At 38.2% G+C, this 72,089-nt stretch overlaps 1 pseudogene; it reads left to right on the top strand.

Moving 5' to 3' along the window:
* The first annotated feature begins 12,769 nt into the window (after positions 1-12,769).
* LOC149215052 (protein CHROMATIN REMODELING 20-like) lies at positions 12,770-62,009 on the top strand (annotated as a pseudogene).
* Positions 62,010-72,089: the final 10,080 nt, after the last annotated feature.

Here is a 72,089-nt window from a genome sequence, read left to right as displayed (position 1 = left end):
TCCCAAGACTGCTTCTATGTGTCCAAAAAGAGGCATAAAGGTCATTTTTGGTAGTTTTTGGACCTTTTGGTGGACCATAACTGCTCCAAAACTTCTGAAAATTTCCAAGGTGAATGTCCTCATCATTATAAATACAAAAATTTTAACCTTTTCTCCATTGGATGCCCCAAGAAAAAGCGCAGCACCAGTGACGTTGCGCTTCTGGGAAAACATTTTGCGTTGTGAATTTCAAATTTTCAAAAATGCAAAAAGTTCTCAAAATTTGCCCAAATTTGGCATGGAGCACCACCATCAAGTGCTTTGGTTGGCCAAAGAATCTTCAACCAATATTTTTAGTCTATCTTCCTCCCTTGTGTGGTTTTATTTGTTGCCTAGCTCTACCTGCTGAGGTGTCACTGCCTATGTTTTCCTCCTCCTTATAGTCTCGGTCTTCTTGGTCCATGTTTGCAAGGTTGAGGTGTATTAAGGGAATGAGTGAAATTGTTTTTAGGAATGAGGGGATGGGAGATGAGCTTATGGGCTAGAAAATGAATGAGGGAGTAGGAATCATAAAATGAGAGGGAGGGCTTGGCTTGTTTGAGAAATTGCCCTTTGGGAAGAGGGATAAAGGGATAGGGATGATATGGAATAGGGATAAAGGGATAAAGGGATAGGGAAGAAATTTATATCTGTAGTTATAGGTGATGGGAGGAACAATGGGGGTTTTAGGGTTTAGGCATAACCAAGGGATATTTTTAGGTTTCACACTTGCCATGGGGAATGATGCTAAAAAGTTTGAAATGCAAACCAAAAATGTAGTAAGGGATGTTAACTTACTTGCTGAAGGGAAGAGAGGAAAATCTTGAGGTTTCTTGAAGTTTTGAGGCCTTTCTGGCTCTCCTTCCAAAATCTCAGTGCCACTACCAATAGTGCAACACCACCCTCTCAAAGCACATTGCCACCCTCTCAAATTGTAGCGCTTTTTAACAGACCACTTTTGGAGGCTTTCTCGGTTTCCAAATTGAGCGTGGGATAGCTCGTTAGAAAGATTGTCAAGTCTAATTTCCAGAACATCTTTATTTTTTCAATTTTGAGTTCATTTTCCTTGTCAAAAGTCCAATCTCCCAATTCTGGTCAAAATGTGCAGAATGAGGTTGCCAAAATGTAGAGTGTTGTTTCAGTCAATGTTTGGAGGCCTTCCTGAACTCCAAATTGATCTCATGATAGATCATTGGAAAGATCCTTGTGCCTTGTGATCATTTGACCCATCAAGAAAATCATTTGGTCACCCTATCTAGGATAAATATTTATTTCCCCAAGGTCACTCCAGAAGCGCATCAATTCTCTTGAGGAAACTGTATTTTTGAAATTTCTCTAAAACCATGACACCTGTGTACAAACTATCAGACCAGGCAGTAACTCCTAAAAATAATTCGTTGATTTCATTTAGGTTGGTGTTTATTATATACATGAGGGAGAGACTGTTCATTTCATCTCCCAGCGACTATTCATATTCTCTATTATTTATTTACATTATTTTCAGTTATTCACCTAATCCTGATGATTAGGTGTCAACATTCCCCCCCAATCTGAAGGGATGTTCATGAGTCCAAGCATCGTTCTGAATCTTTCAAGCTTTTCTCTTCCAAGCGCTTTGGTGAAGATGTCTGCAATTTGCTTGTTTGTGGAACAATAGCGGAGATGGATTGTTTTGGCCTCAACATGATGTCGAATCAGACGATATTTAGTATGGATGTGCTTCGTTTGATCATGGAACTTTGGTTTCTTGGCCAAATTTATTGCAGAGGTATTGTCAATCATGAGTGGAGTTGATTGTACTTGTTTTACCTGTAAATCTTCAAGAATTTTCCTAAGCCACACAATTTATTTTGTTGCCTCAGTTGCTGCCACGTATTCTGCTTCTGTTGTGGAATCTGCTGGAACTGATTATTTGTGTGATCTCCAAGAGACAGCTCCTAATCCAAGACCCATAACATATCCTAAAGTAGATACCCCAGTTTCTTTTTCTCCATCGAAGTCTGAATCAGAGTATCCAATCAAGATAAAGTCGTCCACCTATGTATACTTGATTCCAAAGTATTGAGTTCCCCTCAAGTACCTTAGAACTCTTTTTGCAGCAGACCAATGTCCCTCACAAGGTTTTTGCATAAACCTGGAGAGGATTCCAACAGTAAACGAAATGTCTGGTCTAGTAGTAGTTAGGTAGTTGAGACTTCCTACAAGTTGTCTATACTTTGTTGCATCCTCAAATTATTTTCCTTCAATAGATGTGAGCTTTAAGTTTTGTTCCATTGGAGTAGTAAGAGGATTGCATCCTGTCATGCCAAACCTGTTCAACAGATCTCCAATTTACTTCTTTTGAGAAAGAAATATGGACTTCGGATGTTGAGTTACTTCAATACCAAGATAGTAATGAACATAGCCCAAAAATCATTTCAAAACTTTTCCCCAATTCCTTCTTTATGGATGCAATGTAGCTTTCATTGTTCCCTGTCATCAAAAGATCATCTACATATACCACAAGATATACAACTTTTTTGCAGCTTTCTTGACAAATAAAGTTGCATCATCAAGATCATAATGTTTGAAATTGAGTTTCAGAAGATGCTCAGTTAGTTTTTCATACCAGGCTCGCGGTGCTTGTTTGAGGCCATACAAGGATTTCACAAGTTTGCATACTTTATGTTCATGTCCTTTCATAGCAAATCCTTCAGGCTGGGACATAAAAACATTCTCTTTTAGATCTCCATTCAAGAAAGCATTTTTTACATCCATTTGATGCACTTTGAAACCGTTCTGAGCTACTAGGGAAAAGAGTGTCCAGATGGTAGCCCATTTTATTGTGGGGTAAAAAGTCTCCTCATAATCGACCCCTTCATTTTGTGCAAAACCTTTTGCCACAAGCCTGGCTTTGTGCTTGTCAAGTGAGCCATCAGCTTTATACTTGTTCTTGTAGACCCACTTGCAGCCAATTGGTTTGGTTCCTAATGGAGGATCAACCAGCTTCCAAGTGCCATTCCTTATGAGAGAATCATACTCCTTTTCCATTGCTTCTTTTCATTCATCATGAGAAGAAGCTTCTTTGAAGGAAGTTGGTTCAAAATCTATAGAAAAATTCAATTCACAATCATAAGAAACATCCATATCAATAGGTGAATGGGAGTCATCTACATCACCTCCATTTTTCCGGTCTGAATTTCTAGTTCCTTTCTTTCCAAACTCATCAGGATGAACACTTTCAAGTGTCTTTATCAGCCACTTTGGAGGACCTTTCTCATATGGTCCAAGCTACTCCATTGATTGAGTTGGGACTGAATCAAGATTGAGTCTCCCATTCTATCAATCACATCACTTAAAGAATCATCCGTTGTTGGAGTTTCATGTGGGGGAGAGAGTTCTTCAGAAGAAGATTCCACATGTTGATCTAGTATAGGAATCCCCCCTTCAAGATGTGGAATCTGATTATCAAATTATTGAAATGATTTTGCATTTACGAATCTATCCAAGCGATCAAGTTGCCGCTCAACAACATTGTTAGTTTTGGATGATTTAAGAAAAATTACATCTCTAGATACAACAAACTTTTTATTGACTTCATCATAGAGACGGTATGCTTTGGAGGTGTTTGAATACCCCAGGAAGATATACTTATGACTTCTTCCACCAAGTTTGTTTCTATGTACCTTTGGTATCAAGGCATAATAGGTGGAACCAAAGACCCTGAGATGCTTTACCGAAGGAACGTGCCCATACCACATTTCATATGGAGTCTTGTTTCTAATAGAATTAGATGGGCATCTATTATTTATATATGCAGCACATAGAACAGCATCAGCCCAAAACATTATTTTTACATTTTTGAAGAAGAGCATGGAGCATACCATATGTAAGATTGTCCTATTCATTCTTTCAGCGACACCATTCTGTTTGGGATTATAAGGCACAGTGGTTTGATGTTTGATCCCATGTTGGCGGAGATAGTTTTCAAATTCATTTGATGTGTATTATTTTCCATTATCAGTGCGAATAGACCCAATATGAGATTGTGCATCATTCTCAATCCATTTATGAAATTTCTTGAATGTTTGAAAAGCATCAGATTTGTTCTTTTGGTGTAGTCATCAATAAATTTCATCATATATTTATTTCCATTTGCAGAAGGAACAGGCATTGGACCACATAAATCTGAATGAATGAGTTCAAGTTTTCTATGTGCTCTTGAATGTGAATCATGAAAATATTGTTTGCTATGCTTTCCTAGAATGCAAGCATCACATTGCTTAAATTTCCTAGGAATTGTAGACAAACCAGCAAAACCATTTTTCTTCAACAAGCGGAGGTTGTCATAGTTCAAATGTCCAAATCTAGCATGCCATAATAGACTTGATGGAAGTGTACCTTCTTCATAATGAGAGTTGTTGAAATGTTGTGCACGAGCAAAGATACCTTGCATCTTGAGAAGCCTTTCTTCTTCTATTCCCCTCATGACAAGTGAGTGATCAGAGGCTTACAACAGTGATACGGAGGCTTTCAGGAAATATATTATCATGCAATATAAAATATTATCTCTTTACCATCTTTGATGTTTTCCTCTGAAATAGTTATGACCTGCAACTGCTTCACACAAGCGGCTCCTTCTCGAAAATGCTCCTCAGACGTGCCTCTGTTTTGTACCTCCTCAAGAAATGTGGCTTGTTCTCGCAAATGTTGCTCAATGGCTCTCTCTAGAAACCACCACTCCCCAGTTGTGCCTCTCTCTCACGACGGCTCCGACAGACATTCATACTTGTGGCAATGATACCAACAATGATATCATGTCAACACATTGATAACAGTTGCGTAGTAGAGAAGATAGGCGAGATGCGATAGGATATGGAGGGGAGTTTTTTTCTAACTTGTGTGGTCTGGTAAAACTATTGGCACGCTAATGTTGAGAAACAAAATTGCCATAGGCTCCACATACATTCAACAACTATTGCACAAAATCACCATAGGTTCAGATGTTTAGCACAGAAAATCTGATGAAGAGATGGCGTTGAGGCTTGCTGGTGATATGTGTAGTAATGAAAACACAGTGGGTATTCAACCTTGCAGAATACAATGGTCGGAGAATAGAATGGCATTTTCAATGCATTGATAGCGTTTCAACATAGTAGAAGGACAGCCAGAATAATGGTGAAGAGCAGGTGGAGCAAGCTTCAAGCTTCAAGGAACTGACACCACAGATGGGCAGGTGTGAATTCTGCAAAATAGGTAGAACATAGGCAGAAACTGACACCAGGAGTTACACAAAACTTAATTTTGGGAGTTGGCTCTGATACCATGTTAGACCAGGCAGAAACTCTTCAAAACAATTCATTGTTTTCATTTAGGTTGGTGTTTATTATATACATGAGGGAGAGACTGTTCATTTCATCTCCCGGTGACTATTCATATTCTTTATTATTTATTTACATCATTTTCATTTATTCACCCAATCTTGATGATTAGGTGTCAACACAAACTAAAGGAGGTTTTTCTTCTTGGATCTATGATGGACAAAACCTCTCTCACTTTTGTCAAATTTGTCTTTTCTTGCTCAGAAACAAAGTTTGAAGAAAATTCATCCCTTATCTATGGTGAATGGCTTGTTCCTTGGAATGACTTCTCGAAAATGATGGAGACTTGATGTTTGATGATATGAAATGGCCTCATACCTTCTGATATCCCTTATGCCTCCTCTGCTCAAATATCTCTGATCCCATAGCCAACCCTAGCTCAGTGGGAAAGGAAATTAGGGTTTTAGTGATTTTTCTCTTTTTCTTTTGCAGGTGAATTGGTGCTCATGATGACTTTATTTTTGCAGTGGCAGGTGCTTGGAAACATCACAAGATGTTTAGGAGCATCTGGGAACCAATATTACATATGAAAACATAAAATTACATCATTAATGGAGATAAAAACAAAATACCTTGTTTTCACCTCAAACAAGTTTTGAGGTGAGAACTACATTAAGCTTTCAAAATGATGTGGTTTGATGTTTGATCCCATGTTGGCGGAGATAGTTTTCAAATTCATTTGATTTGTATTCTTTTCCATTATCAGTGCGAATAGACCCAATATGAGATTGTGCATCATTCTCAATCCATTTATGAAATTTCTTGAATGTTTGAAAAGCATCAGATTTGTTCTTCAATAAATAAACCAAACACATTCTGGTGTAGTCATCAATAAATGTCATCATATATTTATTTCCATTTGCAGAAGGAACAGGCATTGGACCACATAAATCTGAATGAATGAGTTCAATTTTTCTATGTTCTCTTGAATGTGAATCATGAAAATACTGTTTGCTATGCCTTCCTAGAATGCAAGCATCACATTGCTTAAATTTCCTAGGAATTGTAGGCAAACCAACAAAACCAATTTTCTTCAACAAGTGGAGGTTGTCATGGTTCAAATGTCCAAATCTAGCATGCCATAATAGACTTGATGGAAGTGTACCTTCTTCATAATGAGAGTTGTTGAAATGTTGTGCACGAGCAAAGATACCTTGCAGCTTAAGAAGCCTTTCTTCTTCTATTCCCCTCATGACAAGTGAGTGATCAGATGCTTTTCTTACCTCAAGCTTGTCATCAAACATATGAATGGAGTGACCTTGCTGGTAGATATGGACCAAGGATAGCAAGTTTCTCTTCAGCTATGGGAGATATAGAACATGATGCAGAAGGAAGTCTGGAAGACCAGGGAATTTAAGACTAATTGTGCCAAGCCCTGATGGCTTGATTTTTGATTGGTCTACAAAGTATACTGCTCCATCAACATTGTCAATAAATTCTTCAAAAAAATATTTTCTATGAGTCATGTGGCAAGTTGCTCCTGAATCAAGCAACTAATCATTTTTCCAAGAAGCAATTGAAGCATTAAATAAATCTTCATTTACTCCAATATTACATTGTGCCACCACATAATGAGCGGATTTAGGTGCTTTACCTTTGTCTGTATCATTAGTTTTACCTTTCTGTTGGTTTCTTTGCTGCTCAATTTTGTCCCATGGTAACTTGCATGTAGAGGCATCATGTGATCCATTTCTTTTGGAGCGTATGCATTGCAAATCTCTCGTTTCTCCTTGGGAGTGTCTGCCCCCCTGCCTCTGAAATATCTTCCTCTTCCTCTTCGACCACCTCTTCTTTTGGAAGAAGCCTGAGCAGGATTCTTTTCTTTATGAGCAAGGAACAGAACCTCTTCAGAAGATTCAGGGGTTGTCTTCTTTCCAAAAGCTTTCTCTCTTTCAGCAAATTTTTTCACAGGAGATTCAATGGTAATATATTTAAGATTTCCATTTGCTTGTAATGAGTCAAGATAATTGGAGTAAGTAGGATAAATTGCCTTGAGAAAAGTGATAAGAGGAATATCCTATTCAACCTTAGTGGCTTTGATATCATGCAATATAGATTTTATTTCGGATGCAAGAGCAAGAAGATCATTATTTTGCAATTCAAGGGTGAAGAGTTTAATCATGAGTTGAACAACTTAAAGTGTAGAATGTGAGTCATAGAGTTCTTTCAGCTTTTGTAAGCCTTCAAAATCAATTGAAAATGGTGAAATATGGCAACTCACCTCTTCACTTACAGATGCTGCAATTAATGCATAGGCTTTGTTGTTCTTATTTTCCCAAATGGTGATCTCTTTGTCTGAGGTAGGTTGTTTTGGCTCTTTGTCTCCGTCTCCAATACACACTCCTTTCCAAAACTCATTGAAAATGAGAATGTGTTTTATCATCTGGGACCACTTAGGATAGTTCTCCTTGCCAGTGAGAACTATTACCACAATAGATATGATTGAATGCATTGTAAAATCCGTGTACTGTAAAAAAAATAATAATAATAATAAAATAATAAAATACTTCTACTGGCAAAGAGAAAAACTATATTCTATCCATATAGAATATCACCATTTGTATTTTCAACCTTATTTCATACGATATATCAAGCATCCATGCCCTTGACAAAAAGAAACTGCTGAGTGCACCATTATCAATATATTGTATTCCATAAACCCAGAATTATTAATAAAATAAGGAAAAAATCTTGAGCAAAATTGTTTCTTTCCAATATATTATCATGCTCAACGCCCTTTTTTTGTTCTTTAGTGATACTGAGGCTTACAACAGTGATACGGAGGCTTTCAGGAAATATATTATCATGCAATATAAAATATTATCTCTTTACCATCTTTGATGTTTTCCTCTGAAATAGTTATGACCTGCAACTGCTTCACACAAGCGGCTCCTTCTCGAAAATGCTCCTCAGACGTGCCTCTGTTTTGTACCTCCTCAAGAAATGTGGCTTGTTCTCGCAAATGTTGCTCAATGGCTCTCTCTAGAAACCACCACTCCCTAGTTGTGCCTCTCTCTCACGACGGCTCCGGCAGACGTTCATACTTGTGGCAATGATACCAACAATGATATCATGTCAACGCATTGATAACAGCTGCGTAGTAGAGAAGATAGGCGAGATGCGATAGGATATGGAGGGGAGTTTTTTTTAACTTGTGTGGTCTGGTAAAACTATTGGCACGCTAATGTTGAGAAACAAAATTGCCATAGGCTCCACATACATTCAACAACTATTGCATAAAATCACCATAGGTTCAAATGTTTAGCACAGAAAATCTGATGAAGAGATGGCATTGAGGTTTGCTGGTGGTATGTGTAGTAATGAAAACACAGTGGGTATTGAACCTTGCAGAATACAATGGTCGGAGAATAGAATGGCATTTTCAATGCATTGATAGCGTTTCAACATAGTAGAAGGACATCCAGAATAATGGTGAAGAGCAGGTGGAGCAAGCTTCAAGCTTCAGGGAACTGACACCACAGCTGGGCAGGTGTGAATTCTGCAAAATAGGTAGAACATAGGCAGAAACTGACACCAGGAGTTACACAAAACTTAATTTTGGGAGCTGGCTCTGATACCATGTTAGACTAGGCAGAAACTCTTCAAAACAATTCGTTGATTTCATTTAGGTTGGTGTTTATTATATACATGAGGGAGAGACTGTTCATTTCATCTCCCGGTGACTATTCATATTCTTTATTATTTATTTACATCATTTTCGGTTATTCACCCAATCTTGATGATTAGGTGTCAACCCAAACTAAAGGAGGTTTTTCTTCTTGGATCTATGATGGACAAAACCTCTCTCACTTTTGTCAAATTTATCTTTTCTTGCTCAAAAACAAAGTTTGAAGAAAAATTGTCCCTTATCTATGGTGAATGGCTTGTTCCTTGGAATGACTTCTCGACAATGATGGATACTTGATGTTTGATGATATGAAATGGCCTCATACCTTCTGATATCCCTTATGCCTCCTCTGCTCATATATCTCTGATCCCATAGCCAACCCTAGCTCAGTGGGAAAGGAAATTAGGGTTTTAGTGCTTTTTCTCTTTTTCTTTTGCAGGTGAATTGGTGCTCATGATGACTTTATTTTTGCAGTGGCAGGTGCTTGGAAACATCACAAGATGTTTAGGAGCATCTGGGAACCAATATTACATATGAAAACATAAAATTACATCATTAATGGAGATAAAAACAAAATACCTTGTTTTCACCTCAAAACAAGTTTTGAGGTGAGAACTACATTAAGCTTTCAAAATGATAAATTACGGCTTTACCAATCATTATTGACCTCCTCATGTCCTTGCTGATCATTATTGGCATATATTCATTGAATTTTACCATGATGGGACCCTAAAACCTAATGAGACCAAACCCTAAGACCTAATGAAATAAACTGCAGAGTGAACATGAGCCATGATTGAAATATATGGAAGAGGATCAACAAGTATAGATCATGAGGTAAAATTGAAGTAAACCCTACCATCAGTGAATCCATGACCTAATGGAATGCAAACTCATCAGTATGGGACTCCTACTATGAAATGCAAAAGAGCGGATTTTGATCACTGATGGCAATGTGAAGACACTGACACTAACATGGTTCGCTCGCAAAGTAAGGGGAAGATCGTCACCACATCCATGAGCCCTGCAAAGGGTTCCTCCATGCAACAACAGCAGCAGAGGGATACGGTCATCTTCTCCTCACCCACAGGGGTATCGTTGCACAGTGCACTCTCAGGTCAAGCATTGGTCCAATCTGACTTTTGGAGCACCTCTACCCAACGGGCTTATCTATTACCACTCCATTCTGGAAAATGCCAAGTACAAGTAGCGACATGATCAGCATCAGGTACCACACAAGTTTTAGGTGGGCAAAAATGTTTGGTTACATCTACAGAAAGAATGCCTTACAAGAGCCCATCAGAAGCTCAGACCATTCTGACATGGTCCTTACAGCATTACCAAGGCTATGGGAAGCAATGCTTTGGAGCACAACATTCCTCCATTCCTTATCTTGCACCGAGTGTTCAATGTGGAACGCCCTCGACCATGCTTCCCACCATTACTAGACACATCAGAGATTGCAAAACAGCTCACCAAGGACCAAGTTCAGCAGATGGAGGAAATCAATGCAATGGGGACCATTTCTTCCCAAGGGGGGAGGAATGATCCAGGTGGATGTTGGTGGCCACCCACCTATCCCACTTGGACCCCAACAACTGTCTCTTTCAGTTTTTCAGTTTCCTTAATTGTAGAATAACTTACTATTTTTAGCAGTTTTTTGGGTCCTGGACTTCCGAAGCCGTTTCTAGGCCCTAAACGACGTTTTTTAGGAAATCTAGGGGCAACATGGGTCCATGGACACATGTTGTTCTTCCCAAAGTTGTATTCCTCAGATAGATCTTTCTAATGAGCTATTGTGCACGTCAAACGAAGATCGTATGCCAAAGTTATTACCCCAGGAAGTTGATGTACCAATTTACCCGAAACGAGGCCCACGGTTTGGCATTTCATCTCCTAGGGTTAGGTTTTTAGATGTTTAGGGTTTTCTATTATTTCTCAACAATAAATAGGCCTTAGAACCTCATTGTAACACATTTCAAAGGCATGTAGATGCCACATCTCTTCTCAGAGATAAGCTACCATCACCCTAGCTGGTTTATCTCCATTTCTGTTTGTCAGCATATTTCAGTATTTTACATTAATGAAATGAAGTATTATTTCCACTGCATCTCTGTATTCATGGTTATGTCTTTACTTTATTACATTCCTATTTAAATCTGGATCACTCATGGGGCGACACCTCCTTGGAAGCCCTCAAGCTTGCTACATACCTTGAGCTTGCTTATCTGGGAGTCAAATTTTCTCCCTATATTTGTCAACATCATAATGTAGGTAACCATAGGACTAATCACCATTCCACACGAACAGCCTAATTCTTGTTTTGATGCCATAAATACACATGATACTTTATGTCCAAAAATAGAGAAACACAAATTCCCAAATTAATACTAACAATATAAACACAACATTCCCTCTATCTGTAATATTCAGAGTTAAATTTTATTACCTTAGTTTAAGCCAAGGACGGTAGATGGAGAAAAATGGCCCGAGTTTTCATGTCCACTACGATTAGAGAAAATTCTACTAACCCATATGAAATGTCTTGAAAAATGCCATCACAAACACTTGCCTAATACATCTTCCCAAACGAATAAATATATAAATAATTGCAGCAGTAACCAGTGAAGTTACTTTCTTATGCACGATTCCTGAGCTATGTGACTTCAGATGCATCTCAAACAACATTTATTATTGTTTTGTAGAGATTTGTATCATCCAATGGCCAAGCTTTTGGATTTACATTAACTACTGCTTTCGCCTGATCACAGCAAATAAAATGAAAACCATCAATGAGATGCCATTGTTGGAGCCTCCTCTAAAAACCTAAATTCCATTTGAAGATATAGAGAACAAATCATGAGAGAGGAGAATCTTACATTCGTGTCTGAGGCATTACTTGCTTCGCATATGTGGTGAAAAAAGATACTTTTTTCTAGTTTCCTTAACATATGATGCAGAAGCAATGCTTTGAATATTTTCCTTCCCATTTAAACCCTTCACAATTAAATACCAACGCTTATGCCTACGAATAATTTCAAATATTAATCTAAACCATGATCATGTTCATATTCATATCCTCAAATCTGAATCCCTTCATACATTCATCTCAACCCTAATCTTGCTCAAATTCAAATCGTCGAATATGAAGCCGTCTTATTGGGATAGACCTATTCGCATTATTTTAAACCAATGTCAAAATTTTGGCTTCGTCGAATGAACCTCGAAAAATTGTCGAGCATCTGATGGGGGCGCAACAGGTTTCTTCTTCACAAGCGCACCAGTTGTGGGAATCGTGGGTTGACCTTGGCCACAGGCATGTATAGCATACTTCATGAAAACTAAAATAAGTCTTGTACCCCTATCCCGCATTGGAAAGTTGCAAGTTGTCCGCAAAAAGTTCCTTTTATCTTTAAGTAAGACCATTAAAATAATTTTAAATTATAACTAAAATAAATAAAATAAAAATATAACTTTTAAGACAAAATATGTCTTTTGTCTTTAAAAAACATTTTAAAACCCCACTTTGTGTAGTAGTGAGTGCCTCATTTGAGCAATATCTTGATGGTTCAAAAGATTTTTTTAGTTGGTGTGGGAAAGGAGGTTCACTAATCCGCTATGAATCTTATGTGAAAAGTGCTTTGTGGCAAGTGCATAACACAAAATTTATAGAAAGAAAAATGAAAGAAATAACTAACTCACAATGGCATTATTATTGTTGTTACCATATTCTTCTAAAAATTCACTGGAATATGACTATAATATGGCTGAAAAGATAGCAAACCACTCTCATTTGGATTTTGATAGTGAATATGCATCTTCATATGACAAGCTTCCTAATTTGGATTTTGGTAAAAGATGGAGAGGAAAGAGAATCTAGAGAATCATTGATGATGTTGAGTTTGGTGAAGAAATAAAGAAAAAGATTACAATTGAGGAGTGTCGGGACCACCTTAAGATGTTTCAAAAGAATTTAATGTTTGAATAATGATCAAAGGGATCAACCAATGAATGTGGAGAAAAAGCATGGACCAAGGAAAATGAATTACTGGGTAATGTTACTAAAGGATTTGTTGAAAATGCAATAAAAAAGTCCTAATTTAATTTTTTCCTTGAATTAAACTAGGAAATAAATTGTAATTCCACATCTCATGACAACTTGTAATAGTTAACTAAGTTAATTTGAAATGGTTGGCTCAGTTAATTCGATTTGAGGGTCTAACTTGAGTCATTTAGAGTGTCTCCTACTTTATAGGAGCCATGTTTGAGTTTATTTTGAGTTGTAATTATCTAATTCAGTCGAACTAAGTTCAATTTAGTTAAACTAGTTCCAACTGATGGAGGAATTAGTGGGAGATATAGTAGTGGGGTGTAACTTGCAGTAGTGGGGTATAACCTGCAGTGATCAACTAGTAAACTGAAGATTCACTCATAATTAACTCATGCATGTCAGATCATAGAAAGACTCAGTCGATATTAGAGTTTAGGGATAGTGTACTATCAATTGTTTAATCATCTGAATTGTACATATGGTGCATGAAATCAAAGGAAGGCCTATGAGGATTATGCAATTCATAATTGTGGAATTTCCCAACTAAACATGGGCTAATTCCCAAGGGAACTACACAAGGAAATAGGAGCTTGGCAAGAAGGAGAATTTGCTAAGTATTGGCTTGGGCTTGTCTAGGAAGCAATGAGATAGATAGAGATAGTGCAAAGGTTACTCAAGCTTGAGAAAAGCATTGTAATCTTCTCATATTTTCTGTTAACACAATATATAGATAGAAGGGGTTTTAAGTTGCGGCTTTCCCGATAAAATTATTTTGTTATGTGTGATTGAATTATTTCTCTTGTGTGCTTCGTGATTTCATTGATCATTTATCATTTTCGTTGATGAGTAGAGTATATTCAAGTCAATTGTTTTAGCATATTACAATCAACAGTTTGAATCTACAAGGAATTTCTATATGGTATCAGAGTTGAAATCACTATAAAAGAGGAGAATATGAGTTTGTATTTTGTAGGAGAAATCGAATTTGCAGTATCATACTTCAGAGCCAACAGGATGTCGTTCTACGAATTGAGACTTGAATATGCCCTTGAGGGTAGTTTGAACTATATTTCTTGGAAGGATAAGATGGGGGCAGTGTTGGAAGACAAGGGGCTTAAGGAATTCATAGACAAATATATTCCTAAGATAGTTGATGCTCAAGATCTGGCAGAGTAGAGAAAATGTGTGGAAAAGGCAAGAAGGATTATCCTAGAAGGAGCTCGAGATCATATTGTATAAAACCTCCATGGTAAGGAAACTCCATTTGCAATGTGGAAGTCCTTGAAAAACCTGTTTCAAAATATAAGTGACCATAGGAAGTTGGGTTTGAAGGATAAACTCAGAAAGATCAAGATGGAGAAGGGTGACCAAGTTCACCCAATTTTGTGATGAGCTTGGAAGTGTTGGTGTTACGGTTGTTGTATATGATCTGGTGAGCCTGACACTTCTACGCCTTCCCAAGAGATTTCACAGCTACCAAGACTCAATTAATGGGAGGGAGAAGCTACCAGAGTGGGAGCAATTGTGGTCTGACTTGGTACAGAAAGAGATTTGGCAGAACATCAGAGATGGATCCTCATCCTAGCATCATGATGAGGAGAATTGTGCATTAGCTAGAAATGAAAAGAAAGGGAAGGGGAAGTCATCCCATTCCAAATAAGATTCCAATCAGGGTCGAAATAATAAGGACATGTCGAATATTAAATGTTTTCACTGCCAAAAACTAGGACACTCTGCCACAAAGTGTTCACATAAGAAGGTCAGTAAGAAGCCATCAGGAGGAGTGGTAGGTGAAGCTCTTGCTTCACAATTCGATCTAGATTTCACCCTCATCGCTTGCATGGTGACATCAATGATGGGTAGTGTGTAGTACCTGGATAGTGGAGCCTCATTTTATATGACCAACAACAAAGATTTCTTCAGTGAATTGGAGGAGAAGGACCTCCAAATGCACATCGAGATGGGAAATGATGGGAGGTATATCACAACCAGAATCAGTATTGTTACCTTTCATAGGGAATCTAGTTCTCCTCTCACATTAAAAGATGTCATGTATGTTATGGGTTTGAAGAATAATTTGGTTTTAGTTTCCATGTTATAGGATCTTGCTTACGATGTGATATTTAGAAAGGGAAAGGATTTCCTTCATCACATAGCCTCAGGATAGGTGAAGCGGATCGGGGTTCGGGTGAATAACCTCTATAAATTAGATGTAAAATATTGTGTTTCTTTGAGCACAAAAGTAGAGAAGGTGCAGATCCAAGACATCGTTGAGTTGTGGCATAGAAGATTGGGTCACTTGCACCACGGAGCTTTGAAGATCATGCAGAAAAATTCTACAAGACTTCACGAGGGTACACTATAGAAGAGAGACACATGCAAAGGGTCTATATTGGGTAACTACACCAAATCTTACTTTCATGATAAAAAAAGTCGAGCACAAGAAAACCTTGATAGAATTCACTCAAATGTGTGTGGACAGTTCTTGAAAGCATCCACGTCCAAGAACAAGTATTATGTAATATTTGTTGATTATTTTTCTCGTAAGTGTTGTATTTTCTTCATACAAAAGAAAGATCAGTTGTTTGCTAAATTTTGTGAATTTAAATCACTTATCAAGAAAGATACTTGCAGGAAAGTTAAAGCTCTCATAATCTATAACATTGGAAAATATGTGTCAAATTAATTCAATAACTTATGTGCATTCGAAGGAATCTGACGGGAGTTAGTAGCACCTCATAACCCATAAAAAATTGGGGTCGCTGAAAGGAAGAACAGGAGTATTGTTGGAGTTGCACAAGTGATGCTACATAATCAGGGCCTATCGTTGTACTTATGGGCTGAAACATGCAACATAATTGTTTATTTGTAGAACAGAAGCCCTTGTTGAATTATTGAGATGAGTACACCAGAAGAAGATTTTTTAGGTAATAAGACAGATGTGGTACACTTCAAGATATTTAGTTGATTAGTCTATTGTCATGTTACCAAGGATGCACGGAAAAAAGTAGAGCCAACAGTTGAGTTGGGAATATTTGTGGGGTACATTGATACACCTCACAATTATCGGGTGTACCTGCCATCAAACAGGATGACAGTGGTTCATAGAGACGTGAAGTTTGATGAAGACAAGGCCATGATATGTTCCCTTGAGAGGGAGATTTAGTTACATGCATATTCAGGATCTTTTAGCTCCAAAGGAGGAACCTCAGGATGATGTGGAGCAGCCACATGCAGAGGAGTAGAAAGTGGAAGCACCCACTCATGCAGAGACATCTAGAGATGTAAGGAAGTGCACCAGAGAGGCTAATAGATTCATGCATTATGCTAGAGAGAATGTGGTATAACCCACATAGGTCATGATATCTATACACTTGCTACATGGCTCCGATGAGCGAGAGTGTAGAGGTTGAGCCATCCTCATTCGAGGAAGCAGTGTAGCAACCAGTATGGTTTGATTCCATGGTTGAGGAATATGACTCCATTATCAGAAACAGTGTTTGGGAAGTGGTCCCAAGACCAAAAAACAAGTTAGTGGTGAGTTCCAGATGGATTTACAAGGTAAAGCAAGCAGCATATGGGAGTGTGGAGAAACATAAGTCCATATCTTTGGCCAGAGGATTCTCTCGGGTGGAGGGAATTGATTATGATGAGACCTTTGCTTAAGTAGAATGTGCTCTTCAATCAGATATATTCTATCATTGTCAATGCAGATGGGATGGAAGACACATCAAATGGATGTGAAGTCAATATTTCTCAATGGTATTATTGAGGAAGAGGTGTATATTGAGCATCCGAAAGGATTAAAGTGTTGGAAATAATACTGAGAGGGGGGGGTGTGAATCAGTATTATTAAGTCAATTATTTTCTTTTTCAAACCCAGATCATATACGCTACTTCAGTTAGTGAAAACCACGTATATACGCAACTACAGAGAAGGAAACCCGCATATACCATGCAAACTTATAATTAATTTATCTTACAGATGTTGATCATTAATCTGTGTATCAAAATCAAATAAACAGTAACCAGAAACAGTGAAACAGAGCAGAAGATAATCACACACAAGAACACAAGATATAAAGTGGAAACCCAATGTGGATGAAAACCACCTGCTGCAATTCGTCTCTATCTTCTTCAATTAGAAACTTCTTTTTACAATGATCTTGTACTGGTGCAGTCCTTTACCAGTACGCAGGCTGCAACCTGCAGAGAGCTACAACCCTCTCTCGTTCTCCAGCTTCTCCTGGAAGGGAGCTACAACCCCCTTAGCTCTTGTACTAGCCAAGATACTAGTACGTAGGTGTTGGCCTACAGAAGGCTACAACCTTCTCTTTCTTCCAGGGACCACGTTTCATAAATTTTTAGACTGGATCCATGAACATCAATTAATCATCAAGAATTTCTTCATCAAACAATCTCCTTTTCACTAATTAGAACTAAATCAAGTAGACACTTCTCTGACAGTTGTACCCAGAACACAGTAACAGTAACCACACACCAAATTCTGAACCCAGAACACTGCAGCAACAAACAAAAGCAACTAGAACACAACTCAACAGATGTACGCTACTTCAATACCCAGAAACCTGCGTGCATACGCTTCTGTGTTTGGACCAACCTGCGTATATGTTGTTTTTACTCACAGAACTAGCGTGTATACGCGTCTTCGCCTCACTGAACCTGCATACAGATCTGTAAAGGGTAATTCACTCTTTCAAATATTCAGACATTAATTAACCCAGATTACCAGATTTATAGATCAAGCATGCGCCACATATAACGGATCAAAATCATACAAAGATACTATTATTCAAGCCTTAAGATTATGACCCATCAATAGAACTTATCCTTCTCTTTGCGCTCAGGTTCCTCCTTCATTCAGATCCAGATCTGCACCATAACCCAATCACCAATATACTAGATCTAGCACTTTATCAAATATTCAATAATTCAGATCATGCTTTGACAAATGATCTCCTTCCTCTTTTATAGTCTTAATCCTTTCACAATACCACGGTCCAAAACCATAACAAAGCAATACCATGGACCCAATACTTGGGATCAATACTTCTGACGAGATACCATGGCCCAAAACCATAGGTTCAATTACCAAGGACTAAATACCACGGACCAAAAGTAAGTTCTCCAACATGTACGCACTTTTCCTTGCGTGAAAGTGCATGTATATGCATACGTGCCTTTCTAACGTCTAACCCGCGTATATACGCATCTTCGTCTAGGTGAACCGGCGTATATATCTTTTCTTCATTCTAAGAGCCTAAACTGAGATATGTCACTAGAGTGAGTTGCCATCAAGGACAACACCTGTGCCATAGCTCCAAACCTGTGCCATAATGCCAACATAAAGACCTTCAACAAAGATTCGCACGTGTGTAGACTGAAGCAAGCGTTGTATGGACTAAAACAAGTACCTTGTGGTTGGTACACCAGAATTGACAGCTATTTCATCGGGTTGGGCTTCACCAAAAGTGAAGTAGACGTGAACCTTTACCATATTGTGGTTAAAGGTAAATTGTTGATTATAGTATTATATGTTGATGATTTGATTCTAACAGTTAATGAGAAGTTGATAAAATCTTGAAATTAGGATCTTGCAAGAGAAATCGAGATGAAGGATCTGGGGCTCATGCATTACTTTCTTGGTATGGAAGTATGGCAAGGAGATGAGGAACTGTATGTCTCTCAAGGAAAGTATGCCAACGAGATATTGAAAAAGCTCCACATGGAGAGTAGAAAACCCATGGAGACTCCTCTAGCAGGTAATTGGAGGAAGATGGAAGATGCTACTTCAGGTGAAGTAGTGGAGGCTATTATTTATAAACCTCTTATGGGTTAACTTACGTATTTGGTGAACACATGATTGGACATGTGTTTTTTAATAAACCAGCTTAGTCAAGCCATGGTTAAGCCAACCAAACTTTATTGGAAGGCAACTAAACATGTGTTGAGATACCTCAGAGGCACCACTCAGTTTGGTATTCCGTACGAACGGACAGAGGGAGTGAAGATTCAAGGCTTCACAGATGTAGATTGGGCAAGGAGTCCATCTGACAGAAAGAACACATCAAGGGAAATATCTAGTATTGGGTCAGTAGTTGTTTCTTGGTACAGCAGGAAGCAGAGATCAATTTCACACAGTTCAGTAGAAGTAAAGTATATGGATGCTAATCAAGTAGCTTGTGAGGCTATCTAGATGAGGAAGATCCTTGTTGGTTTATTTAGTCAGCAGATGGATCCTATAGTGATTTATTGTGACAATCATAGTTGTATCAAACTCTCAGAGAATCCATTTTTTCATGATCAGTCCAAGCATATCGACATCTGGTATCACCATCAAGGAGATTATGTGCAGAGGAGAATCATGTTGTTGAAGTACATTCCTACAAAGGAGCAGGATGCAGATATTTTGACAAAGGCATTGTCAAGATGCAAATTCGATTTTCATAGAGCCAGGATCTGGGTAGTAGATAATTCATTTCTTGTTGAGAGGGAGTGTTGAAAATGAAACAATAAAATCCTAATTTAATTTTGTACTTGAATTAAATTAGGAATTAAATAGTAACTCCACATCTCATGACAACTTGTAATAGTTAACTAAGTTAATTTGACTTAGTTGGCTCAATTAATTCTAGTTGAGGGTCTAACTTGAGTCATGTAGAGAGTCTCCTACTTTATAGGATCCCTGGTTGAGTTTATTTTGAGTTGTCATTATTTAATTCGAGCTAACTGAGTTAAATTCATTTAAACTAGTCCCAACTAATGGAGGAATTAGTGGGAGATCCAGTAGTGGGGTGTAACCTGTTGTGATCAACCAATAAACTAAATATTCAATCATAATTAACTCATGCATGCCATATCAGAGAAAGATCCAGTTGAGATTGGAGTTCACAAATAGTGTACTATCAGTTGTATAATCATTTGAATTGCATAGATGGTGCATGCAATCAAAGGAAGGCCTATGAGGATTATGCAATTCATAATATTGGAATTTCCCAATTTAATATGGGTTAATTTCCATGGGAACTGTGTAAGAAATAAGAGCTTGGAAGGAAGCAGAATTAGCTAAGTATTGGCTTGAGCTTGTCTGGGATGTAGTGAGATAGATAGAGATAGTACAGAGGTTTCTTGGACTTGAGCAAAGCATTGTAATCTTGTCATATTTTATGATTAATGCAATATACAAATAGTGGGGGTTTTTAGTTGTGGCTTTCATGGGAAAATTATTGTGTTATGTGTGATTGAATTCTTCTCTTTTATGCTTCATTATTTCATCAGTCGTTTATTATTTCCGCTGATGATTAGATTAGATTCAAGTCAATTTTTTTAGCATATTACAATCTACAGTTTGAATCGACAATGAATTTCTATAGGATTTATTTTTAATGTTGTCAAAGAAAAAATGAGGTAGAAGTCAAAATATCTCCATCTATCTTGTGTATCTTGAAACCTCACCAGATTGTTGGCATGCATTTCATGTGGGAAAAATGTATTCAATTGGTAAGCAAGATCATGTTTGGAAACAAGGTTCTTGGTTTCATTTTGGCCCACGGTATGGGACTTAGGAAGACGTTGTAGCTTATGAATTTTATATACAATATTACGTAGTTCGTGGATCTAGGTTTGAAGACTTCCCTTATTGTAATGCCAGTGAATGTTCTACATTACTGGAGATGAGTTTTCCAAATGGAAACCTTTTTATTTATACCCTTTACCAATTTTCTTGCTTGAGGATGCTTTCAGGGAGAACACAAAGAAACAAAGGTTATTAACCAAATGGAGGAAAAAAGTTGGAATTATACTGATAGTCTATGCAGCATTTCAAAACTTATCTTTAGGAAAATATGTGAAAGAAAGGATATCGCATATGATATTTGCGATGCTTTACAAATTCGTTTTGATTTATTCATTTTTTATGAGGCACACATTACAAAAAACACAAAAGTTGATATAAAACAAGTATTAAAACAAGTGAAGACCCAACACAAAATTGCGTTGACAAGTTCTCCTTTACAAAATAATTTGATGGAATATTATTATATGGTAGACTTAGTAAAAGAAGGATTCTTTGGAAAACAACCATAGTTCAGAAACGTTTCCAAAACCCCATAGAAAATGGTCAGCATGCTAATTCAATTGCAGATGATGTGAAAATAATGAATCAAAGATCACGTGTCATATATGAACATTTAAAAGGTTTTTTACAATGTATGGGCTTGAATGTGATGAAGGATGAACTTCCTCCAAAATGTTTATATGTGATATCTACAAAATTTTCTCCATTACAGCGGAAGTTATACATCAGATTCCTAGAAGTACATGGGTTTATGAAGAATGAAAAGAATGTGTGTAAAAGGGGCACATAGGAAATTCTTCTTCAACACATATCATTATTTAGCCAAGATTTGGAATCATTTAAAGTTATTGCAAATAGCCAAATAGGGCATAGACTCTCAACACGATGATGTCACAGTTGAGAATTTCATTTTGTATGTAGCTTCAGCAATGATGATATGGATCATGACTTCATGAATGGAGATAAGATGAAAGGTAGAGTGGATTGGACAAGAAAAAATAAAGAAAATGATTTGGAAGAGGTTCCCATGCAAGCTGATAAGTGGTGGGAGGACATTATTCTAGATAAAGCTTATGAAAAAATTGATTATAGTGGTAAGATGGTATTGTTGCTATATCTCATGTACCTAAGATTTGAGCATGATTATAAGGCATTTGTTTTTAGCCAAATATTGATTACAGTAGATCTCATTGAGTCATTCCTCATAAAATTACCCCTGCATGGAAAGTAATATTAATACTGGAGGCAAGGTAAAGAATGGTATGTTAGAGAAACTAATTCCAACCACCTTCTAGTTGTCATAAAAGGCAATCCAGGTGTCATACTCAGTTTGAATTTAGTCTAGTTCGGTTGAGTTACACTTGAGTTCTAGTTTATTCATTAATTATTGTTGTCTCATGTTTGTTTCCTATGTTATAGTAATCAAATTCAAGCTTAGTCTTTTTATTATTTTGGTCATTTTGTAAAGTCTAGTTATGATCTCTTAAAGATCAATTTATTAGTACTTTGAGTGAAGATTATAACGGATTTGGGTTTTTCATAATTTAGTAGAATCAAGTGGTGTATTTTTAAGTTAATTACAAAATAAAATAATCAAATCATCATCATTACAAGTTGTTGTTGTGCTTTCACTTTGCGCTGCACTTCTGCAAATCAAAGGTTTTCCTGCTACCACGACCATCCCCAGGTTCCAAATTTCTCTTTTCTAGTATAATTCATGTCATCTACTGGTAGATTAATATTTAGCAATTGAGGAGAGCACCTCTTAAATCTTGCAACCCTCATAACCTTTAACTTGTTGCACTAGTTGTCGAACACTTAAATTGCATCGAAAAACCATAGAATTCATCTTTTGTTGTGAGTCCTGACAACTGCAGATAGAAAGAAGCTCAAATGAGGATACATAGTTAGGCTTGAGCCTCAAGATCTAGCCTTGATAAACTCAGATCTAGTAATTAGGGTTTATTTTGAACAGATTGGTGGCATCAAGTTTTGTGAGAAGATACAAGGTTATAATGTTCAGTTGACCAAAGAGTTTGCTTTGAATATCACCAGGGTAGATGTTAAGATTGGAGAGTTGAGTTTTCCAGTTTTGATGTCACCATTTCAGTTGCTACAGATGTTCCTCTACAAGGTGAACATTGGTTCAAGTGCTTTCCTCTAGACATAGCCAACTACAAGGATTTCCTAGATCCAAAATACAAAAACAAGGAATATGAAGCTATTGTGCCAAGATAATATATGTTATAACCCTATATGTGAAGCTCTTCTTAGCTTCCATGAATATATGTTAGAAAAATTAGAATATATGTTATAATTCCTATAGAATTTATAAGTATCATTTTAGGATATTGATGCATTTCACAGGAAAAATCCTTCGAATCTGCCTTTCTATTTATTCAGAAGAATTAGTAAAATGGAAGATAGAGTTCAAGGTAAGAAAAGTCAAGTAGATCCCGATCTCTTTTATTTCTCTCTGACTAAATTATTAGTGGTGAAAGAACTGAAAAATAAAAATCATATATGGTACTCATTCATAGATTCATCCAAGTTGAGAGTTGAGTTTCCAACTAGCCCCTAGAGTAAAAAGGATACACCTTAGTCTGTGGCAAGGGATGTGTAATCACCAGTTGATAACTCAGTAAAAAGGCCATCAACTTCAGTTGACCCATCAAACAAGAAAAAGGGTAAGAAGCTTCATTTATCTCCTAAGGTAGTGGAAGTTCCCAAGAAGCCACTGACAAGACTTGTTATGAAAAAAATTCTAATGGAGAAAACACTTGAACAGTCAATTGAATTTATAGATATCATATCATAGGATGTTGTTTCAGATGACAAGGATAAGGAGATTGTAGAACTATGGGAACAACTGAAAAATGATCATTTAGTCATTTCCCAACTACAACATGACAATAGGGAGTTGAATAAGATTGTTTTGGATAAGACACAAAAGGTTGATGAAGTAGAGCTAGTGATGAAAACAACACCATCTTCCACTAAGTCAAAAGGTAAATATAAGGCAACAACGGAGAACATTAAAAATCTAGATACCTCATTAGCAAGAATTCTTGTGACCAGGTCTTCAGCAAGGAAGTTGTAGCTACAGAAGGAAGAGTCAATCCAAGAAAAGAAGAAGGTTGAGGTGGATGAAGGGAAGCATACATTAACATAGGATGAGGAAGCAGTTGAAGAAATCTCAAAATGAGATTACTAGGCTTAAGAAACAAGATGAAAGGGAGAGACAAAAGATACATGATCATTTTAACATGTGTGAGCCAGCATTGTTAAATATTATGTCTATGCTAAAAATAAATTTTCCCTACACAGATAGTTCAAGAACATCTGCAGACAAAATATCACCTTGAAGAAAGACCTAAGGGTTTCTAAACAACAGTTGCAGGAGGCATTGTAGGAAATGCAAGAAAAAGGAATAGGAAATTTTGATCTATTGGCTGAACTAGCGAAATTCTGAATCTTGACAAGTAATCAAAGCAATTTTTGTTTTTTGTAATTTTTCCCAAGTACACAGGTTGAATGAAGATGGATAAGGAAATTGAGATGGTTTGCAAAGGAAGTAGTCTACACAGTAATGTTGCACTACTATCAGCAGCATTAGAGTTTAATAGAAATTTGAGGCTTTAGCATTTTTTTGTGTGTGGGAACTTAAAAAAGGCTTACAATATTGTCAACACCATCAAATGATTATTTTCCATGCTCAGAGACCTGAGCACTAGTCATAATTTTGAAGGTAAATTTTTTATGCACTTTTATTGTAGGGATGTTTTTGAAGGATGGAGGGTTTGCAGTATAACAAGAGGATTTTCAAAGGGTAGTTGATGATGTTCAGGTAATTTTTCAGATGCATGATTCATTCAGAGTCTCATAAAATGATCAGAAGTAGACAAACCATCAACTCGTTGCACTTTTGTTGTTGTGTTTCTGCTGAAGAAGAGAGTTCCACACAGCCAACGATTTGAATTTGCATTTCGAGTCTAAACTTCACCAAACCAATTTTTGTGGTCATGACAAACGTATTGAAGTACATTGGAGATTCGAGCTCCATCTTTGTGTAGGCATTTAATGTAATTTTTAAGAATTCTTTTGGTCAAAACAACTTCCTTGTTTCTAGAAATTAGTTCTATTTTCGTTGCTATAGGGAGAAACTGAAATATTTTTGGGGAATTTGGTTCCTAAAGGAAGGAACTAATTGTATTTGATGTGTATAGGAATTCTTTTTTATTAAGAAATGGTTGTTAAATTAAGGCTTCTGTGATCCATATCAATTTAATGAGAAATTTTTCAGCGTAAATCACATGAAATTTCATTTGTTGATGCGTTTCGAACCAACAAGTGTGGTTCATCGTTAGGACAAGTTGAAGAATCAGATCCAGCTTTGCATATTAAATAGTAAGAGCAGAACACCCAACGACTATATTTCTTAACGGCTATTTTGACCAACGGCTAAATTTGACCGGGAAACGGTTAGTTTAAGGGCACAACCTTTATTTTAATAAATAAGTCAATTCCAAAGAATATTAAATTGAAAGTTAGTCATATATTTATTAAAATAAAGGTTAAAGGGACTTTAAATTAATAGTTCGTTTAAAAATTATTAAATATATAAATAATTAGTTAAAGTTAAAGGGTTATTTTATGAACTTCGAAATAAATATTAAAATCAATTAAATATAAAATAAAATCAATTTAAATTATAAAAATTAATAAATAAGTCTATTAAATTGATAGTTAGTTATATACTTACTAAAATAGTATTATAAAATAAATTAATTTAAATTAATAGTTAGTTTAAAAAATTATTAAATATATAAATAATTAGTTATATTTTTATTAAAAAGTTAAAGGGTTATTTTATGAACTTATAATTCGAAATATATATATATTAAAACAAATTAATTATAAAATAAATTCAATTTAAATTATAGAAATTAAAGGGTTAGAAAGAATATTATTATTACTATTATTATTATTATTATTAGCATGTTATCCTAGATCATTCAATCAATTTTATTAATAAAGTCGAGAACCTATACCTAAGTAAATAAAATACCTGAAGAGCGACTAAGAGGCGAGGGCAGGGACCCAACCGCTAAAGAATAACCATAACTAATATAATAAAACAAAACAACTCATCAAAGACAAACGGCCAAAGAGAGAAGGATACTGGAAAACAAGGGGAAGATTAGACCAAGAACCAGCTAAAAAGGAGGGAGGGGAGGAAGGGAAGAAAACGACTAGGAAGAGAGGGCTGGGATCCAGCAACTACTAATCTTCCATCTGTCCTCTCTATTGAGATTGTTCGGTCTTTTTTCAATCTCAAGGGCTTCTCTAAATTTGCGGTGATGGAACTGCGAAAATTTAGCAATAACACTCGCCTCCTCTATACAAACATGATGTTTGGTACTCTCCGCATGCTCAGCTAAAGCGGAAGACTTGGTTCTCCTGTGCTTGAGGTCCGTTGCATGCTCACTAATCCTTTGATTAATGGAGCGACCAGTCTCACCAATATATGGGGTCCCACAGGAACAAGGAATGATATAAACCCCTTTCATATCCTTAGGTTCGATAGGGTCCTTCACAGATTTGAGGGACCTACGAATGGTGTTGAGGGGTCTAAATGTCGAGGGGACATTATGGTTCCTAAGAATCCTTGCAATCTTATCAGTAGTCCCCTGCACATACAGAAGATGACCCCAGAGACCCGCTCTTTCGGTTCTCTTTTATTTAACGAATTTTTGGCAGCTTTGAGGAAAGCTTTCTGACCCAGGTGCTTACTATAACCATTCTCAACAAAGACATTCAGGAGGTGGGATTTTTCTTTCTCAAATCTCTTTTCATCAAAGATCCTCAAGGCACGAGTAGCAAGGGTGTTGAGAACACCCAACTTCTGAGCTGATAAATGGTGGGAATTGGCATGAAGATATTGCTTCGTATGTGTTTTCTTTCGAAACACTTGGTGGGAGAGGGAGCCATCACTATTCTTCGAAATAAGAATATCAAGGAATGGGATGCAACCATCAACTTCTTGTTCCTTGGTGAACTTAATGGCTGAGGATTGACTGTTGAGATGATCAAAGAAGAGATCTAACTCCTCTTGGCCATGAGACTAGATAACATTAGTGTCATCTACATACCTTTTCCAAAGCTTCGGCAGGAGGTGGGCCGAGTTTAGAGCCTTGGATTCAAAATCTTCCATAAAAAGATTCGCTACAACAGGAGATTGGGGGGAGCCCATGGCAACACCACAGGTTTGCTCAAATAACTCCCCTTCAAAACTGAAGAAGGTAGAAGTGAGGCAGATCTCGACTAATCGAGCAGTATCAGGATCTGTTAGGTGGTTGATCACCTCCATGGCCTCATTTATAGGGATGCAGGTGTACAGGGAAACTACATCAAAACTAACAAGAATGTCCTCGGGGTCCAGCTTAATGCCCTTGAGCTCATTAATAAAGGAAGCAGAGTCTTTGACGAAGGACTTTGTTCGACCAACTAAGGGCTTAAGCTTTAAGGCAAGGAATTTAGCAAGAAGGTAGGTAGGACCACCAATGGTGTTGACAATGGGCCTAAGGGGAGCTCCTTCTTTGTGAATCTTGGGGAGCCCATAGATCCTAGGAGTGATGGGATTGCTCTCAATGAGCTTATGGTGCAAGGAACACACAGATTTACAGGATTTAATGGCAAGGGCCACATTCCTAGAAATATTCTTTAAAGGGTTTTTGGGAAGCTTCTTGTAGCTTCCACTATTATGAAGATGATCCAACATCTTACAGCGGTAATCAACCTTGTTGAGAATGATAGCAGCCCCACCTTTGTCGGCTTTCAGAACAACGATATCATTGTTCTGGTTTAGGGATCTAAGGGCTACAAATTCTTCCCTGCTAAGGTTGCTCTTAGGGGACTTTGCCTTCCTCAGGATTACAGCACAATCTTGCCTGATAGTGTTTTTAATATTATCAGGTAAACCTCTAATCCCGAATTCTATGTCACAAATAATGTCATCCACCACGATCTTCTTAGGGGTTAAGGAAAAATTTAACCCTTTACTTAAAACATTAAAAACTGAAGGGGGAAAGGAAAAACTAGATAAATTGACCACCTTATTATTAATGTGAGATGGAGGGGAAAGATGATTATTATTATTACTTTTATTGTTGTTGTTGTTGTTGATGATATTATTATTATTATTATTATTATTATTATTATTATTAATTTTATTATTAATATTATTATTATTATTATTACCGTTATTATTATTATTATTATTATTATTTCTACGTTGTTATTATTATTATTATTATTATTATTATTATTATTACCGTTATTATTCTTATTGTTATTATTATTAATATTATTACCTTTATTATTATTATTATTATTATTATTATTATTATTATTATTATCATCGTTGATGTTATTAATATTATAATTAATAATATTATTATTATTATTATTCACGTTGTTGTTATTAATTTTATTATTAATATTAATATTATTATTATCGTTATTATCATTATTGTTATTATTATTAATATTATTACCTTTATTATTGTTAATTTTATTATTATTACCGTTGTTACTAATATTATAATTAATAATACTATTATTATTATTATTATTCACGTTGTTGTTGTTGTTGTTGTTGTTGTTGTTGTTATTATTATTATCGTCATTCCTATTATAATTATTATAAACATAATTCAAATTATGAAAAACCTGGATGTTTGAGCTCTCCCATAGGCCAGTTGTATCAATGAACGGAGTGAAGCCATACTTCGGCAGTTCAGTCACCAACAGGACAGGAGACGATAAATAAACAGGATTAGAAATGCACGGGGGAGAACAAAGCGAAAGACAACCTGGAGAGGATCTCGATAAACCAACTCCGCATCCTGAGGAAGAGCTGCATAACGTGTTGTCCTTTAGTTTATTTATCGGAGCCTGCAGACCTTCATCAAGATTGTCTTCACGTAGCCCGCAGAGGGAAGAACAATACAATGGACAGCCAGTAGTGGATACCAACGAATCACATCCATGTTCTGAAGAAGAGATGCATACTGCGTCGTTCTCCAATTTATCTTCTAGAACCCTCAGACACGAATTAAGATTGTCTTCACGCAGCGGATCATCTGAGATAAGAGATGAATGAGCTCTGAGGATGGGTTCGAAGGAGACCAGATCACTCGTTAGGCATCGATTAGACTATAGATAATTCTCCCCCACGCCAGAGTGAAGGATATCTGAAGACCAGAGCGGATTGCGGGGACAGGAGGAACTGGCCTCAACATTAGCGCTTGCATTATCATTAACTTCGGAGCGATGGAACAAATCGAAAACCCACAAGAAACCCAGTCCTTGAGTGCAGATTTCTGTCCATCCAAGACACGGTTGTGGGAAATAATTCCCGAAGATTTCAGCGCCAATTTTTGAAACTTAGAGACCTGCTTATGCTTCTGAATCTCTTCTAACCGCAGAGATTTTAAGGTCGAACAGGCATCTATCCTGGCCCAAAGAGAGGCGGAAATGAAGTTTGCAAGAACTAGATGCAAACCCATAAGGTAAAGAGAGAGTTGATTCAGGGACCTTCTGACCTTGTTGATTTCAGCCCTTAATAAAGCTAAACTAGCCTTAAGGAAAACCTGATGGTTCTGGGGAGAGTGAAGGCGATGACTAATCTGAGCGAAGACCGGGATAACGAAGGATTCCTTGCATCTTTTAAGAAACGCCAAATCTGACTATCAATTTAATAGACTTATTTATTAATTTTTATAATTTAAATTGATTTTATTTTATATTTAATTTATTTTAATATTTATTTCGAATTATAAGTTCATAAAATAACCCTTTAACTTTAACTAATTAATTATATATTTAATAATTTTTAAACGAACTATTAATTTAAAGTCCCTTTAACCTTTAATTTAATAATTATATGACTAACTTTCAATTTAATATTCTTTGGAATTGACTTATTTATTAAAATAAAGGTTGTTCCCTTAAACTAACTGTTTCCCAGTCAAATTTAGCCGTTGGTCAAAATAGACGTTAAGAAATATAGTTGTTGGGTGTTCTTCTCTTACTATTTATTATGCAAAGCTGGATCTGATTCTTCAACTTGTCCTGATGATGAACTATACTTGTTGGTTCGAAACACGTTGACAAATGAAATTTCATGTGATTTACGCCGAAAAAATTCTCATTAAAAAGAAATGGTTGGTCAGGGTTAGAGAAAGAAACCTTTGTGCATTGTATATCTTTAGAAATTTTTCAGTGAATGATGAAGGCTTAAGTCGACTTTTACAAAGATTCATGTGTCAATTGCTTATGGTGATGTTTTCTCTTGTATATGTGAATTTATCTTTTGTTACAATCAAGCTTTAAATGTTATGTATTCATGTTTAGTTAAGCCAGGATTTATTTCAGAATTCAATGTTAAGTGCTATGTTATAGCTTACTAAACATTTAATGTTTTTCTTCCATTGTGACATCTATAATTCATACTTAGTTAGTTTCTTTAGATGTACATTACTCCTCTGCTAACCACCTCTACAACGAATTTGATAAAAAAAATACCATAAGGATTGCCTATCTTTCCCCTATATAAGGTTTCCTAATTTTCCCCATCATATCACTGAAAATCATCAGCTCCATATGACCATATGCCCAATGGATTTTATCTCTTTCTTGCCTTTAACATGGTATCATAGCTCATTCCACATAAGACTCTTTTAGATAAGCCAAGAAAAGAGTGTGAGCCTACATAAGACTCTTTAAGAGAGTAACAGAGAACACATGAGTAAACTAGAAATGCCCAATAAAGAAAAAGAAAAGTAGCCTAGGGATTTGTAGTGAGATCGCAGTCCATTCATGCAAGAAGAGAGTGTGAGAAGCCTTCATTGTTTTACAAAGTCACCATTCCTACTGCAATAAAGACTATTGTTGCAAAGTCGTTGAAGGGAAAGGAGTATTCAGAATCCTACATTGACTTCTGCTAAGCAGTATTGTTATAATTCCCAACGAAAGCTTATCAAGTCACATTATCGAGTAGCTATAAGAAAAAATCACACTAATGCAGCGACACAACGCCCATGGAGCAACATAACAATGTCCACAAGTATGTTAGTTGTAAGTTCTCCTTGTTAAGGAACAAAAATACATAAGTCTTCAAAGTTAAAAGTTGGCATGGAATCTGAACCGTGAGTCCACATTCTTCCCCTCTAAAATCTCAAGCGAAGAGAGCTCGTCAGAGATCAATCAAATGTTGGGAAGGTCACAAAGGTAAATCGTAGCCATCTTTCCTTATGAGATATCATGAAAGGTCAAAATTTTATGAAATGTATTTATGAAATGCGCATTTGTTCTTATGAAATGAGCTTATGAGAAAAGTCAACTTCATGTTATACATGTGCATAACATTTTATAAGTTGAAATTCCATTTTAATGGCATGTGTTTTTGAAAAAAAGGGGAAAGTAAATTTTAAGTAGCATACTTGAATGGATCAATTATGTTCATAATATCCATGAGTATCTTCTTTATTTAAGTAAAAAATTTCAATCATCTTGTTGATTCTTGTTGACCCTCCTTTGTCTGTTATGCTCTTGACCTACGAGAAGATCCCAGAATACCAAATATGCAAGGAAATGCAACCCAGAACGCAAAACAAAATGAGAAATAATAGCATGTATTTTATTATTCAGAGATGAAAGCAATGTTCACTTGCCTCTTCGAGGGGGAAACCTCCAATAGAGCAGGGCTCGATTACAGAATAAGACATGACGCTTCTCATTGGGGAGTCTCTATCCTTTATATAGGATTCATACATGCAATACCATGGGTCAGTACCACAGTTCTATTAATACCATCTATCTAATACGATGGCCCATTTGCAACTATCTGTGGTTCCTTTCTTTAAATGCAAGTCAACCACTTACAATTATTAATATGGGCTTTATTGAATTTTTAACTAACTATAACTATGACTCGACCCTATTATATAAATAAGTGGGTTAGGTTTGGACCCTAACATGCCCTCCCCCATAAAAATAGCCTTGTCCTCAAGGTTGAAGCTGCAAAAACTACTGAAGAATAGTGGTTGGTTCCCAAGTTGCATCTTTTGGAGAGGTATCTTTCCACTTGACTAGGACTTCCTTGATCGTGTGGTTGCGCAGGTACCATTCTTGCGTGTCAAGAACCTATTCAGGTCGGAGCCAAATTGAACCTTCTTCATCCAATTCTGACAAACTGGTTTGAATTCTGCAATTTTTCCCTACCACTTTCTTGAGGCATGAGACATGGAAGACGGGATGGATTTTTGCAGTGGGTGGCAAGGCTAACTTGTAGGCTCCTTCTCCAATGCTCTGAAGTAGGCCCCTTGTCTTTGAGTGATGTTTTCTTGTATGGTTGCAGCCTCAAGAATACATGATCACCTTCTTGAAATGTGTGCTCTAAACGATGTTGGTCTACATGTTGCTTCATGCGATTCTGAGCTTGATGGAGATTATCTTTGAGGTGGGCGACCATGGTTGCAAAGTTGTGTAGGAGTTGATCCACTGCTTGTACCTTAGAGCATCCAGGGATATAAGAAGTAGGTGAAGGGGGGAGTTGACCATAAACTGTTTCATATGGAGTCATCTTGGTGGTGGCATGATAGTTAGTATTATACCACCATTCAGCTAGAGGTAACCACTGTACCCATAGATGTTGCTTTTCTAAAGTGAAACACCTAAGGTAGGTATCCAAACATTTGTTGACTGCTTCAGTTTGTCCATCAGTTAGGGAATGATAGGAAGTACTGAGTTGGAGTTGGGTGCCTTGTAGCTTGAAAAGTTCCTGCCAAAAGTTACTGGTGAAGATCGGGTCACGGTCAAACACAATGGAAGTGGGCATGCCATGCAATTTGAAGATTTGGTCCATGAAAGATTGAGCCACCAAAGTGGGTGTAAAAGGGTGGGGTAGGGCGCAAAAATGAGCATACTTAAAAAAAAATTCCACAACCACCACGATGACTGACTTCTTTCCTGACTTCGAAAGATCAGTAATGAAATCCATAGAAACATCTGTCCAGATTGAGGAAGGTATGGGAAATGGTTGTAAAGTGGCTAGGGACTTGATTATTTCTCCTTTGTGGTGCTGACACACATCACATTCAGCTACAAAAGTAAGAATGTCCTTTTTCATGCCTATCCAAAAGAAAGAACGACGAGTGCGAGCATAAGTCTTCTGAAAGCCTGAATGGCCTACAGTGGGAGATGAGTGCAATTCTGCCAAAATGCGCCTTTTGAGAGTGGATTTCGGTGATATCACTACTTTGTCCTTGTAGCGAAGAATCTCATTGGTATAGACATTTTTGGGCACTGCAACCCCAAGCATGAAATGTCCATAAACCAAGGGCTCCTAAGTCCCTAAAAGTGTTGTTCTAACCAAGGTCAACTGATTACAGCTTCTTCCATAAGTTCTCCATGAAAAACTGCTTAGAACTGGTCAAAATAGGATCATTTCAGTTGCTCCACAAGCTAGGTGCATTGCATCTCACCTAAGCACACTGTGTGGGTGCATTGCATTTCAAAAATCCCTTCTATGGGTGCGATGGGCGAGAAATGACAAATGGCAGTGTCATTCCGCGAGGTGGAGAGGCAATGGAAGCTTCCGGAAACTTCTCCTTTGACACTTGCCTCTCTGAATTCGACCAAGGATGAGTAAGAGATCATCAATCTTCAAGTGGAAGCAAGAACTATCAGAGGGGAGACACTAATCAAATCATAAGCTGACTCATCTCCCTTACAGATATCTATATATGGATCCCTCATCCCAGAGATCCAGAGGCTGGAATTTTGCATATTGTAAGGAATTGTTGTTGGTTTCTTGAGACAAACATCAGATTGTTGGGTGATCTAAGCTTTGTATGAGGTGAAGAGGGGCTTCCTTGCTGAGAGGTTGATGCTGGGTCAGAACAACTGGTTGTAACTCCTCTTGGCTTTTTCTTGTTTATCAATAAAAGCTATTCAAGTTTTCCTCCATACTCTTGTGTCATTTATGTTTGCTGCATTTGTATGGTCAATTTACATCTAATCCTAGATTGTTTATGATTATAGATCCATGTCTTTGTATAGTGCTATGCTACTGTGATCTTACAGGTACTCTGTGAAGCTGGGCGTGCAAGGGAACAAGTAGCGAAAGACTATCAAGGAAGAGAGGAATCAAACCAGGAGATTAGCGCAAGACAGAGGTTGGTCTTCTTTGTTCCTCTCTATCTATACTTTATAAAGGAAAAATGAAAGTAGCTTTACTTTGTTTGTTTCTAAGGTAGCTATCACACCTTAGTGGGATAAGCAGTTCTGAGTAGACACTTTTCCCTGTAACAAAATGGTGACTTCGCTGGGGACGAATTAGTTTGTTTGTTTATATTCCTTGTTGTCTATTTCATAAACTTACAGACGGAGTCTAAAGTCGTGCCAGGTAGCATTCGAACTGCATTTTCCATAGCAAATGCAAAGTAGATAAATGCCACTTTAGTCCATCTCCAGGACCTGTTTATGATTTAAACAACTGATTCACAAACTCTATAATTGCCCTTGTGATAGCTCTTAGATCCTCCTTAGATCTACCCCTGATTGTTGAATTACTGATTACATTTTGCTTGGCCAAAACCCATGAACTGAACTGCAAACTGTGACCCAGAACTCAAGCAAAGTCTCGTTTCTGGCCCAGCGCAGGTATTGTTGTGAGAATCTGAAATTAAGCGCACTTCCCGAGTGTAGAAGGTGCGCTGCATTTCAAATTCCCTGTGTTACAGGTGCGCTGATCAGGCTAGGCTTTGTGCAGTTTTGGTTTCTGTGATTCATTCTTTCCAGTTCTATTCATGAATTTTGCTGCTAGTGATCAATATATCTCTGTTTGAAACACCTTTTCCTTGTTGTTATTCCGCCTCCTTTGTACAAAAGAACTGTAAATGTTTTTGTGTGTTTGTTGAGTCATTTTCAGTTCTCCTTTGCAAAAGTAACATAATCGTACTGTCATCCTTTGATTTTAAAGTGTCGCAAGTGTCGATTTCAATCATAGGAAAGAGTTTGATTGCTGTTAATAGTCGACTATCTTGTTACTATTGTTTTAGTGTCAAAAACAAGTATTCATTTCAAAATCATAAGGTGTTGTGATCGTCTCCATTTTTTATTTCGAAAAGAAACTTGTTGATATTTGTCGCTTGAAAAGAAATTCAGATTTGTGCATCAACTTTCTTCTTATAATTCCTATACTAAGAAAGTCGAAAACAAATACATGCATGTGCATTTGCATTTAGACAATCTGATTGGTTTGATTTAGGAAAGTGCATTTAGAGTGTGCTCTTTGCTCTTTGTGAAAGAATTTTGTCTTTCTTTCCTTAGTAGCTAGGATTTTCATTGCACAAAGAAGATAAAAATATTGTTTATCATCTTAGATTGCATTTTAGGAATTACATCTACATCTCGCGGTGAACCTGAAAGGCAAACTTCATAAACAAGATCAACTATAAAATAAATTCAATGAATCTAACAATGCTTTGGAACCTAACGCACAACATTTATAATTCTAGGCTAGAGACGTATTCCGGTGTCGCAAAGCCTGGTAACTGTTGTTCTCACTGATGGTTGGGTGATTCCTCCACTTTGAGACGATAAGTGCCAGTATGGACTTGTGCTCCCACGTACCGTCGAGTATATTTTGGGAGACCACAATAGGCTTAATCCTTTATCCATAGGAAGCTGTGTCTGCCACCCTATCGATCGCAATGCACTGAACACAACATTCGGGAAGATTGACTGTCGTACCGTAAAAAGTATTATGCAGTTTTGCGATTGGTTTGGTAATCCCTCTACCTAGATTTCTAGAGCAGTCCCTTTCGTTCCTTTTCAGACTCTTTAACAGAAAAGGTCCATCTAAGCACTTGTCACTTCAGGCTCATTAAAAATCGAAGGAGACTAGAGTCATCTTTTGTTTTTTCTCGACTCTTAAAAATTGAAAAAACAAGTTGTGTCAAAGCGTCTAAGATTTATTTTAAACGGAATATTCATTACCCTTTCCTACGTTGATCCTGGGTTGAGAAAATGGAATCCACCAACCAAGGAATTTCCCTTGGAGGAAATCCTAGTCCCTTCTCCTCTTGGGGAGATGTTGGTGCACCCCATATGGCCACATTGTCACTTCCAGGACTGATAATCGGCTTGCCTATATGGCTCTTCTCAACCTCTGTCATTCAGAACACCGCAATTCCTGAACAATCGAGTTAGCAACCAGACGATTCCATAGTTACCCACCAACCTTCTACTTCCTCCAATTCTTCCTCTTCGCTTGATGGGGCTGGTAAAGCCAAAAGTCAAGTACCTGAGAAGAAGAAGGAAAAGAAGAAGAAAGAGAAGAAGAAGAAGGAGCCAAAAGCGAATGGGGGCAAACGAGTGTCGTCTAGCGAAAATCCACACACTACACTGACCAGGCCTAAATCACCATGTGTCATTTGCAAAGGAGACCACTATCATAGAGATTGTCCTTGCATCCCTTGGATCTTAAGGGACTGGTCTCCTCGTTTTCACAACCCGGTGTCGTCAACCTCTGGTGATCATGTTGAAAACACACCGTCGACTAGTGAAAGTGAAGCCCCAGGACAAAAAGGAAAATATAGATTTCCTCGTAAACTATGCGAAGGCAATCATGTCGTCCACCATTGTCCCTTCTTAGACGAGGCTAAAAGAGTTTTGGACGATCGTCCAGTTTCACCATTACGACTTCCTCCTGGATATAAAAAACTCTTGCCGAGTCCGTCACTAGTTGAAAATCCGGCTGGCCCGCTCAGGTGGTCGGCTGAAGCATCTATCATTGAAGACAAACCATCTTAACCCCTACCAGATGAAAGTCAAAAGGTCGAGGCGGCAGTTGACCCGATCTTGCCTTCAGAGGTTCCATCTTCAGATGATACAGTCACCGAAGAGAACGAGGATGACACCGTCCAAATTCTTTTTGTAAGCACAGACTCCAATGAACATGGGGGCAATTTACCCGTTCCTTTACCGCAGGAAGGAAGTTCGTCAAAGTCATACCCGGTCGTCTATTCGGTCCCACCTCTAAGCAACCTAGTTGTCTCCTTTGATTGGGATCAACTAGGCAGACCCCGTTTACCAGCTAGTGTACCATTCCGAATCATTGTTCAAATATATAGAATGGTTATGGCTGGTACCATCATAGATGAAGGGGCTTCTGTGAGTATCCTTTCCTCGACTGCTTGGAAAGCGCTTGGTTCGCTATCGCTTTTGCCTTAGATGAGAAATCTAACAGGCTTTGATAAAGGAACCAGTCAACCGTTAGGGGTCCTTCCCAATGTACCCATAACATTGAGAGGAAAAACCGTTCAAATGAACGCAATGGTAGTTCAAGGACCCCTAGATTCTAATCTACTCCTTGGACGAGACTATATTTATTGCATGGGAGCGATTGTCTCCTCACTCTTTAGAGTAATTTGTTTTCCGCATGAAGAAAGAGTGGTCAAGCTCGTAGACCAGCTTTCATTTCCCGGATCACACAGAGCAAATAGTCATATACCATCCCTGAATGGTCTTTTCACGCAAGAAATGTCTCAACCTCCAATCCGTCTGCTTGATGAACGCGAGTGATTCAGGAGACATGACTGAAACCCAGGGGGTATGCACCCTGGCCTGCTTCGGCAGGAAAACTTCGGGTATAGGGTAGGTTTCCGTGAGAAAATATGACTAGTCTGTACTCCTATCCATGATTGGAAGAGGGGGTTATTCTGGAATAAGGTTCTCTTGTCAAAGTTATGTGGGTTGGCAAGCATCGCCACTCACCTTTGTTTATTTCGATAAACATCGCCGAAGGAGTGTTTTGTTTACATAGTAAATAGAACAATCTTTGGTAACCTGTAAGAGGTAGACCTCTCCCGGAAGAACAAATGTTTTTGTTGAGATTGCAACAAGATGATGGAGCTTAGTGAAAAGAGTCGCCTTCACTAAGTGGGCCCGCAGGCAAATTATGGCGCAAGTTCTATTTTTTATCACAGTGTGGATGATCACATTGTGGGTGACCACAGTGTGAGTGATCACAGTGAGTGACCACAATGTGGGTGACCAAAGTGTGGGTGACCACAGTGTGGGTGATCAAAGTCTATTTTTAGACTTGCTGTCAAAAATAGAAAAGTCAAATATTATTGTCTCATAATAATATTTGGACTATAAACTTGATCTTATTCTCTTGGAGCACTTTAGTTTGAGCTACAGATGTGGCCCATGCAGCTGTCAAAAGGAAGTATGCTTTTCTTATGAGTCAGTTGAGTTGTTGCATGCATGACTTCAGTTAGAACTCAATCAATTGAGTTTGGTGGAGTTGATGGAGTTGTGTTCAGTTTGACTTGGTAAACTAGTTGTAGTTAGTCTAACTGCAAATAGACTAATGATGAGTTGTTAAACTAATTATTAAATCATAATACAACTATAGAATACTTCAGTTAACTCAGTTGCATGTCAGTGCATGTTCAGTTCAGTAGGGACAGGTGTTAGAGAATCAGATTGCTATCAGTTGTGACTATAGTTGTGCATCAGATCTTGCACAATCAAGGGATTGAGTATGCCAATGAGTTTGCTCATGTATTTTCCCAGTTTGTAGCTTCTGCTCACGTCTTACACATTGTGAGTGATTCTTTGGAGGTGAAATACGAGTTTGGTAGACCATTCTCATTCATTCTTGAGCGGGTATTGAGCAGTGGAGGCAGGCAAGCAGTGGAATAGATTTGGAGATCAGATCTTAGTTGTATTGTGTGTAACAGGTGGAGTTGGTACTGGATTGCCTGTGATAAGCATTGTACTTTGTAATGTTACATGGTCTCAATCATTAATATACATATATTGTGGGGTTTTTAGCGAGATGCTTTCCCCAGGCTACATACTGTGTTAATGTGTGAATGCTCTTGATGTTTTATTGTTATTGATGTTGCTATATTAATGATCAACGTAGAGGAGCTTATGTATTGTGTATGTATTCCGTAATAGTACATGATTAGGATAATCTCTGTTGAATATGTGTTAAATTATTCAAAATTTCTACATGGTATCAGAGCTGCTTGATTTGTAGAAGAGATTTTTACAGGATATCAAGCGAGGATTGATCATCAGATCTACTATTCGGGAAGTGTTTACATTCTATTTCTTTAGGCAGAGTCTGTAATCGGGCCAAGTAGCCTCTGGATTCATCCTTCCTTTGGAAGGTGAGATATCTGGTGAATGCCCATACAGTCAATCTCTGTACGAGAAATATTGTGTTCTCACGAATTCTAGATCGGAAGCAGTTGAGTTAGAGCTGGTGGAAATTCGAATTTGCAGCAGTGTTGTTGAAATGTCTTTCAACGGATTGAAAAATTTATTCCAAAGCAAGAGCGACCTAGCGCTCAAGGATAAACTCAGAAACAATAAAGGTGAGAATGGATCTTCATCAAAGGTATCTGATGAAGAGAATTGTGGTTTGGCTGCCGAAGCAAAGAAGGGGAAGAACAATAAATCTTCTCATTCCAGTGCGAAACGCAAGAAGCAGGATATGTCCAAGGTGAAGTGTTTTCACTGTCACCAGCATGGACACTATGCCACTAATTGTCCGCAGAAGAAAAAGAACAAGCAGGCTGCTGGATCTTCAGCAGGAGAGGCTCTAGCCTCACAGTTTGAGCTTGATTTTTCATTGATCACATGCTTGGTTTCAAGTGTGATGGGATCAGTGTGGTTCTTGGACAGTGGTGTGTCTTTTCACATGACGGAAGATAGAGATTTGTTCTCTGATCTGGAGGACAAAGATCTTGGAGTGCACATCGAGATGGGAATTGATGGTAGATACAGTGCGACCGGTATCGGTACCATTTCCTTTGAGAGGGAGTCTGGTAAACCCTTCGTATTGAAGGAAGTCATGCATGTTCCAGGATTGACGAAGAATCTCATCTCAGTGGCGATGTTAGAAGACAAGGGGTATGATGTTGTTTTCAGCGAGGGAAAGGCTTTCCTGCGCAGCAAGACAACTGGTGAGACCCGGAAGATAGGGGTTCGAGTGAGGAACCTTTATCAGTTGCATGTAGATGGATGCGCAGCAATGGCGGGCAAGGCAGAAGGATTGGTGAGCCGGGATGATGGTGAGTTGTGGCACAGGAGATTGGGTCACCTTCACCATGGAGCCTTGAAGATACTGCAGCAGATCACTACAGGGCTTCCTAAAGGCACACTTGCGCAGTCAGATTAGTGCAAGGGGTGTACTTTGGGGAAGTTTGTGAAAGCCACCTTTCACGAGAAGGATAGTCGCGCCACGGCAAACCTTGAGAGAATTCACATAGACGTGTGTGGACCTTTCTCAGTTGCTTCGACAGCAAAACCCAGGTATTATGTAATTTTTGTTGATGATTTCTCTCGTAATTGCTGGATCTTCTTCATGTAGAAGAAGAGCGAGACATATTCAAAGTTCTGTGAATTCAAAGCACTGGTCGAGAAGGATTCGGGGAAGAAGGTGAAGGCTCTTAGGAGCGATAATGGTGGTGAATACATCTTGGACGAGTTCAAGGATTTCTGCAAGGCAGAAGGGATTCGTAGAGAGCTCATAGCTCCCCATAACCCACAGCAGAACGGGGTAGCTGAGCGGAAGAACAGAACGATTGTGGGTGCTGCATGGGAAATGTTGCATGATCAGGGCCTACCCCTTCACTTGTGGGTGGAAGCATGCAATACAGCAATTTATGTGCAGAACCGTTGTCCTTATAGGATACTTGGCATGAGTACACCTGAGGAGACTTATTCTAGTAAGAAGCCTGATCTTTCTCATTTGAGGATTTTTGGTGCTAACGTTTACATGCATGTGACGAAGGATGCCAAGAAAAAGTTGGAGCCGACCGTAGAGGTTGGGATATTTGTGGGGTACACTAATACACCCCACAACTATCATGTGTATTTGCCAGACAGTGGTAAAACTGTTGTGCGACGGGATATAAAATTTCAGGAGGAGAAAGCCATGAAGTGTTCGCTTGAGAGGGAGCTACACTTGCATGCAGATGAGGAGCTATTAGTTCCTAAGGATGAGCTTCAGGACGTGGATCAGCCACAGGATGAGGTTCATGGAGTGGAAGAGACCACTCATGTAGCGCCAACCATCAGAGGGTGAAAGCGCTTGACAGAAGCTGAGCGACTGGCTCAAGATGCAAAGAAAGTTGTAGGACCACCTATAGCCCAATGCAGGTAGAGACAGTCACCTGATTGGTACACTGGATACATGGCTCTGATGAGCAAGTGTGTTGTGACTGAGCCATCCTCTTTCGAGGAAGCTGTGGAGGATCCCGCATGGGTAGACGCCATGGTGGAAGAGTATGATTCTATTGTCAGAAACAGTGCATGGGAGATTGTTCCTAGACCGGAAGGGAAATCAGTGGTGGGTTTGAGATGGATCTACAAGGTCAAGCAGGCAGCTGACGGGAGTGTGGAGAAGTAAAAGGCAAGATTTGTTGCCCGAGGCTTTTCTCAGATAGAGGGGATCGATTATGAGGAGACCTTTGCACCTGTCGCAAGTTATTCATCCATACGGACGATTCTTGCTCTCTTAGCGCAGATGGGATGGCACATTCATCAGATGGATGTGAAGGCTGTGTTCCTTAATGGAGTCATTGAGGAGGAGGTGTACATTGAGCAGCCCGAACGCTTTGAGGTCTTCAGCAGCGAGTCACATGTGTGCAGGCTCAAGAAAGCGTTGTATGGGTTGAAGCAAGCACCACGTGCTTGGTACACGCGGATAGATAGCTATTTCATAGGACTTGGATTCTCCAAGAGCGAGGCGGATCCTAACCTATACCAGATTGTGGTGGAGGGTAAGTTGCTTATCATTGTACTATATGTTGATGATTTGATTCTAACGGGTGATGAGCTGTTGATACTGTCATGCAAGAAGGATCTTGCTACAGAGTTTGAGATGAAGGACTTGGGCCTCCTTCACTATTTCCTAGGATTGGAAATATGGCAACGCAGTGGTGGACTATTTGTTTCTCAGGGCAAGTATGCTCGGGAGATACTGGAGAAGTTCAACATGCATGGCTGCAAGCCTGTTGATACTCCTCTTCCTAGAGGTTGGAGGAAGGAGGATGCCACTTCGGGAGAAGAAGTGGATGCCACTGTTTATCAACAGTTGGTGGGGTCGCTGATGTATTTGTTTAATACACGACCTGATATATGCTATGTAGTTAACCAGCTTTCACAAGCTATGGTTAAGCCTACCAAGCTCTTCTGAAAGGCGGACAAGCATGTATTGCGCTACTTGAGAGGCACATCAGGATATGGTTTGTGGTACAGACAGGAGGATGAGGTGAAGCTATGTGGCTTCACGGATGCAGATTGGGCAGGAAGCCCAACGGATAGAAAGAGCACATCAGGAGGGGTCTTCAGTATTGGATCGACAGCAATTTCTTGGTACAGTAGGAAGCAGAGATCCGTGGCACTCAGTTCAGCGGAAGCCGAGTATATGGCAGCAAGTTTGGCTGCATGTGAGGCTATATGGATGAGGAAGATCCTGGTTGGTTTGTTCGGTTCTCATTTGGATCCTACTGTGATTTACTGTGATAACCAGAGTTACATTAAACTCTCGGCTAATCCTATATTTCATGATAGATCTAAGCATATTGACATCAGGTACCATCATATCAGAGATTGTGTGCAGCGGAGAATCATGTTGCTTTCATACATTCCAACGGAGGATCAGGATGCTGATATTCTGACGAAGGCTCTCACCAGGAGCAAATTCGAGTACCACCGAGGCAGGATAGGGGTTGTTGATAATCCATATCTTGTCGAGAGGGAGTGTTGAGATTGCAACAAGATGATGGAGCTTAGTGAAAAGAGTCGCCTTCACTAAGTGGGCCCGCAGGCAAATTATGGCGCAAGTTCTATTTTTTATCACAGTGTGGATGATCACAGTGTGGGTGACCACAGTGTGAGTGACCACAGTGTGAGTGGCCACAATGTGGGTGACCAAAGTGTGGGTGACCACAGTGTGGGTGATCAAAGTCTATTTTTAGACTAGCTGTCAAAAATAAAAAAAGTCAAATATTATTGTCTCATAATAATATTTGGACTATAAACTTGATCTTATTCTCTTGGAGCACTTCAGTTTGAGCTACAGATGTGGCCCATGCAGTTGTCAGAAGGAAGTACGCTTTTCTTATGAGTCAGTTGAGTTTTTGCATGCATGACTTCAGTTAGAACTCAATCAGTTGAGTTTGGTGGAGTTGATGGAGTTGTGTTCAGTTTGACTTGGTTAAACTAGTTGTACTTAGTCTAACTGCAAATAGACTAATGATGAGTTGTTAAACTAATTATTAACTCATAATACAACTATAAAATACATCAGTTAACTCAGTTGCATGTCAGTGCATGTTCAGTTCAGCAGGGACAGGTGTTAGAGAATCAGATTGCTATCAGTTGTGACTATAGTTGTGCATCAGATCTTGCACAATCAAGGGATTGAGTATGCCAATGAGTTTGCTCATGTATTTGCCCAGTTTGTAGCTTCTGCTCATGTCTTACACATTGTGAGTGATTCTTTGGAGGTGAAATACGAGTTTGGTAGACCATTCTCATTCATTCTTGAGCGGGTATTGAGCAGTGGAGGCAGGCAACCAATGGAATAGATTTGGAGATCAGATCTTAGCTGTATTGTGTGTAACAGGTGGAGCTGGTACTAGATTGCTTGTGATAAGCATTGTACTTTGTAATGTTACATGGTCTCAATCATTAATATACAGATAGTGTGGGGTTTTTAGCGAGATATTTTCCCTGGGTTACATATTGTGTTAATGTGTGAATGCTCTTGATGTTTTATTGTTATTGATGCTGCTATATTGATGATCAACGTAGAGGAGCTTATGTATTGTGTATGTATTCCGCAATAGTACATGATCAGGATAATCTCTGTTGAATATGTGTTAAATTATTCAAAATTTCTACATGGTATCAGAGCTGCTTGATTTGTAGAAGAGATTTTTACAGGATATCAAGCGAGGATTGATCTTCAGATCTACTATTCAAGAAGTGTTTACATTCTATTTCTTTAGGCAGAGTCTGTAATCGGGCCAGGTAGCCTCTGGATTCATCCTTCCTTTGGAAGGTGAGATATCTTGTGAATGCCCATACAGTCAATCTCTGTACGAGAAATATTGTGTTCTCACGAATTCTAGATCGGAAGCGGTTGAGTTGGAGTTGGTGGAAATTCGAATTTGCAGCAGTGTTGTTGAAATGTCTTTCAACGGATTGCAAATGTTATTTTAAAGCAAGAGCGACCTGGCGCTCAAGGATAAACTCAGAAACAATAAAGGTGAGAATGGATCTTCATCAAAGGTATCTGATGAAGAGAATTGTGCTTTGGCTACCAAAGCAAAGAAGGGGAAGAACAAGAAAGCTTCTTATTCCAGTGCGAAAGGCAAGAAGCAGGATATGTCCAAGGTGAAGTGTTTTCACTGTCACCAGCACGGACACTATGCCACTAATTGTCCGCAGAAGAAAAAGAACAAGCAGGCTGCTGGATCTTCAGCAGGAGAGGCTCTAACCTCACAGTTTGAGCTTGATTTTTCATTGATCGCATGCTTGGTTTCAAGTGTGATGGGATCAGTGTGGTTCTTGGACAGTGGTGCGTCTTTTCACATGACGAGAGATAGAGATTTGTTCTCTGATCTAGAGGACAAAGATCTTGGAGTGCACATCGAGATGGGCGATGATGGTAGATACAGTGCGACCGGTATCGGTACCATTTCCTTTGAGAGGGAGTCTGGTAAACCCTTCGTATTGAAGGAAGTCATGCATGTTCCAGGATTGATGAAGAATCTCATCTCAGCGGCGATGTTAGAAGACAAGGGGTATGATGTTGTTTTCAGTGAGGGAAAGGCTTTCCTACGCAGCAAGACAACTGGTGAGACCCGGAAGATAGGGGTTTGAGTGAGGAACCTTTATCAGTTGCATGTAGATGGATGCGCAGCAATGGCGGGCAAGGCAGAAGGATTGGTGAGTCGGGATGATGGTGAGTTGTGGCACAGGAGATTGGGTCACCTTCACCATGGAGCCTTGAAGATACTGCAGCAGATCACTACAGGGCTTCCTAAAGGCACACTTGCGCAGTCAGATCAGTGCAAGGGGTGTACTTTGGGGAAGTTTGTGAAAGCCACCTTTCACGAGAAGGATAGTCGCGCCACGACGATCCTTGAGAGAATTCACACAGACGGGTGTGGACCTTTCTCAGTTGCTTCGACAGCAAAACACAGGTATTATGTAATTTTTGTTGATGATTTCTCTCGTAATTGCTGGATCTTCTTCATGCAGAAGAAGAGTGAGACATATTCAAAGTTCTGTGAATTCAAAGCACTGGTCGAGAAGGAGTCAGGGAAGAAGGTGAAGGCTCTTAGGAGCGATAATGGTGGTGAATACATCTCGGACGAGTTCAAGGATTTCTGCAAGACAGAAGGGATTCGTAGAGAGCTCATAGTTCCCCATAACCCACAGCAGAACGGGGTAGCTGAGCGGAAGAACAGAACGATTGTGGGTGTTGCACGAGAAATGTTGCATGATCAGGGCCTACCCCTTCACTTGTGGGCAGAAGCATGCAATACAGCAGTTTATGTGCAGAACCGTTGTCCTTATAGGATACTTGGCATGAGTACACCTGAGGAGACTTATTTTGGTAAGAAGCCTGATCTTTCTCATTTGAGGATTTTTGGTGCTAACGTTTACATGCATGTGACGAAGGATGCCAGGAAGAAGTTGGAGCCGACCGCAGAGGTTGGGATATTTGTGGGGTACACTAATACACCCCACAACTATCGTGTGCATTTGCCAGACATTGGTAAAACTGTTATGCGACGGGATATAAAATTTCAGGAGGAGAAAGCCATGAAGTGTTCGCTTGAGAGGGAGCTACACTTGCATGCAGATGAGGAGCTATTAGTTCCTAAGGATGAGCTTCAAGACGTGGGAGCCCAACGGATAGAAAGAGCACATCAGGAGGGGTCTTCAGTATTGGATCGACAGCAGTTTCTTGGTACAGCAGGAAGCAGAGATCCGTGGCACTCAGTTCAGCGGAAGCCGAGTATATGGCAGCAAGTTTGGCTGCATGCGAGGCTATATGGATGAGGAAGATCTCGGTTGGTTTGTTCGGTTCTCATTTGGATCCTACTGTGATTTACTGTGATAACCAGAGTTGCATTAAACTCTTGGCTAATCCTATATTTCATGATAGATCTAAGCATATTGACATCAGGTACCATCATATCAGAGATTGTGTGTAGCGGAGGATCATGTTGCTTTCATACATTCCAACGGAGGATCAGGATGCTGATATTTTGACGAAGGCTCTCACCAGGAGCAAATTCGAGTACCACCGAGGCAGGATAGGGGTTGCTGATAATCCATATCTTGTCGAGAGGGAGTTTTGAGATTGCAACAAGATGATGGAGCTTAGTGAAAAGAGTCGCCTTCACTAAGTGGGCCCGCAGGCAAATTATGGCGCAAGTTCTATTTTTTATCACAGTGTGGATGATCACAGTGTGGGTGACCACAGTGTGAGTGATCACAGTGTGAGTGACCACAATGTGGGTGACCAAAGTGTGGGTGACCACAGTGTGTGTGATCAAAGTCTATTTTTAGACTGGCTGTCAAAAATAGAAAAGTCAAATATTATTGTCTCATAATAATATTTGGACTATAAACTTGATCTTATTCTCTTGGATCACTTCAGTTTGAGCTACAAATGTGGCCCATGCAGCTGTCAGAAGGAAGTACGCTTTTCTTATGAGTCAGTTGAGTTGTTGCATGCATGACTTCAGTTAGAACTCAATCAATTGAGTTTGGTGGAGTTGATGGAGTTGTGTTCAGTTTGACTTGGTTAAACTAGTTGTAGTTAGTCTAACTGCAAATAGACTAATGATGAGTTGTTAAACTAATTATTAACTCATAATACAACTATAGAATACATCAGTTAACTCAGTTGCATGTCAGTGCATGTTCAGTTCAGCAGGGACAGGTGTTAGAGAATCAGATTGCTATCAGTTGTGACTATAGTTGTGCATCGGATCTTGCACAATCAAGGGATTGAGTATGCCAATGAGTTTGCTCATGTATTTGCCCAGTTTGTAGCTTTTGCTCACGTCTTACACATTGTGAGTGATCCTTTGGAGGTGAAATACGAGTTTGGTAGACCATTCTCATTCATTCTTGAGCAGGTATTGAGCAGTGGAGGCAGGCAAGCAATGGAATAGATTTGGAGATCAAATCTTAGCTGTATTGTGTGTAACAGGTGGAGCTGGTACTGGATTGCTTGTGATAAGCATTGTACTTTTTAATGTTACATGGTCTCAATCATTAATATACAGATAGTGTGGGGTTTTTAGCGAGATGCTTTCCCCGGGTTACATACTGTGTTAATGTGTGAATGCTCTTGATGTTTTATTGTTATTGATGCTGCTATATTGATGATCAACGTAGAGGAGATTATGTATTGTGTATGTATTCCACAATAGTACATGATCAAGATAATCTTTGTTGAATATGTGTTAAATTATTCAAAATTTCTACAGTTTTAACGGAAGGAAGAAGGGGTAACCTTGAAACTCTGTTTTATACCTGGGGGCATGCAAACCTTTTGGCATGCAAGCGAAGAGCAACTATTTATTTTTTTAAATTTGTAGGTCCTCTAACCCTTTAAACTCGTAGGATTGGTTGTTTCCTAACTTGCATAAAGAAAGGATGTGGGGCGAAACTCTAAAATTTGTCGTTTTTATATATGAGACATTCTTATCACACAACTGGATAATCGAGCAGTTTTAGCGCGGACTTCATGCTCGTTAAAAAATAAACATAAGAAATGAGAACATGTTCCTCCAGAGTTTAAGCTCATTAAAAAATGAACCAATTTCCGGTAAATAACCATCGTGAATGTAATACTTCAGCCTTTAAAGCCTTGGTCGTGTTTGCACTGTCACCTCCACTTTTGCATTGGCCGATCATTCACCTCCATTTGATTGTTTACCCATTTTGAGGAACAGCTACCTCACTAGCCATCCTTGTAACACTGCCGTGATTGGAAAATTTCAAACCTTACCTGGAATCAGTTACTACCCATTTTATCACTCGTTCCTCAAAAGACGAGTCTCCTTTAAGCTCTTTTCAATTGACTCGTAAAATATGAAAAGATTGTCGAGCCATTGGCCTCTTCAGCTCATTAAATGGACCGGAAGTGCTATCCCTCCTCTAAATTTTAATCTTTTTGGACCTGAGGGATTATTACAAAAAAAGATCGAGCACTTGTTTTGTTCGGCTCGTTAAAAGTATCAAAAATTCATCCCTTCTGTATTGTTTTATACTTTTTCGGACTTAAAGGATTAGATGACGAAAAAGGAATTTTGGAGTTTCCTTTACGTTCCTTTTCAGACTTCTAAAATTGAAAAGGACCAAGTTATCTTTGTCATTAAACTCGTTAAAACTTTAATAGCGACAAACTTGTCTATAGACGAGAACGAGTTTCACTATCACTAGGCTCGTTAAAACATAGCAATGGGTTTGCCCGAAGGGAAAATTATAGAACAAGCATATGTTATTCTCCTCAAGCTTGATAAAAATAAAGAGGTACTGGTCAGCAATGACTGGGGAAAATTTGGGAAGAAAACTTGAAGAAACTTTGTTGGTAGCAAGTCGCTCTTGTACATGACACTTTCACTTCGCATCCAAGTCGAGTTGGGTTGTTTCATTCACCGATCACATCACCATGGTCCCATTATACCATCCACATTTGGGGTTAATGCTACCAATCCATCACGTCAGTGTCGCCGATATGTTCAAGAGAAGTCATTCAGAGAATTCACCTGTGTCTCACCCACTACAATACATTTATACTCCATTCTTTCATGACCGCCACCCTGAACCTTATATCACCAGATCGTTTTCACCTCCATTAAAATCATTTGCTCCGTTCCGTGTCATTGATGTGGGATTCATTAAGGCCCTCTTGTGACGGATCACTTCTTGTCGACATCAGCTCATTATCCAAGAAGTTGATCTAGGAACACCCCATTCAGTACTTTGAAGCTTGCATGCCTCAATGGCAAGTTTCTCACTTCCGGCGACACGTTTACATCAATGACCTTCGACCGAAAGATTTTGCGTGGTGCTTAACGCCAAGTCCTTTATTTACACCACGTGAATTGTATTGCAGTACCTTGAGGGTCATTATCATTATCAGTGATTCCTCTTGCGCTTGTTAACAGCTTATGTCATTGGCTGGTAATCAAGCGATGTCTTTCCATGTTCGACTCCAGAACATCTCTCACATGGATAGACTTGTACTTTGAGTGAAGATCGAACGAGATTGAAGACCCCGGATCTAGTTTCATCCATCCGGGTTGCGATATATATTCAAGAAAATAAAGACATCAGATGTACATCATTGCTGCACAGATAATCATCCAATCAAAGGAATGATGGCTCTATCAGAATCATCAGTCTACACTCAGACGATTGTCTGTCCTATGTACATGAAAATGAATTTATAAAGCTGAGCATGGGAATGCCTGCCTCAGCTAGATCATGAAAATATTATGAAGATAATATATTGTATTGTATCTTATTACAGGTCTCCTCCCAGCTTGAAAGTACTTCGGATCCTCATAATAAAGCATTTCACCCGACATCAAAAGATTAGCGACCTCATGCTTTATGGGGCAACTGTTATGGACATTTTTGGCACTGCAACCCCAAGAATGAAATGTCCATAAACCAAGGGCTCCTAAGTCCCTAAAAGTGTTGTTCTAACCCCTAAAGGAACAAGTTCAACTGATTACAGCTTCTTCCAGAAGTTCTCCATGAAAAACTACTCAGAACTGGTCAAAACAGGATCATTTCAGCTGCTCCACAAGCCAAGTGCATTGCATCTCACCTAAGTACACTGTGTGGGTGCGTTGCATTTCAAAAAGCCCTTCTATGGGGTGTGATGGGCGAGAAATGACAAATGGCAGTGTCATTCCGCGAGGTGGAGAGGCAATGGAAGCTTCCAGAAACTTCTCCTGTGACACTTGCCTCTCTGAATTCGACCAAGGATGAGTAAGAGATCATCAATCTCCAAGTGGAAGCAAGAACTATCAGAGGGAAGACACTAATCAAATCATAAGCTGACTCATCTCCCTTACAGATATCTATACATGGATCCCTCATCCCACAGATCCAGAGGCTGGAATTTTGCATATTGTAAGGAATTGTTGTTGGTTTCTTGAGACAAACATCAGATTGTTGGGTGATATAAGCTTTGTATGAGGTGAAGAGGGGCTTCCTTGCTGAGAGGTTGATGTTGGGTCAGAACAACTGGTTGTAACTCCTCTTGGCTTTTTCTTATTTATCAAAAAAAGTTATTCAAGTTTTCCTCCATACTCTTGTGTCATTTATGTTTGTTGCATTTGTATGGTAAATTTACATCTGATCCTAGATTGCTTATGATTATAGATCCATGTCTTTGTATAGTGCTATGCTACTGTGATCTTACAGGTACTCTGTGAAGTTGGGCGTGCAAGGGAACAAGTAGCAAAAGACTATCAAGGAAGAGAGGAATCAAACCAGGAGATTAGCGCAAGACAGAGGTTAGTCTTCTTTTTTCCTCTCTATCTATACTTTATAAATGAAAAACGAAAGTAGATTTACTTTGTTAGTTTCTAAGGTAGCTATCACACCTTAGTGGGATAAGCAGTTCTGAGTAGACACTTTTCCCTGTAACACTCATTCTTCCAAGAGTATCCCACTGTGGAATTTGGATCTTCTTGCAAGTTATGAATGAGTTTGGAGAGCAAAGGATGTGAAATCCATTCCTTGCGAGCTTCTTCAATCCACTCTAGAATGGGAAGAGAGATTTCTAGCAGGGTGTTTTCCTCCTGAAATTGGTGTGATAAAGCATCCACTACGACATTTTCGTGCCCTTTCTTTTAAATTATCTCATAATCATATCCCAACATTTTGGCTAGCCATTTATTTTGTTGTGCCGAGGTTAGGCGTTGCTCCAAAAAATATTTAAAGTTTTGATGGTCTGTGCGGATTTGGAAATGCCGCCCCAATAAGTATGGTCATCAGGTATCCACTGCATGTAAGATGGCCATCATCTCCTTCTCATAGATAGATTGTCCCAGATGTTTCCCACTTAGTTGTTGGCTAGTGAAGGCCAAGGGTCGACCTTCCTGCATTAAGACAACCCCAATACCCGTACCTGAAGCATCACATTCAATCACAAAAGATTTGGTGAAGTCGGGTAGTGCCAATACGGGAGTGAAGCACATGGCATGTTTGAGAGCTATAAACACCTGTTGTGCTTCATCATTCCAGAGGAATGAATTTTTCTTGAGAAGGTGAGTGAGGGGTTTAGCAATCCGACCATAATTGTGGATAAATTTGTGATAGTAGCCGGTGAGACCCAAGAATCCCCTCAAACTCTTCAAGGTCTTTGGTTGGGGCCAATCCTGCATTGCCTGGATCTTTTTAGGATCCACCCTGACACCTTTATGCCCCATAATGTGGCCCAAATACTCGACTTCTTTCATGCCAAAAGAGCACTAGGACAATTTGACAAATAATTTATGCTTCCCGAGCAATTGCAAGAGTAGGTCTACATGTTGAAGATGTTTTTTCCAGGTGGGGTTGTAGATGAGAATGTCATCAAAGAAAATGAGGACAAATTTTCCGAGATATGGTTTGAGCAGGTGATTCATGAGGCTCTGAAAAGTGGATGGGGCATTACAAAGACCAACTGGCATGAGAAGGAATTCATAATGGCCTTCATGAGCTCAGAATTCAGTCTTCGGAATGTCTACTTCTTTCATGCGAATTTGGTGATAGCTCGAGCAAAGGTCTAGATTAGTAAAGAATTGATCCCCATTCAGTTCATCCAACAAATCATCAACAACCGGGATGGGGAATTTATCTTTGACCGTAAACTTGTTGAGGGCCCTGAAGTCTGGACACATACGCCATTCCCCATATTTCTTGAGCACCATGACCATAGGTGATGAATAAGGACTAATTCTAAGACGAATGACACCGGCTTCCATGAGTCCGTTAATGATTTTTTCAATTTCATTCTTTTAGGCAAAAGGGTATCTATATGGGTGCACTTTCGGTGGTTGTACCCCTGGGACCAAAGTAATGCTATGATCATGTTCCCCTCTCGATGGTGGAAGCTCCTGAGGTTTGTCAAAGACCTGTTGATGTTTTTTTAAGGCCTTTTGCATCTCAGGATGAATATGAAGAGTAGGGGGCTTGAATGCCTGAATGGCATTAAATTGGGCAATAACTCCATGGTGGCCCTTTTTTAACAACTTTTCCATTCGATGCGAGCTCGTGATAGAAGGAGTACCTGCTTGGAGTCCACCAAGGGTATGCGTGTGGTCATTCTGCTTAAAGCTCATATATAACTCCTGGAAATTGTTAAACACACATGGGCAGCAAAGGAATATGAAAGATAAAACATGCAAGTACAATTTTACTAACAAATGATTTACATTTATAAAACATGTTGTGACCGTTGGTTTTCACAACCCAAGGTCTCTTGGACTCCTTTTGTCCATTCGGCTTCCACACTAACCCATTGAGGATTAGGTGTCCAACATTCCCCCCCTTAATCCGAAAGTTTATGTATGAGTCCAAGAAGAGAGCTATAATACAAAATGTGCAAAAATGCATGGCAACACTATGCTGGATGTGCTCTCTGAAATGTTGATATAAAGGGCAGTGGTTTAAGGATGACCACCAACACTGGAATGCTTAGTGTAGTTCCCGAAACTCTTCCAAAACTGGCAAGAAGCTGAAGTCTTCTGCTAGAGGAAGTGCTCCTATTGTTTTGAAGAGGGAAACCTTCAACCAATAAAAGGAGGCCTCACCCCACATAAAAGGGATAACTTCAACCTGAAAAGGGAAGTCTCAACCTGTGATGGTTTAAAGATGACCAACAACTGTGGAATTCTTAATGCAATTCCTGGAACTCTTCCAAAACTGGCAAGAAGCTGGAGTCTTCTGCTAGAGGAAGTGTTCTCAATTTTGTTCCTGGAATTCTTCCAAAACTGGAAAGAAGCTGAAGTCTTCTGCTAGAGGAAGTGTCCTAGATTACCAACTGAAGGCATGTTCAAGGGCATCTTTGTTTCTGGCTATAACTCTGAAACTGGTGTGGCAGGTTGTGGCTCAGGCTCGCTTGATGTGGCTTTGAAGCTTGTAGATGACCATCATTTCCCCCCCCTGTCAGATACAAGGTGAGATGATGGAGAAAACTCAACTGCAAAACTGTTCAATACTCTGGAACAAGTTCTGACATGTGTTTGGAATATCTTCCTAGCTGTTGATTCCCATTGCGAAGGAGAAATCCATTCAAGATGAATCTTTGTTCTTGCAGGATGTTTATTTCTGAAGCATCTGTGTGAAGAATGACTGGTTTTATGACAGTGCTTACATGGATGAAGATCAAAACAGTGATCTTTCAAATGGCCAACTCGGTCACAATGTTGGCATTTCACAATCTGTTGTTGTTGTTGTTGTTGCTGCTATGGAAGAGAGGCAAAGTCTGGAACAGCTGAAGCTGAACTGTCATGAAGAGCAGGTGAACTATCATGAATGAATCCAACACTCTGAAACTAAATGGGCTTTGAGTAGTCTGGAATATGAAAGGACAAGTCCTTGTCATATCCAAGACCAGTTTTGTGCTTGTTATGGACAAGATGTTCCCAAGGTCTGATGATGAGCTTGGGAAGTGCAGACTGAGTTTCCACATATGCATGTACAATTGTTGCTTTATTGGGTACTAAATCTGAACCAACTATAAGATTATTGACTTGCTTCTGATGGGTTGCAGTCTCAATGTTCTGAACAGAAACATGTTCAAAATGACTCCTCTGGTTTAGTTCTTCTTGCTGTAGCTGAGTTTCAAGCTACAAAATATCAGTTTTCTCTTGTGCATTTTGTAGACAGACTTGAATATCTGTGAGAGAAACTTTGTTAACTTTTAATGTTTCATGATTAGTAGACAATATGAGAGTTTTTAGGAACCCTAATACTTCACTGATTCTAGCCATTTTTATTTTTTTTCAATGTTAGATTTACACCTTAAAAAATGATCACAACTACTACTCAGTGCAGAAAAGTAATACCCACTCACAGTTCACAGCAATATCCTTTATAAATGTGCAGCAAATGAATCAAGGAATCAATGCATATATATGTAGACAAATATTATAATGAGTTTTAATACCACAACTAGGGCAGCAGCAACTGCAAACTTGCTTGGATCCTTCAAATACTCCTTCACTTTCAAATCAAAAATGATGGCTATCAAAACTTCAACAATTATAACATAATTCTCTAATCTTGCCACTTTCTGGCAATGAAGATAAGCAATTAGAGTAAATCAATATTTTCTGATCTTGCCACTTTCTGGCAATGAAGATAATCAATGAGAGTAAATTAATATTTTCTGATCTTGCCACTTTCTGGCAATGAAGATAAGCAATGAGAGTAAATTCCAACAAGGACTTTCAGACCTAGAATGTTGCTCCACCACTTGCTCAGGTCATAGGCATTGGAATGAGTCTCTAGCACGCTGAAAAAACAGTGATAGACCTCCTTACATGTCCAAATACTTATCAGAATGTATATTTGTTAACAATCCCTCTGGATAAAACAATCGTGAGTCAAAGTGTTTTGATTCTCGAATTGATAGTGGAGCCCTCCACTCTGAAACATTAATTTCTTGGAAAGTAGAACCCTCCACTCCGAAGCAATAATTTCATGGAAATCCGGACACAGCTATTTTCATAATGCACAGGTTTGTGTTAAAATCTCATGATGATGTTACCTACCTGGAATCTTTCACCATGATGTGACAGAGATTATCACGATCAGTCCACAGTATCAATGATGTTGTGTGTGGAGCATGATTGTTCAGAGGTCTTTGTTTCAGCCAGATGTATACCCCAGGAATTTTGTACACCCCTCCACGCGAGGGGGTGCGGGGGGAACTTGTCCCCCCCCCCCCCCCCCCCCCCGCGGGGGTCCGAGGGGGCCGATCCCCCCCGGCTGGGGGATCTGGGGGCCAGCGATCCCCCGGTGGGGGCTTGGGGGCAATGCCCCTGAAGCTAAAAACAGATGTAAAATTGCCTTGTAAAAGTATAGTAATTTCTATTCAATCTGGGTCGTTCATTAGGCGGATGATCTGACGGTAGAACTTATGTTTAGTTTAGGGTTTTTTGCCCTAGAAGGCAACCCCTCTCTTTTTATGAGGGAATTGTATTTGAGGCTGTGTAATAGATGTGTATTCTGTGAGCGAGAAATAGAGAGGTGAGACTGTGAGAGAAAACAGAGGATATTACAGCGGATCTGTTGTAGGTTTTGTCTCTTCATTTTGCTGGATAATAGAAAGGAAGGACTGGCTGTTCGGGGTGGACGTAGCCCAAACTGGGTGAACCATGTATATCTCTGTCTCTCTTTTTTTATGCGTTTTCTGTGTTTATATTTCTGCAATATTTTATGTGTTCCATTGCTCTGTAATATATAATTTTCTAAAAAATGATCCAATGGTCTGGCACTGCTCCTCGAACTCTGTAGTGAGTCTACGCCCTCAAAGAATAGGATGAAGAATTTTAGCGCGGACAGTGTCTGAGGTGAACATCAACTGAGGAAGTGTAGTCTCGCAAACCAGACTACCCGAGTTATTGATTTCTCGTGGGAAATGCCCTCAGATTTCTATGTGGGGATTATTGTAGTCCCCAAGATGCAGAAAGGTCGACTGGAGTGATAGACCTCCTTACACAAAAACACACATTATCTCTTCAAATGAAACTATCTCCAGAAATTTTATATCACTACAGTTGTTTCCAGCTTTGACTCAGTATATACCAAGAGTATATATTCAGGGTGAAGTCTCGAGACTTGCTGCAACGGTAAGGCTGAGCGCTGTTACAAATGAGATCGCGTGGTAAGACGAGGAACTGTTACATGACAGGTCGCGGGGGTATATATACAAGATGAAGAGCCGAGGCAATGGACGGCATGCCGCTGGCTCAAACTGCGTATCGCCGAGGTTAGTCCAATAGACAGTAAAGTCTGAGCAGCGTAACAATTCATCGCATGGTTATGTGCCAAAATAAACTTCAAACCAATGTTTTTTTTGTACAAAACAGGAGCAGCGTACAAATTTAGAATACCTGCATTCCTTACAAAGCAGGAGTAGCGCACAAATCAACTGTTCAACGCACCATGACAATATTCCAGTGCTGAAGTCGTCCCTCTCTCAACGCTTTCTGAATTTAGGCAGGAAGACTGCACAGTAGACAGAGAGGACAACATTTAGCAAATGCAGAATATGAGTGTTATTTGCATGGGAGAATGCACAGAGTGCAGGTCTAGCAAGGGTAATAGAAATGTCAGTGTTGGCATTTCTGAAAGGCGCAAAGAGGATGCAGAAAATTATGCACAGAAGACACGCAGAGAGGCAGCATTTGCAGCAGGTCTCTTGACAGAGGGCGCAGGCCTGACAGAGGGCACAAACAATATCAAAAACTTATATGACACTGCTTGGGGCAGGCTATAATAAGGTGCAGTGGTAGGTGAATGATTAATAGCAAGATTTAGTGGGGCAGAGAGCCCAATTTAGGTCCTGCGTTCTAACAATTACATATTTCAGAGAGTCTAGATAACGCTAAGGTTTAGAAACAAACTCACAAAAAATGACCACAAAAATTAGTGGCTTAAATTGGAGGAGGACCAGCAATCGCCCGCTCTGATACCATGTTAAACACACATGGGCAGCAGAGGAATATGAAAGATAAAACATGCAAGTACAATTTTACTAACAAATTATTTACATTTATAGTACATGTTGTGACTGTTGGGTTTCACATCCCAAGGTCTCTTGGACTCCTTTTGTCCATTTGGCTTCCACACTAACCCATTGAGGATTAGGTGTCCAACAAAAATCCATTGTGATTGGGCCGAGTGTGCAGAGTCATTCCACACCCAAGACAATGTCACACCCGCCCATATTGATGGCAAACATGTGGGTCTTTAGGTGGTAATCTCCCATCTGAATTTTGATATTTTCACAGCGACCCTCACATTTTATTGTCCCCCCATCAGCAATCCATACCTCGAAATTAAAAACTACTCTAACAAAACAATGCATAGCTTCTGCGACTCTCTGATGGATAAAGTTATTGTGCTGCCACTATCAATCAAGACTACTATAGGTCGATGTTTAATAAAACCTCTGATTTTGAGAGTTTGGGGAGAGGAAATTCCTGCCAAAGCATGGAGCGAGATAACTGGTTCTTCTGGTGTAGCTGGGAGCTCATTGTCTTGTTGGTTGTCCTCATCTTCCTCCTTTGGTCCCTCAAAGGATAGGGCTTCCTCAGATGAACTGTGATCAGTAACATCAATTTGAAAGAATTTGGGTTCCTTGCATTTATGTCCCAGGGAGTATTTGTCATCACAGTAGTAACACAATCCTTGCTTTCTTCTTTCTGCCATTTCTGCTGGTGACACATTTTTAACCTTAAGTGTTTGGGTAGTTCCCGGAGCCTGGGTGGGTCATCCCTTGGCTATGAAATTTGGACAAGGCGACTAGGTCGGTAATGCGCATTCCACTTCGCGAGCCGTTGTACAAGCTTCTAGCCATGTGGGTGGGTGGTGCATCTGGACGTGAGCTTGGATGGTGTCTTTGAGACCACTGATAAAACATTCCAAGTAGAATTCATCTGCCAGACCTCCTGTGCGAAAGGCTAATTTCTCAAAGGCTGTAATATAGTCGTGTACTATGCATGTCTATCTGAGCTTAGTAAGACAACCCAAAAAATTGGATTCACATTCAAAGCATTCACAAAGGGATTTTGAGAATTCCTGCCAAGTAATTGGCCTTGCATAGCATTTTTGATGCCACTGCCACCATTTCCATCTTTCTTGGTCCAAGTAAAGGCCTCCCACATGTAGCTTAGTCTCATCATCTCTGATGTGATTCAGTGTGAAATATTGGTCCATTTGTGATAACCATATTGCCGGATTAGAGCCATCAAATTTGTACATGTCCAGCTTGGGTGGTCGAGGGTGGGAATGTTGGTGGTTTCCATGGAAGTGAAGAGAATGACTAGATTCTCCTTCATGGTCTTCATTAAAAGCATATGCCTCTGATTGTATCGCCAACTTGCCCTTTGTGAATGTGTCGTTCAATGTCTGGATCTGCCTCGATAATTCCTCCAACCTATTTTCAATGGATTCCATCTTCTCATTGGCCATAGCTTGAGCTCTGGTTTCTACCATACACAGATCCAGTTCACTTGTCGTCACTGTGAAAAAATTTGGGACCACCCAAAAATTGAAGCTAACAAGTGAATGGTACCACCTCGCTCATCCCGTCATCCAAATTCTTATGGGCTAGGTCTCTTATAAGCGTCCTGGGAAGGCCTCAAACTCTCTGAAAGGAGTTTTACTCCCCGCTTATCAATACTACAGTTTTTCCAGAAAATTTAATCTTGCCCAATGTCCTGTGAGAATCACCCCAAGGAATAGGAGCCACAAGCATCCCTGCACAAATGGTCAGATCTATCTGTGAAACCCTCAACTGTAGAGTGTGAGTAGGAATGCGGTAACGACTGAACCCCCGCTACTAGATCTGAATGGTATTCTGGTGGATCTGATTGTTGTGGTGACGTAGAACCCAACCTACTAGATCTGATCTGGCAAAGAAGATGATGGGCATTCTTCATAGAGACAAGGGAACTATGGTCTCAAGGAGTGTCAGGTGCTACAGATCATAATATACATAAGGGTCCAATAGTAGTACTCGACCTAATATTTCAAAGCACTAACTAAGGAGGATCAACCATACCCTTAGCTGTACTACCCGACTACCCTATCGTATACGTGAGTAATCTCCTCGAGTGTTGTTCTCGGTGTACTGTAGCAGCAAGACGACCGACGATTTATCTACGGTGAGGTTTCAGGTGAGCCTAGGGGGCTTCCAATATACCCAGAGGATACGTGGAAGACAATCCATCCGTCGTTCTGTCTAATGTGCTACTACTAGAAGGGTTACCCACAGGGATTATAAGGGAGTCCAATAATCATGACCACCTCTTGTATTTTTTGTGCGCATGCCTCCCCAAATCGACTGGTTTATGTGCGTTTAAAGATGCCGGAACATGTCTCTAGACAAAAAAAAAAAAATACTACTACAAATGGAGATACCACTGGCCTTGGAAAGTGCTCTGATACCACTTGTTATGCTTTTGACCTGCGAGAAAATTCCAGAATACCAAATATGTGAGGAAATTCAACCCAAAACATAGAACAAAATGAGAAATAACAGCATGTATTTTATTATTCAGAGATGAAAGAAATGTCCACTTGTCTCTTAGAGGGGGCAACCTCCAATAGAGCAGGGCTCGATTACAGAATAAGACACGATGCTCCTCAATGGGGAGTCTATATCCTTTATATAGGATTCATACATGTAATACCATGGGTCAGTACCATGGTTCTATTAATACCATCTATCTAATACCATGGCTCATTTGCAACTAACGATGGTCCCTTTCTTTAAATGCGGGTCAACCATTTACAATTATTAATATGGGCTTTATTGGCTCTTTAACTAACTATAACTATGACTCGACCCTATTACATAAATAAGGGGGTTAGGGTTGGACCCTAACATTGTCATAAGTTGAACCCCGAACAAAAAAATTGGTTTAGTTGAAATTTGAAATTAAATTTGAGATTTAGTTGTGAATTTTAGTTTGAATCTAGAGGGGCATGATGCTTGCAATGCAGTGATTCATAAGAGAGGAAAAAAATTAAGTGGAAGTCACAACTAGTAGTTTTTAACCTATATTTGAAGCACAAACTAGGTAGCTATGGGAAAATCCAAGAGGCTGAGAAAGTCGAAGCAACAACAAGAGTTGTTTGAGGTTCATTTGAAAGAGTTGGAAGACAAAAGGAAAAATATTTGCTTCGCACTGAAATTCATAAAATAATGGGTAGATGACAACATTCTTCCCCTCATTGCAAATGCAAAGATAGCCAAGGAAGCCTGGGATACCCTTGAAAGGAGTTTTGGTGTAATGGGGAGTAATCAAGTTAAATATGAAGATTTTGATGAGTCTCAGTTGAAATTGGATGAAATTGATGATGGTCTATTACCAGAAGCAAAGAAAGAGCATATAAATGTTTGTGAATCTCACTGTTCTCGACCACAAGTGGATGATGACTACGAAGAATTTGCAGAAGAATTAGAAAAGAACACACATATGCTCCTGAATCCCACTGTGAATAGCCACAAGTGGATAATACTCAATTGAATCAAACAATATAGTTTACTAATGACAATGAAGTTGTCATTGGAGTAGCCATTGGTATGATGAATCTAATAATTAAAATTGTTGATGCTAGTTTTGATGAAGAACATTTAGCCAAAGGTGAATGGTTACAGATGATGCAATAGAAACAGCATATCAACATGATGTTAATTGTTGAGAGAAACCCACTTGAGTCTAAAAACCAAGTGGAAGACAACTTGTTTGTAGAAACATAAGTTAGTAAAGAAGTGGACGTGACATAGGCAGAGAAGGAAGCACAAGAAGAGAAATCTTTCATTGCAGAGAAAAAATAACAGAATCAATATGGTTTTGCAAATATTTTTAAACTTAACCTTGATTTTGAATGTGCAGATGTTAGCAGCAACATGGAAGAATCAACAAAATTGGAAGAAGAATTAAGGTTCCTTGAAGCAAGGCTTGCAATACCATGTTTTGATAAATTCTACATAGAAGTTGTAGAAATGAATGTTGAAGATAGTATGTATGTTGAAAGCATTAATGAAATTTTCATGTTTTGGAGTTCTGAAGAGATAAAATTTTATTATCATCTTATGTTGCAGAAAATTGATGATAAAAATATTGAATATGAAAACCACACTCCAAAATATGACATGTGGCAACAGTCCACATACAAACCAATTTTCGAATAAATCAAGGACATGCTTAGACAGCGTCGAAAAATAGAAGAGTTGCACCAGCAAATGAAGAATCTAAAATTTAACGCCTTAACAAAAAGAAAAATCTAAAATAATTTAGAGGAGATCGGATTTGGAAGAAAATAAAAAGAAAAGGAAATCCATCTCATGTCAAAATTGTAAGTCTAGTTGAGACTTAGACCAGTAGGCACCTTAGTTTAGATTTTTTGTGGTTGTAATTAAGGGAGAGTATTAGAGAAACTAATTCCAACCACCTGCTAGATATCATAAAATTCAATCCAAGTGTCATAGTCAGTTTAAATTTAGTATTGTTTGGTTGAGTTACACTTGAGTTCAAGTTCAATCATTAATTATTTTTGTCTTCTATGTAATCTATTTAGCTATAAATAATATTGAGAAGAGCACTTTGCTCCACATTTTTCATTTTTTAACAGTAGGATTGATAAACACACTAGTGTCGCCCAAAGGAAAAATCTAGTAGAGAAATTTAGTAACCCTTCAAATAAAAGGGTCTGTTTTGTTTTAATATCAACTAGAGCCATATCATTGGGTATAAATCTTCCAACAGCCAATCGGGTGATAATTTCTTATGGTTCCCATAATCCAACACATGATCTTCAAGATCTTTTTCTTGTGTGGATATTTGTATAAATGAAGCATGTTTATGCTTATTGCTTGGATGCTCATGGAACAATGGAGGAAAAAATCTATAAACGGAAGGTAGCAAAGGAGGGTCTTGCAGCAGGAGTTGTCGATAAGTAATAGGTTCACAGGTCCATTAATAAAGCAGAAGTTTTACCTCTATTCAATATTGAAGATAACGAAAATGTTGCCAATAATTATAATGGAGTAAAATACCCAGGTAGAGAATACAGTAGAAGCACCAATTAATTATGTTGAAAATCCACCTGTTGATATGCTCAGTTCATCACCAATAGATCTCCTTTTATGAAGATCCCACTTAAAGATCATTACTCAAGTTGAATTTCCAATTATCATGACATGATACTATTCTCCAAGGGAATGAAAATGAAATGACTTCCAAAGAAGAGCAAGATATGGCAGGGGAATATTTTAAAAAGTTCATGCAATAAAAAAATCTCAAGAATTCCATGGAAATCTCTCATGTTCAGTTGCTCCAAGTAACAAATCAACATGCTAAACAAAACACTGGAAATTATGACTTAAATATGGGACAAGCCACAGTGACAAATTTAAGTAACAGGAATCATGCTAATGACCAAAATTTCAATAGTGGTGACAGAGTTATAATATAGAGCATAAACCAGAAATCTAATAACAAGGTTCATCCTATGGAGTAGAGATCGTATAGCAGTGAAATTGTCCCAATATGACTCGGAAATGTTATAACAAGATTCAAGCACATCTCCTGCTTCAAAGTGAAGTGAAAATCCCAGTAAAAGTTATATGTGGTGACTATGGTAAAGAGATTGGTTAGGAGCACTTGGTCAAAGGAGGCAATAGAAAGTAGTTCTTGTTCCCCTCTAAAGATCGATGATGAAAGTTTTCAGATTTTGTAAAAAAATTGTATTATATTGTTCATGATAGCATGTATCTTTACCCAATTAATATCATTTTAAGTGATTCTGTATTTTATTGCAATTATAATTATGGAATTTCTCCATTGTTTCTGGAAAAAAACAAAAACAAAAACAAATTGTTTGAATTTTTGAAACAGAAGCATTATATTATTGACCATAATTGACAGGCATTCCCCATAGCATCCATGAGAAAGAGTAGTCATTTGGAATGATATGAGTAATTCCCACAAGTCCATACATCATAACTGTAAAGATAGTTCTTTTAGATCATGGCAGTGAGTGGCCATGACAAGGGTAATGTGGAGAGATGGTTGAAGCTTGAGTGAGAACCTCAGAAGCATTGTGAAATTCTCGCCTATTATTATCAAACCATAAGGAGTAAATCCAAAATGAACTTTTAAACTCAATTCTTGGACACTGTCATATTTTTTAAGGCTTTCCAGGGCATTATATAACAAATTCCTGCAATTCACAAGATTGATAGCATTAAGCCCTTTACAAACCCTAGTTAAGGACTCAATACTTGAATCATGCAAATTGCATATGGAAATCAAGACAACATCCTACAGCAGAGTAAAATTATTCACAAACCCTAGATTTCAAATGCATTCCTGTGGTTATTCAGGGTTCCTTAATCTTGCAGTAATTGTAACTAGGTTTTTAAGGGATTCAGAGGCCAACTAGAGATATTGGTCCTGCAATCGATCCATGCACTTAGAGAGGTTTTAATTTCTTTACATGTTTGAATCCAGAAACTAGAGAAGGGAGGGAGGAGTGCACGGGACCTTATCATGAGATTTTGGGTCGCTGCGTGAAAACTTTGTTCCATAATGCACACCATGGATGCCAAGAGTAGATCATGCGGCCCCTATAGTTGTGTCAAGATAAGGAACAGCATTCCCTGATCACTTGGGGAAATCATTGCTCTCCATTTTTTTCTTTCATTAACAGAAACTATAACTCTAGTCTAGAAAATCATCTTCTGGCAATCACTGCTCTCCACTTTGTTTTCCTTTTAGAAATTATAGCTTGTGGCAATCACTACTACTCTCCATTTTTTTCTTTTTAGAATCTGTAGCTTTCTTTTGGTGAATCAATCAAATGATAGGGAACCATCATTAATTTTTTTCTCATTCCTTCCATAGGGCACCATTATCTTGCTCCCGCACATTCCTTTTATTATAAAAAGAAAAAAAAAATGTTGTTAGAGAGTCCGAAAAGAATAAATAAACATTAATTAAGATAAATATGAAGTAGGAAAATGACAATTTGATATGAAATTGTTATTTCTTCTCAAACTATTGTCTTAAAACTCCATATCTTGTAGTAGTGTAGTGGCTACGGGCTATTGGGTCTCAGCAATTCACACTGCGTAAGGTGGTTGATAAGTGGTCATGTTTGGGTTTGAGGTGGTTTTGTTGTCACTTGGAAGTTTCATCTTGCATGTTTTTATGTCAGATTCACATGGTCACTTTCATTTGGTCACCTACATGGTGTGATTCCCCATTAATTCTAGGTGAGTGGGGGATTGGTGGGTGATGCAACGCCAGAGGGGAAATGCTCATAGGGGTGTCGTCCCTCGAGGGATGGGAGTGGTGCATCTAGTGGAACATCAGGATATTGAGGAGGAGGTTAACCAACAATCAGCTAATTCTCCGGTAAGAGCCAACCTTCCCCCACATTTGAATATCAAAGCTCAGTTGCATTAGGTCACATTATTACTGGAGAAATTATCTCGGGCTCATCACAACGAACACAATGAGCTCATAGCCTTTTGAATGATTTACAACATAATCAATGGCACATTATGGATATGTTGGTTTCTCTCTGGTGTAGGACAAAGCAGATTTAGGAGAGACCAACCCGCCTATAAGGAAGGGTGATTCATATAGAAGCTCGCGTGCATGAGGCCTTTTGTCATTCTCCATCACCTGATAATGTTTTAGATGCTCTTGGTTTGTGTAATGTTGCTTATTAGAGATGGTTGTTATTTTTTTGGGTTTTGAGATTCTTCTTCTCAATATGGGCAGTCTGCATGAAGTCATTTAGCTTTCTCTCACTATTATATTTTTGTTTTTACCATTTTCTCCTCGCCAGCAAGTCCCATTGGAATGAGGCTAGGAGAATTAAACTTTGTCAATTGATATAGATTCTAAAATAGAAAGCATGGATATATACCAAAGACCGTCTTTTAAAAACATGTTATTAACATACAATCTACAAACTAGATTATAACTATAAATCCAACAAAATTTCACGCTTCCCCCAAAAAACAACTTTGTAGTAAGAAACCATTTATAAATTTGGAGGATCTATCAACATCTTGTCTGACGGGTCTCCAAAATTGTTGTTGCCAAAGCTGCGTTGGCCTTCTTCATTTTGTTCGACTTGGAGATCACGAATTTGATGGTGAATTGTTTCATTTTCATCTTCAAGCTGGTTAACATGGCCTTTAAGAAGTGCAAATGAGATAGACACTAGAAATGAGAGTTGAGATTCCTTAAAAATCTTTTTATTCATGTAGCCTTTAAAATGTAAACATTCCCTTTGAGATACTAAGTGAACCAATAAAACAAGAGCCAAAATTGATTGATAATACTTAGATATGAAGAGGAAGGTTCTCTTAGTGAAAAGAAGGAAAATCAATCTGATTTAGTTGTAGATTTTAACCCCGTACAGAAATTACCTACAAACGAATTCTTAAAAATGGAAAATATACAATGGCAAGAAACGCAAAACAAATATACAGATATTTTCCCCTGGATCTCAAAATCTGTACTACCACATTGATTTTTCATTATGCTCCTTTCAATGTTACAATATATATATATATGTTGAAGCATTCATAAACCCCAATACATTAATCCTAGATTAGAACATAACAATATTTTCCTTTACTGAATCTAGAAAATACCATGGGAATAAATCCATCATGCCTAAAACCATGTGTGAAACCCATGCACAAAACCATAAGTAGGTCCACCCACCTAATATATGGTCCAAAAAAAAAAACCCACGGCACTGCCTTGGACCCCATATAGGGGGGTTATCGCCCCCCTGAAACCCCTCGAAAGGGGGGGTTATGCTTGGCGCAACGAACAAGGCGAGATATCACCCCCCACATGTGCAACTAGTCGTGGAAATAATATAACACACACCCAACATTAATTTACTTTGGCCCTTTGAGCATCAAAAGAAAACTGAATCCACCAACTACCTAGAAGGCTCTAGAAAAAGAGGAAATTCTCCAGGAACTACTCCAATTGAAATTTTCTAATGGCTAAAATCTTGAAGGTGGAATTTCCTACACCCCAGAGTTCGAATTAGCCTTTGATTGCAATAAATTACGCAACCTTACAACCCTCCAAGAAGCTAGAGCAAGGACTATATTTCTATCAAAGACCAAGCCATCCATAAATGGATCCACATGCATGGAGAGGGAGGGTGTATGTTGAGCACACATAAAACTAGCCAGCTCAACCTTGATGATTATATCATGATGCCAATTGAAATGAAGTCACCCGTCATTATGTGATGGGACAAAAATTTTGGCTAGGGGGGTCAACTTAATATTGTATTCTTGTCGCACATTATTACCCGCTTTCTATTGAGAGGAAGAGAGTATTCATATAGATATAGCTTCATGGAATAATTATCACGCTATAACAAAATTAATTACTAATTTCCTTGCTTCAAGGAGGCACACTTGTTTTCTTAAGCATTTGCTACTACATTTTGGCATCACAAGATGTGGAAATAAGACTTATGAGAAAAAGAGTTAAGAAAACTTGTGATCCTACTTAGAAGGAGGCTTAGATATTTGTTTTTCGGAGAAGAACCCTTGAGGAGATGCTAAATAATGATGAGGGAGTCTCCAATGATCACTTTTTTATACACATCCCTCTCTTAAGCTAGTTGTAGGTTGAGAAAGAGCCCATATATTTATGCCAGGTTGTTTTTTATCTGTCCTAACCCCATGCATAATGAACTTTTTGTTTTCCATTGGGACCCAAAAGAATCCCTCCCCCTCGTGCCACCCCTAACATCTAGTAGGATTATTAACTGTGGATATTCATCCCCATTTTATCGTAGATATTCATAATATGTAAATAGAATTTGTAACCATACCATGGCTTATTAATACCACATGTCCAAAAAATCATAACTCATTTCATATGACACTTGTTCATATCATATTTTTTCAATTAATCAATTTAATTAAAAGGAAAAAAGGCATAACTACTTTGGAATTAAGTCTCAACCTTTGATTTTTTTATACTATTAAGGGTATTCTAAAATATTGTATGGAACTTAAATCCCTACCATCAAGCTAATAATTATTGATAATTAAATTGATATTCTAAAAGCCCTATTCCAAAATAAACATGTTTATGGGCATAAATATATTAGTTAATAGTCCCGGATGTGGGTTTTTAGGCACGTAGGTACTATGCAGCGACCTTGGGTTGGCAAGTGGCGAGGCCACCTGGCCACCCACGCTTCCACTCGGAAGCATGTACAAAAAGCCACTACCGATATTAATGGCACATTAATGAACTGCGTGGGTCGAGGCTTCATCAATTTGGTTCTTAAGATGGCCTCTTCAGACCATCTTCCCCCTGCTCCGCCTCCTCTGAACTGTAATTGTCTCTCTGCTGCTACAGAGCCGAGCTCACGCACGACAACAGGGAGACGCTGCCAAGTTCTGTGCTGCATTGAGATAGTGGATGGTACACATTTCTCGCAAAGTCTTCTATGTTGCCTACGGACTGGTTCTTCAGTCTTGAGTCTCTACTCTGAACTGCTAATTACAGGTCCTTCTGTTCCCATTGACCACTCATTCTTTGGCACTGCTCCTTCTCGTCCCCATTCGCTCAATTTTGCCCAGGTGAGCATGCCTCATCTGCATCATCAAATGCACTACAGGAGGGGCAATAGCAGAGGAAGATCTCCCCCCCTCCTTGTCCCTCTCTGACTCGTCCCCCTTTGACTCATCCTGCCCTTCAACAGCTCATTTCTCTAAACACTACTCAGCCATTCGCAGCGTTCGGGAGCAAGCTCAGACTGCAGGTCCTCGGCCTGTTGATGCTGCTCCCTAGCCTCCTGTTGCCTTTGTATCATCTCTGCAACCCAGTCATTCTGCACAATTTCAATTTCGTTGCACGCTAGAATGTCCCTGCATAATAGCGACTATCTTGGTAGCATTTAGAGAGGAGCCATAAAACTCTGAAGACCCAGCCCGCAATACTCAAGCGCGGAACACCACCAGCAAGAGAAAATCCCGTGGAAGCAGCTCAGGGACGCATAAAAGCAGCGAAGGGACGCACCAATCCAGGTCGCTTCAAGAACATGGAAGAAACTCTGATAGACAAACAGGATGCAGAATATGACATGGAGGCGTATAGATGTCTGATAGTAGAAGAACCTCCTCCTCCTAACGACACCTAGCTGGTTAATGTTTTTCAGGTTTTGGGTTCCCGACTCCCAATACTATGGGTCTATTATGGTGTTTTTTTTATGAAATGTTGTTAATTTTGATGATTGTTTAAAAAATTGTTCCACTCTAGCACTATAGACTGTTACCCCTGCGTGGGCAGCAAATTCTTATAGTTTTGGACTGGTTTCCCCGATGCGGACAGTTTCTTTCTAGTCTTTTGTTGTTAAACATGACATGATTTGAGGCTTGCTCTGCAAAAGCCGATACCTCCTTGTACTACTTTTGTTACATTAATAAAATTAATCTAATTTAGGAAAAATATATAAATAGAAAATTTAAATGTAATATATTTATTTTAAAATATTATAAATAAATTTGATATATTTATTTTAAAATGTTATAAAATTACATTCAACTAATATGGTGTCAAACAATAATTAAAACAAAAAAGACTTTTGTTTCTCACATTTAACTACTAATATGCTCTTCCAAAACTTAAAATCTGCCTCCACCATCACTTTCCAAAACTTAAAATCTGCCTCCACCATCACTTTCTTTGCATATGGATGAACGTGTAGCACATTATAAACTACGTTGTTTTTTATAATTCCCATTAAAAATAAATATGTAATATACTAAATAGTGGTTTCTTAGTGCACTACTCAAGTAACTAACCATTAAGAACCGTGTATTTTAACGAATCATGTAACAAAAGAAAAGAGCAAGGGGATTTATGTGTTCTTAGTATAATGTACATTATATTTATTATTAATTAGAATAATAGGTATGTCTATTTTAAAATAGGGGTTTTATAATTTTATAGGTATCTTTTTATAATTTTAATTTATTTATAATAATTATTACATAAGTGTTTAATTTTTATTGAATATTTTAAAATATTCATAGTAATTACACAAATCAAATGTTGAGATTTATTTTCAAATTAATTATTTCATTTTAATTAAATTAAATTAATTAATTAAAAAAATGTTATATAAATAAGTGTCATATATAATGACTTATGATTTTTGGGGTATGTGGTATTGATACACTGTAGTATTGGCCAATGATATTGTAACAAAACTTATTTACAAACTGAGAATCTCTATGGTAAAATGAGGGTAAATAGCTATATATTAATTTTTTATAATTGACCACAAGAACAATAATTTAAAATAAATTTACAAGTTAGTTTTTATTATTTTTACATCCATAGCCATGTATGTTTTGGAATAGGGCTTCCATAAATTCAATTTAATTATCAATATTTATTAGGTGGATGGTAATGATTTAACCCCCATAAAATATTCCATGATATCCATAGTAATGTTGTACAAATCATAGGTTGAGATTTATCTCCGAAGTACTTATACCATTTTTCCCTTGTTTATATCCATGTGTGTGGCTTGTGCCTGTCTATGTGTGCGTGTATTTGACTTATATACAATTTTTTATAATTAACAATAATAATAATGATAATAATAATTTAAAATAAAGTTAGAATTTATTTGACTTATATACACTTTTTCATAATTAACAATAATAATAATAATAATTTAAAATAAAGTTAGAATTTTCTTATTTTTTATGATATTTTTTAATTTTAGCAAAAACAATGTTGAATAAATACCATATCATGCTCAAGATAGTTATGTTATTAGCATCTACCAAGCCCAGACTCTAGCAATCTATTTATTATTAGAAAAACTAATTTTCAAACATTTTATTGAACCATAACTTGAAGGTCATATTGCAATATTTGAACAAGATAATGCCATGTGGATAACTACCTCATGTATTTTATGCTACAATTTATGAATATGGTTTCAATCCACTTTGAATCTCAATTTATTAGCTCCTCCAAATACAAGACTATAGGATTTCGTTTTCCTATTAACCATTATTAATTTAGCTACATTGACCAATGCAGGTTATAATTTATTTTACAATTTTTCCCATCATATAGTTTTAACTTGATTGGTAGGGACTAAGTTGTCTTGTAACACTTGTCTACGAAGATGAACATGCACACAAAAAAATATGACTAAAGTGTGGACATGATACGTACCAAAATTAAAAAGAAGGTTAAGGCACATAGTCATCCTCTTATGATATTGAAACACACATAATCTCAGGTATTCAAAGTATCATTCATTGCAAAATTTTTATTATGTTAGAATGATGGCATGCCTCACATAGAAGTGAGCTACGATTTATGGAGATCCTAGTGGATTAAATAACCATGAAGCATATAGAGGATATGTGGCCTAATAAATTGAAGGATGAAGTATAAAAACTTTGATTGAGCATAGAAATGAATGAGTCAACTTATATTCCCTCCAAAACACCAACTATTTTATTTGGTGAATGGTACTGATAAGTAAAAATATTCCCCATGGTTGTTCATAAGAAATGAATATTTCATGTTAGCTCGTACATTTCTTAGTAAGAAACAAGTAAATAAAATGAAAGTCTATTTTCAAGCCTTAATGGTTGAATTAAAGAAATTATGGGAAAGGGTAAAAATATGCAATATATCAAAACCCATCCAAGAGAAATTTCTTTCATATTTTATGGGATATGTGCATATACCATACATAATTATCAAAAATGGGCGTTTTCTCTATTAATTTTTTTTAAACAATATTATTATAATTGTAATATTATTTGGCATATTTAACTCGGTGCAAGTGTCTTCTTTGCAAATATTTTGTTTCATATACAATAGCATTGTAAACCTCCTAACAAAAAAATATCATTAATATAAATGTTATATAACTCTTATAAATACTAGGTGGTATAGCAACCTAATAAAACTAATGTATAACTATTCCAAGCTATTTATCCCCAAAGATGACACTCATACAAAAGAAACATCTTGCTTTAATAGTAGACTAAGGGAAACACAAAGAACTAAAATAATGACATCAGCAAAATAACTTGATACATATAAAATAAAATAATGAAGAAGGAAATCATAAAATTCTTCAAATCAAATGGGGAATCTATGTTCAATGATCAAACGTTATTAACACCTATGTTGAAAAAATTCCCAATGGGATGAAAAGAAGTTATGCATTTTTTGAGCTTCCATATCTAAAGTAAAGTTCAAATTGAGCAAATCCCATATGCATATCATAAAATAAAGGTGGAATATTAGGTGTTAGGATATATCTTATTTCTTTTAATACTAAAAACAAACATGGGATAGGAAAAGAAGGAAGAGGCTAGTTTCTCCTAGTATTGATTTTGTAAAAGGGTGACCCACATTTGTGAAAGATGTTATATTGGGTGTGAACCTTCTTTATACAAGTCAAATCTCGAAAATCAACTCATCATAAAGAGGAATAAAGAGGAATATGTTGAGGTTGAAACATCATGACATTTTGAACCTTCTCAGCATATATATGTCAATTATATCTTTATTTCTCTATAGTATAACTTATACTATGCACCAACAATTTGATGCTAGTTAATTGTATGCATGTTTATTTTCTATTGTTATTGTTCTTTTCTCATGCTTGGTTCTATGAACCATGACTTCCCGTAGGAATTGTCTATAGTATAGCTTATACTATGCACCAACAATTTGATGCTAGTTAATTGTATGCATGTTTATTTTCTATTTTTATTGTCCTTTTCTCATGCTTAGTTCTATGAACCACAACTTCCTGTAGGAATTGTGAGCACCATATATAAAGTATTTACATTTTTATGTTGGATTGCATCAAAGGGGATTCACATGGATAGTATCCATGATGACAGATAGCTAAGATTATTATTTTTATGCATGAGAAGCAACTACCCATAACTATCATGGACTTGTAAGTCCATATTCCAAATCACATAGCTCATGAGGTTGAATTATTTAAGGTGGTATAATGTCATTGGATATACATATTGGAGAGGTACATGAAAATTTTGAAGTTCATTGTTTGACAAAAAAAAAAATAAAGAGGTTTATAGAAAAGGGTACATATTATATGATTCACCTTGTTATGATAGTGAGTAAGTCAAGAAAATCAATGACACATGAAGAAGAAGAGTGGTTTATTCGATAACATTTGCTCCAAAAATATACCTAGACCTAGTACTAAGGAAATTATAAAATAATTTTATTTATGCGACATCATGCTACCATAGAAGTGAGGCTAATCTAGGATTATGAGATGAAAGTTAAAAATAATAACGAAAATTTTAGATTCATGTGTATATAAAATAAATGAGAATAAATATCATACAATAAATAATTATTATTAACAATTGAGGTGTCATAAAGAGTAAGCCGCTTATATTTTGTAAATATTCTACTAAGTAACTATTTGTCATAAACTTGATAATATATATTTGATTTCATA

This window comes from Pinus tabuliformis, chromosome 1_1 (assembly GCF_031772625.1).
Source record: "Pinus tabuliformis cultivar Carrire ecotype Pingquan chromosome 1_1, CPIR1, whole genome shotgun sequence".
Taxonomy (NCBI): domain Eukaryota; kingdom Viridiplantae; phylum Streptophyta; class Pinopsida; order Pinales; family Pinaceae; genus Pinus; species Pinus tabuliformis.
This window is presented reverse-complemented; position numbering and strand designations above follow the sequence as displayed.